The sequence below is a fragment of the Salarias fasciatus genome, chromosome 1 (genome assembly GCF_902148845.1).
Source record: "Salarias fasciatus chromosome 1, fSalaFa1.1, whole genome shotgun sequence".
Lineage (NCBI taxonomy): Eukaryota > Metazoa > Chordata > Actinopteri > Blenniiformes > Blenniidae > Salarias > Salarias fasciatus.
The window spans coordinates 10,421,354-10,493,442 of NC_043745.1; the positions used below are offsets into that span (position 1 = coordinate 10,421,354).

General features: G+C 44.1%; 1 protein-coding gene across 1 annotated transcript; it reads left to right on the forward strand.

Annotated features, from left to right (window-relative positions):
• Positions 1-1,081: 1,081 nt before the first annotated feature.
• cskl (c-src tyrosine kinase-like) lies at positions 1,082-53,618 on the forward strand. Its single transcript, XM_030090510.1, has 13 exons — positions 1,082-1,303; positions 31,806-31,889; positions 37,002-37,115; positions 39,005-39,117; positions 43,407-43,626; positions 47,984-48,077; positions 48,589-48,654; positions 48,775-48,874; positions 49,065-49,155; positions 50,117-50,190; positions 50,826-51,021; positions 52,142-52,228; positions 52,553-53,618. Exons 2-13 carry the CDS (start codon positions 31,875-31,877, stop codon positions 52,733-52,735), a joined length of 1,353 nt encoding a protein of 450 aa, XP_029946370.1. The 5' UTR covers positions 1,082-1,303; positions 31,806-31,874; the 3' UTR covers positions 52,736-53,618.
• Positions 53,619-72,089: the final 18,471 nt, after the last annotated feature.

Below are 72,089 nucleotides of genomic sequence, written 5' to 3' on the forward strand. Positions count from 1 at the left end.
GGCACTGAATTCATAGACAAACGTGCAAACACACATCTTGCTTGACATCATCAATTAACTTGAATCACTGCTTTATCGGAAAATAATGGGGAAATAACGTGTTGATTTGATATAAAACAAAACGAATTCTATTTAAAAGCTTTTAGGACTCAGCGAGGCAGAGAAAGTATAGATAAATAGGTGCAGCAGGGCACTGTAGTGGTTAACACTCTCACCTCACAGTAAGAAGGTTTTCAGGCCAATTCTGTGTGGAGATAGCATGTTCTCTCTGTGGACGTGTGGGTTTTTCTCTGAGTACAGTTATTCCTTTTTTCTCATGGTACTAAAGAATTAACTCCATGAAAACTGCAGTCTTTTAAAATGGGGCAAGCATTATTATGGCAGGATACACTGTATCTTTAACTCTTTTTTAGCAGGTATTTCCCTTTGTTTATCTGTTTTAATTGCTTTTCGACTTTTATATTTGCCTGTTTTCTATTTGTTTCCCTCACAGTTTGTTGTTTATTTCCTTGTAGTTATATTTACTATCATAGAGCACTTTAATTCGCAACGATTTCCTGCTTTGCCTTGCATCTTTGTCTGTCCTTAAATGGGCATGGTCACCCGTCCTGACTGCTGGGATGAGCAATCTATCAGGATATCAACAGGTCACAAAGAAAAGACAAAGTACCTCACAGAGACATGAATAACCACCAACACAGGTCATTATCATGCATGATTTGAAGCACACCTGATTGCATAGAAGGGAACGTACAAGCTTGATTATATGATCATGGAGATTTTCAAACACACGCAGTGTTGGACACATATGAGCGTTTGAATTTCCTCAGTCTTTTGCCCCCGCATCTCTCCATGAGGAGCCCCGGGCTCTTCTGGCGGTCTGAGACGCTGCAGCTCGGGTGAGGAGACCTGTAACAAGTCGCCCATCGGTTGCCTCTCACCTGTTGGCCACACGGCTGTGCTCACAGACCGCGAGCCCCGTGGCTGCGCCGCGCTGCTGCGCATGCGCACTGGCGCGGAGACATTTCCTCCCAGCAGCAGCAGCAGCAGGCCTCGCTGCACAGCTCCGCCACACATACACACATATACACACACACACACACACACACACATGCGAGCGTACGCGCACACACACTCACGTATATGCGGGGAGAGCGCACACAGTCAAAGCAGAGCCACGTTTGGGATTGTCTAACGTTAACACCGCGACACCTGGATGCCCCCGGACCGCAGGACGCATCCTGATGGGCCTTCGCCGCTGATCTGCAGCCACATCTGGTCGACACCTCGGAGGATCTTTGGGGTGAGCTGCCCACCGCCGCTGGCTCGGTTTTGTCTCGGGTTTATCCTCCGCTCGCAGCGCCTTCAGCCCCGGGTGGGGGGGGAGGTTCAGGGCAGCGGCCGGAGAGGAGTGTCACACCCGGGTTTTGTGTCCAGTCAGGGTCCCGGGTTTTGTTTTCTATCCGCTGCTCGTGCGGGGCGCGCTTTGTTTTTAGCGCGAGCCGCCGTGCAGTGCTAACGACACACCGGAGAGTTAGCCCTAGCGGCTAGTTAACGTGCAGGGTAACGTCACTAGATCCATCATCGGACACAATATACTCCCCGAACACAACATACTGCACTGTTTTCCTTCCATCCCTCTGAACAATCGCAGCTGTTAACATATTTGTAAGTTTTAAAACTCAAAGCCGGATCTTAAATGGTATTATTGGCTTAGGTTAGACGTGGTGTTTGTCTTGTGGATGATTTTGCGGCTGTACCCAAAATCTCCCGAGTCGCCCCCTTTTCTTACCTCTGATTCCATTGTCGGACACCCGGATTACTTCTTGTCATTTTTTTTTTTTTTTTTTAATCGTCGACTGTATTTTCTCTATTCATACAGCAATCTTGATGGCGAAAAGCTCAAGTACAAGTCAATAGATGGCAACAAGACCCTGAGCAGCATTGTGTTACGGTCGGCAGATGCCCCGTTTGAGTTTTTCTGCTTGTTGGAATCGGATGTGAAACTTCAGCTCAGCTCGTGTGCTATTAACTCAATCACCATGTGCACATCAGACGTGTCAAAACATTGTCGCGTGGCTCGTTTTGGTGCTTTTTAACGTGTTGGTTGAAGGGGAAAACCAGCTATACAATTGAATTATTCTGTCCGATAATGGACTCAGGGCTTAGCCTCTCCGCGCTGCACTTGAGCACAGGAACTGGGATAGGGGTTCAGCCCCTTTTTTCTTAAGGCAACAATGATCCATATCTCCTCATTCAATTCGTCATAATCATCTTTTACATTGGTTTTATTGAGGGAAAAAACAGTCGGTGTGAAAAACTGTAGGGGGGAAAGTGCTGTGGCAGGGTTGTGTTGTTGATGACAACAGATGACTGTAAGGAGTCCTGTGTGATGTTTTGTTCATCCCACAGGAAAACTGTTTTTCTTCTGTCATGGCTCCGCAGGGGAGTCAGAGGTCAGGTCATGCTTCTCAACATCATCTTTGAATAGACACAGCTATGGTGGATGCTTTAAAATATGAGAATTTTTCCAGGTTGTGCAGCACCTGCAACAGAAAACATTGTCAGCTGATTAAATACTCCAAGGTGACGGCTGCTCGCCCATTGTTTGTCAGCTCCCCGCTTAAAGCTTCAAGGTACCCGTCTGTCTCAAATGTTGAAATCTACGACATACCTTTGCAAGCCACGGCATGACCGACAAAGCGGTGTAGTGTCTGCATTGTAGCACATTGTTACTCGACCCAGAGGTGCGTGTGCAGTTTGAATGAGATCTGCTCTGCTTTGTTACCCATGCATTCAGTCAACATTACCCTCCAAAGTTGGCTTCATGGAGTATATCTTACAACTAGTGTTTTATTTCATCACTTGTTATAGGCTCTGTGGCTCTAAATAGATGATATCATCTGTCTGGGGTGTGTGTGTGTGTGTTGCCGATTTTGAAAAGTGATTGCCTCAGCAGGCTTGACCAGTGGTGAGCTTTTGTGTCATAATCCGGATAAAAACACCGGGATGGCAACTGGTTGAACAGATGGTTGCGCTACACATTTTACTACTTCATGGAGTATTCCCACTTTCTTACTCAACTGCACAGACACATTTCTTGAAATAAAATTCAGTTTTAGTCCGTTGTCACTTCCAAGAATACCTTCATGAATGTGTAAATCTGCATTATTTCACCATCTTTTCTCAGTGGTGCACCTGCTTGGCTTTAGAGCCTCCGACAAATCACTGTGAAGCCCCCTTCAAAAAAAAAAAAAAAAAATCTCATGAATATTCAAAACAATTCAACAAGTGAATCTAAACTCTGGTAGACACGCCCACTACTCTCAGTAAGTAGCAGACAGTGTACCGATCTTTAGATTCTAGAAAATGTGTTATGGCTTTCACCTTGTGCCCAAATCCACAGAAAACCAAAAAGTGAGGTGCTTTTCTATTGTGCAAAGTCCACTTTAAAGACCAGTTGGACGGTCAGACAGTGATGTTCTAACATTCCTGTGTTCCTCATAGTTTTTCACTCCAGCTTTACATGCAGTTGGAACTGAGGCCTCTCCACCTTAACAATGTGTGTCAACACATCCACCAGCTCATTAGACCTAAGATAACACATGGAAAATAATGACTTTTGGATGCACCCTTCCAGGGTTACCACATCTACCTAATTTGGCTCAAGTTTTGTCTGGAGACCTTGTTTACTCAAATTAGGGTTAAAGGCCATGCTCAAGGAATTGGAGCAGTGACGACTCAGCGGTGGGATTTGAACCAGTGAATATCTAATGCTCTGCCCCATAGAATGAAACCAACAATTAATGAATGGAGGAAAGCCCTCTGCAATCAGGTGCAAGCAATAATTTGTTGAAATTTGAATTGTTAAAATTTAGAAGTCAGTTACTTGATGTCCTTTTCCATCGTTACCTCAGCCCCAGACAGTCATACTATTCTGACGTCGTCTTGTCTGAGTTTACAGTACAGCCTAAAGTGAGTGCTGAGAGCTCATGAGGCAACATGGCAGCTCTGGGCTTTTCTATTGGCGAAATCTGTCACCGAGATTGGTTGTAGTAAGGTGGGGGTGTGAGGGCTTGGCGTTCATTATCCCCAAAGGAATCTGGCAAACCAGACTGCACAGCAACATGTTAGGGACCCATATGTTACGTCTGACGGTGGAGTAGTGGTTAGCACTGTTGATTAACTGTTAGAAAATTCCTGGTTTGAGCCCAGGTTTGAGGGTCTCTCCCCAGATTTCCCCCCTTCTTTTCAAATCGTGAATTTAACTGGCTGTTGGATTGACCTGTACATACATTTTTGCTCTGTGTGCAAACTGTGGAGGGATCATCTGTACGATCCCTGCGACTCCAAGTTGGATAAAGCAATATATAAGCTCAGTGGAGGGATGAAATTCTCTGAGCACTGTAAATGTACCAGCCATCTGATCAGACTGCAGCCTGAGAGGGGAGTCTGTGCAGTTATCCTTCTGTAAACTCTTCGAGCAAGTTCGTGGATGTCCCATCAGTGCAGCCATCGACCACACTGAGTTCCATGCTTCTCCATCTTCCCCCTTCTCAATAGCACTCTCTCCATCTCAGTGAGTGATGGCTGGATGGGAGTAGTCTAATCGAGGTGCTGCTTGACGAGGACTAAAGGTGACAGGACAAGTCTCCGGGCCTGGCCGCACGTCGGCTCTCCTCTATTTAGTGATGAGTTATGGTTGGCGTGGGAGGAGGGGGTGGGGGTGTACACCATGCTGTCTAGTCGATCCTTAAAGCTGCGTGGAGCAGTGCAGCGTTACTGTCTCATGTTGAGCTTTGAGCCGGGCTTATGTGCTCAGCGGGGAAGTAATGGCTCCTCTGTCTTCGACACTGACCATCTCATTGCACTTTTGAAGTCTGTCCAAGGGCCTGCTGACCTCAACACAGTGACCATGTTGAGGTAGTTTTTTTTTTTCTTTTTCTCCCATTTTTTCCTCCCTGCCTCCCCCTTCAGACTCTTCCACTCGAAGCCCGCTGTCTCTTTAATCAGCAAGTGCAATAACAGAGGAGGGATTTATTGTGGCGACTCTGGTGCAGAGCTTAACCGTATACCGGCACTCGTGAGCAACAGGACATCACAGATGGTGCAAGACACACTTTGCACAGTAGGCTGTATCGCACCGCTCTGTGTAGATGCAGCCAGCATTGCGTATTTCACGGCTGTTTGCATTCCAGCAGCATGGTCTCACATGGAGGATGAGGAGCACACAGGCCTCTCCCCTGAAACACACAATACACAATGCACAGTGTGATGCAGGTTAATGTGTGCATGTTTTGACTGATGCACATTTCATTATGGACTTTGCATGATGCAAAAGCGGCAAGTCATCCCATGCCCAATAGTGAGGGAGCACCGCTTCCTCTTTTCAAACTCCCTGGAACAACGTTGCAACCATAATATGACCGTGTGCAGCTGTACAACAGGTTGATTGTCGTTCATTCGGTAAGTCATCCAGATATTTGCGTAGGGATCAGACATGATAGTATTACTGGCTCATTGCTCTTAAAGATTGTCCTGCCCTCCCTGCTTGTCTTAGTCCTAATCAGATCATTGCTGGCATTCTAAAGCAAATATAAATACTAGTGGAGTCTCATATTGAAGTTGATCTGCAGGGATTAACCCCGACAGAGCAGCTGGCAGTATCAGTCGTGCCTACTCAGTGTACCGAAGTTTGAATCAGTGAATGATCAGCATTGCAGTGTTTATCAGATATAATTAGTGAAATGCCCATGCCTTTATCAAATAAGTGACCAAATTATGTTGTTGGGTTTTTTTCTAAGCCAAATTTTATTCATCAGTCTGAAAAAATGAAAATAATATAGCACAATGTATATTGTCACATATTCATGTTTTTTTATGTATTTAACTGAAAGCAAAGTTTCGATTATGCTTTATTTTTTCTGTTTGTGTGTGAAACAAAAGGCACTAGAAGCAATCATTTCAAGTACTTTCCTTTTAATTGGAACAAAGGCTAACAATTTTCCTTATTGGGAATAAATGACAGCTGCAAAACCTTAAACTCAAAAAGCTAAATCTGCCCTTTTTCACGAGTGACTTTCGGGTTCTGTCGCACGTGCTCGGGCTCCACCTCCCCGACGGGCCCCGGTGAGTCAAGCCAATAGTGAGCCTGTTGCTGTGGGTTGGTGGTGGTGGCGGTGGGGGTGGTGGGCATCCCCCCTCAGCTGAGGTGCCCCTGCCCTGACTTTCATTGCACTGCGAAGTTTGACATTCACCCTCTTCTCGTGTGTGCGTTACACTCCGTGCTGTAATTACCGCCGTTAACAGAAAAATCAACTTTCCGATTTTCACTTTTTTAAAGTCTGGCTCAGTAAATAACTCATTTATGATTTAAAAGCGATTAATTAATTGCACAGCCCTAATCCCCAATTACATAAACACTGTCATTTATCTTTCTGATCAAGTGACTTAAATCCCCACAAGTCATACCAAATCAATAGACATGGTCAAAGACATGCAGAATACTTGTCCTGTTGACTCGTAAGTTTTGCGTCATTCTGAATACTTAAGCCAGAGCTTGAAGATGTTTTTTGTTTTTTCTTCACAGTTTAAACACACACCCTTCTAGAACATAGCAGACAGCACACTGAACGACTGTCATACTCGATACTTTGCTTGGGAGAAGAAAGGTGTTAAGAGAGTATTTTCTTTTGTCCAGTTGCATTTTGCAGCTGGATTTAGATCACCTTACCAAATCTTTGTGTTCCCATCATCCTCTAGAACTAAATAAATCACAAGTCTCTAACTGTGAATGAATGAACTTGTGTTTATTTTTTTGTGTTCTGCAGTTTTCTACCTTGATTTGTACCCTACTTGAATGGTACAGGAAATGTCAAGGATGGCGAAGAAATTCATAAAAATGAAACTGTTTCAAAGCTTAATTATACTGTGATTGCATTCATTCATTCATTCAGTGTCATTCGAATTCTTAAAGAGTCCAAAAGCCAAACTGAGCTAACTTCTGTCACGAAGGACCGACACAAACATTAGAATTGAAGCAGTGTCTCCTGTAAGATGTTGGGCTGTTTCAGAATAAATTGTTAATCTTTCTGCACAGTTGTTGTGAATGGAGTAGGTGTGTCTGCACAGCATGTGGTCGATATTTCAGCTCAGGCTTTCCTGGTAATATAAAATCAATGTGAGAAGAACAAAAACCCACCAACACTCTTCTTAAAATAAAGGAGGGGAAAAATCAGTCATCCTCAGCTCTAAGCCTTCTTCCCCCCACTGCGTTGTCACTTGGATATCTTCTTCACTGTTCAGCACCTGCTGAGCCGTGATCGAAGCCACTTCCCCGCTCCCCTCACCCCTCCTGGCGATCATGTTGCCCAGCAGAATAGCGGCATTGTGGCTGCCATCTTGCGTGCAAACTCGGCGAGGCCTCTCCATCTGGGCAGCGGCTGGACAACTCCTTGACGGCTGGGAGGCTTCTGCCGCCACGCCTGCTGGCCGGCTGCACAATGTAGGCAATGAGGAGTGCTGCAGGCCTGACACATGCCTCAGTCTTTCACTACGCCCACAGCCTCCAGAGATTTCCCTCTGGGAGCCGCTTGACAAAGGGATAATGCCATTCCAACATTTTAGCTTCTCGGGAGCATTGCAGGCTGCTTCATATATATCTTCTCCACTCAGGTGTTAACAGTGGAACTGCTGGTGTTCTAAGACATTATTACCTGTGTCACTCCCCTCTTATCGTAGCTGCAATATGCGACTGTTGTCAAGAAGCACCATCATTTCTGTTTTCTTTTTGTATAGCAGCATACATTTAGGAGGTAATTGCATCGTAATAGGAAGTCTGATGGCCCCCACCAGTTTCTCTGGCTCGCAGTGGAAATGTTTTATCATCGACATAAACGTTTTCAACCTGTGGCGATCAAAAATAAAATGATTTCTCGACTGTAAAAAAATAAAACGGAGGGAAAGCAGCCAGCATGAGAAGCACTGTGCATTATGTCGTTGTCCGACTCACCTGCATGGAGACCCACTGCATGATATGCAAATACTGGTTTGATGGCACTTCCTCTTTCAGTGAAATGAAGCAGAAGAATCCAGAAGCAGATTATTCACTGCCAGTGACTCCAGGTTTTCTCTGTTTGCTCCTTTTTCAGACATAGTGAAGTGGTTTAGGTTTATTACACACCTGATCAACGCCAGATGTTCCCATCCCAGTTAACACTTGGCAAGAGGCTCGCTGATGGGTGGTCAGTCTTTCAGACACAGTATCACTCGTGTACAGACAGACATTTTGAAGTCAACTAATCTTAACAGGCATATGTGAGGGTCTAAGGCGGTGGTTGCTTCGTTTTGTCTCGTTACTGAATTTGACATATTAATATTATGCTTATTCACTGTTTTTATTTTTACCAATCTATGTAACATCTTGAAGCCCTCTGAGGCAACTGTTGTTGTGATACTGGGCTATACAAAAATAAAATTGATTGATTGATTGATTGATATCTGTTATTCTCGAAGTCACCTGCAGTAACTGAAGAAAACCCACACACGCTCAGGGACGACATGTAGACTCCTCACATGAAGACTTCGATTGACAATGAATCTGAGACTGTGAGGCGAGTGCTAACCATTGTGACATTTATACTACGTGTTGTTTTGTAAGTCAGCTGTTATAGTGGATCCTGTCCATCTTGTACACCCAATATAGCAAACTTGGTTGTGGTAATTGGTGGAAATCCAGCTGTCGCTGGGTCGTCAGTCAGTTAAGACTTGGTCACATTCACACCTATGGGAATGGTTAGTAACTCCGGAGTATCCACGCATGCACAAGAGAAACATGCAAGCGCACCACAGAAAACCCCAAAGTCCAGAATCAAACCAGATATATTTGCACTTTTATTCCTTTATAGATTTTAAAAACATCTGATGCCATCGTGGCGTTGGTATTTGGGAGTTCACCTGGTTACATTCACCATTTGATCGGTCTGTCTTGCTTCCCACAATGCCTCTGTCCCAGTTTAGTGCAATCTTTCATTTCCAAGCCCGTTTAATAAAAATGAAGCTGTGTCGCTTGTTTGAAGTCGTGTTTCAGAGATATTAAACTCTGCCTCCATGTTTGCCGATCGTCCTGAAAATAATACATGATGAATCAGTGATGATGATGATAACAGTGAAGAATCCTGTCTCAGCAGGGAGGCTCCAGAGCTTCCTGTGTTGTTTTTTTCCTTCTTTCTTTTTAACTCCCCCCTTCAAGTGCAGTAGTTTCTCTGCAGCCGAGTCATCTGATGCACTTCAAAGATACAGTAAATGCGTCTGCTTTAATAATGTCACATTGAGTGCTGAGAAGTTAAGTGACCTGAATTACGTCTACTTTCACACAGACTTTTGAAAAAAAAAGATTTATTTACTTTTTTATTTTTTATCTTTCTCCCCTGTGTTGTGCTCCCCTCAGGCTTTTCCTACTTAATAAAAGCAACGTTTCTCTGTTCCGGATGTTTTCAAATGCGAGATTAAGCCAGAAGATTTGTGCCGTGTAGAGATGGTAATTGTTGACGGTGGCCTACATCTGGGCATGTTTCTGATGCACCCGAGGATGATTGACTGAAATGATTTACCCAGACGTAGGTAGCTGGATGGATGGGATACATAACAGATGCATAATGATGAGATTTAGAGGTGAGCAGATAAATAGGCCTCCATGAAAATCCTGAGAGCACAACAATGATTACCATACTGAAAGGCCAACACACCTACTCTGAGTGTTGATAAAATGAAATGGTTGATATCCTTGGGCCGCATCTCATACTGTGAAAACGGCTAAAATGTCCAAGTTTGTCCTTGAGGTTCACAATGTTTCCTCTAAGAGCTTTACTTATGCACAAAGATCACTGGGTATTTCTGCTGATGTAAAAGATCATATTGGTCAGTATCAGTAAAGTTCAGACACCTGCCTCAAGTTTCTGCAAGGCTCCTTCCTATTTCTCCTGGGAACACAAGAATATTGCACCCATTAAAGACCGTTGGGTCACTCCTTGAGTATTAATTTGACTGGGTTCAGCGTTAACCTCATTGTGTCAAGGGAAAGTTTGGATGAACATTGGGCTGTAGATTATTTTCATGGCTCTTGCCAAGTGTGCTTCCTGCATTTAGCCTGGGCTGGCCACCAGAGGACTGTATATTGGTATTGGCTGACGAGGCGCTTCAGGTTGTCACTGTGATGTTATCACAGGAATAAAATGACACTCTGGGTATAATTCAATGTAAAACGGCATTTCCAGACCATTTCTTAACACTGAAATGGCCGGATATCTCAGTGCATGTCTTGCAGGTGCATTTTTAGGAGCTTTGGGCACACTGTGTTCTTATTAAACTATAATCTGGAGTCAGGATGTTTGCTTGGGGTCCTATAGTGTGCCTTGTGCTGTTCCTTCCTGTCTCCTGTTTTTGCGTGTTATTACACATAGGGTGCAATCAGAAAGGTCAGAGAAAGAAGTACCGGTTTTTAAACTTGACTGTGAAGGCAGTAAGCATGTCTGTTTTTCACTTTGAATTGACATATACTTGAGTGCATAGGTTGTGTGTGTGTGGTAACTGCCTATAGACAGAGATAAACTATGATTGTGGAGCTCAACCATCTTGTTTATTTGCAGTACTATATAGTCATATGAATGAGATTCTTCAGTGTTAATGTACGGTTTAAGATGTATAAAAATGTTTCAGCCTCTCAATATATAAGCTAAGTCAACATCCACTGATCTCGCCCATTGATCCCACTTGTTTGCTCACGTACAGACTGTAATTGTGGGCTTCATTCATCTAATGCATCCCGCTAATAGTGTCAGGCCGCTGTTCGTGCTCTTTGTAGCCCATTGCTAAGCAAAGGTGATGTTTTCCAGTGAAGGGATTAAAAGTAGCATGTAGGCTTCTTACGGCAGATGTGCAGCAGCGTGTTGTTTTCACCTCGGAAACACACCCCATCAAGTCACGGGTTGCTGTGTTGATGATGGCTGCATGGAGAATTTTAACACAGGGCTCACCCTCAGAGAGCGGGTAATTTGTCATGATGAAACAGAATAAACATCAGTCCACAGTTGATGTTGTTTGCTCTGAATATAATCCCTCAGACAACCCCTAACATCATGGCAGAATTAGATGTTGACAGCGTGTCTTTTGGGGACACATTACAGGGAAAAATGGCATGCATGCCCTAAGGTATGCGGCTCATCTGCAACATCTTCTTATTGCCTGGAGAGAATGAATCTGGTGCTGCAAAGATCCATGAGATGCAACCACAGATCAAACCATCCAGTGAGCCATAATTACTCATCAAGAAAGTTTGGTCATCGTCATCCCAGACCTGTTTATTTAACTTATTTTTAGCAAAAAGCTAATAGATTTGCAGCACAAGAGGTCATTCCTATCCTCCACACAACAGTCAGGTCAGGAAGTAAGCAGGCATTGCATTATGAGGAATCTATTTCACAGGGTTATATCTACTATATAGTGTCGTACTGCACAGCGCTATCTACACAGCCCTGTGTTTGTGGGCTGCGACTCTAAACAGGGTTATCATTGCGCAAAGCGTGTGTCAGGCTTTCATGAATTTACTGAAGAAATCCCCGAGCTCTGCTCTCTGCGGGCCAGATTTGCAGCTGCTGCCTCTGCAAACTTGGGCTCTGCATTAACAGAAAATCGACTCGGTCTGTGTTATTCTCCCCCCCTCCATTACCATCACCTTCTCACCCCGCGTTCTCTCATACAGTAGAAAAGAGTCTTAATGCCTCTACCCAATATACAATATATATATATATATTTTTTTTTTTCCCCTAAGCATAGATTTACAGAAGGCACCCCCAGTTTTTAACGCAGTAAATTCTTTCAGTCGGCATGAATTAGCTGTCCGCCAGCTTCTTGTCGTGTTTTCCGTTTCGGCTGACGTTGTGTTGTGTTTTCCTTCCTCGCTACGGAGACTGCTTGGCAGGTCGTGCTGGCTGGCGGTGTGGAAGCTGACTTGTTTGGTGCTTTGATCACTCGAGCTGTGGAGCAGAGGAGGAGCAGTCTTCGATGTTGGGGAGCTTCAGCCCAAGTCAATACGAGCCGCCTGCACACATGACTGTGAACTTTGCCTGCATGTGTGCTGCATATAATAAGGCTATAAGTAGGGCATTATTATATGATCAGATGTGACATTATGTGCTCCAGTGGTGCCCCTTCTGTCTCACACACACACACACACGCTCACATACACACACAGCCCCCACTCTGTCACTTGTGTCCAGCCCACACACACTGTGTAACCTATGGTCTAAGTGGCATCACACCGATTTAAATCTGTCAGATCTGTTTTTAGCTAATTGGGCTACGTTTCTTAACCAAGTCTATGAAAAGAAACCATTGACCTAGTTAATGGCATCTCTTGGGGTTGTACTATTGTGACTGAATGGGTATTAAATGGTTACTGTTCTCCACAAATGAAGTATATTCTTGCTCTAAAGATCAGAGCTCATGCTGATTTCGTTATTTGAATTGGCATTTTTTTCTACATTCTTGGCATTGAAAAGACAGATAATTGAGTTCCTCAAGGTTTAATAACCATTGGATCTAAAAGTGTGATGCGACATGATAGTCACAGACAATGCCAGCCATGTTTATTCCACATCAAATGCGTTTGTTGTTGCCCAAAATGTAAATCAGCCACTCTGCATGAGGTGAGGTTTCTAAGGAAAAACCTGCTAGATGCTTTATAATTCTGCTTCCCGTCGCTGAGTGGAAATGTGTGTGTGCTTGTGTCAAACGTCTGCGCGAACACACACACGTCCCGCATGTGTGTGTGAGCGAGAGCACACGCATCACGATTCAATTCAAGCAGGCAAATGTGCCCGCGCCCCACTGTGCGCACTAATGCAAGTCTGTGGTTGTGAATTAATAATTCAGAGTGCTGGCATAGCTGGGTGGAGCCTCCATTATTCATGGTTGGCATTGGAGCCGACAGATGACTGCTGTTAATATTAAGGAACCGGCAGATACAGTCCTCGGCCAAGAATCCGGGCAGTTTTTAACACTTCTCATGTCTCCGTCGCGTTGGAAGCAACACCCACCACACTTCTCTGCTCCTCTGGCTCCTCCTCCTTTTCCACAGTGTCCTTGCTCTCCTGATCTCTGTCCTCTCCATCTGTCAGCTCCCTTCTCGCTCTCATTTAGTATTATAAGCACCTTGCACCTCCAAATGTCTCTGAGCATGCTGTGCTTCTTCTTACTCTGTCTGGCTCTCCAAACTCTTGATTGTACTTCACATTGTCTTTCTTAGATTACAAACCCTTACAACTTAGCAGAATGAGAAATATAACCCACAGAAAACACAGTTGTTCAGCTGGGCCTGAAATATCACCGAAAAGGAAATAATGGTGATCTGTGAGTTATTAAACTCTGTACAGTGCTAGAATTTTTTATTTAACGTGATACTCTAGCTTAAAAAAAAGGTCAATTGATGCCTAATTTAATACCACTACAAAAAGGATAGAGATATTGCAGCCTTGAGGTAGGCCATTTTAATGTTTTTGAACCAAACAAAGGCTTAAGAATTTATAAAGCTGCCTTTATGTCATCTTTGAGAAAAGAATTATGCTGAATACAAACATTGGACACCATTCAACAAGCAGTCCATCTGCTTCCATAATGTCGGTCATTTGGCTAAACCATTTATGACTCTCTCTTTAAAGATTATGAAGCAGCGACTCAACACAGAAGTGTATTTACATTTATTATCTTTTAATGTTCATTCATCAATTAATTTCTTAATGTCCTGACATTCTTAACTCGATGTTTTCCTTCAGATGGCACCGATGTGCCCTAAAGTGAGAAAAACCTCTCAAATATAAGTAGCATGTTGCCAATAATGAAGCAAATTGATGATATCCTCAACAGATGCGTCACAACAGGTATTTAAAGAGTTATTGCAGCTAATCATGAAACTTGGTCGCCTCTTGATTTGTGATTTGCGAAGGCGACCAGGTGTAAAGTGATCACTGCAGAGGCAGGTGTTAGTGCTAATCCTCAGTTCTGTAGCATTATAAGTTAATCCACTTCATCTCGACTATTTTGAGTTTGTTGGATGTTATTGCCATCGCCCCATTTAAACCATGGGCCATTAGACCCACTCCTAAACATTTTACTGCCATATACCTGTGGATCACAGTTATTGTATGGCTTTAGCAATCATTTACTGGCATTTCTTTACACAGACTTTAAATTGAAATCATCAGCTGATGAATGAAGTGCACTCCTTTCATCAGTCTTTCTCCGAAGAATAATTGTTTTTCCATTCTTAAGTACTTAGAAAAGTACTGTCAGCGTGGCAGTTTTGCAGTTTTTATTTGTTCTCTCATCCATATGCAGCGCCGGCCTCTGGGGAGTTCTTCATATCCACTGACTTGAGAGCTCACATTTACCACTGCCTTTTCAAACCTGCATCTCATTCCACCCTTTGTGTTTGGGTACTTACTCTATCCTGCTGCTGTATTGTCAGTTTTCAAGTTGGCTGTTCACAGCAGGTCCAGGCAACCCTCGAGCAATGAGCAAATGTGCTGGGCAGGCTGTGGTCAGTCGTTTTTTTACCCCCTACTGTTTGCATCTGTGTTGGCTTGGCTAAAATATGTGATTTCAGATCTGACTCAAGGTCATTTCTTTCCGTGATAGAGTTGATACTTTACAATCTGTCCATCCATCTCCCATTTGGCTTCTTGCAATTTAGGGTTCTGGAGCCCTGGAGCTGGTGTTAGCTAAATATGAGCTGGCTATAGCTCTGGTATGCATGGGAAAAGCATGAAAATGTCAGTGTAAAAGGCTGAATGTTCCTCCAGAAAGTGAAGACAAGGTTGCATTTAGTGAACGTTAAGGGGAAGAAATAAAAAGGCATACAACCACTCCCCTAGAACAATGCACAACCGCATCAACCCAAACATTGTTTAAGCTCTTATCCTGCTTCGTCTGGGAAGATAACGCCCCTCATCATAACAATGACCTGGCAAGATATGATTCCACTTAACTTTAGGCTTCAGGAAGCAAATGGAATAATTTTAGCCTAACTGCTGAGACTCGGAATGCTAACTGCACATTTCGAAGTGACTCGCGTTTAGCAGCATTTTAAATCTGATTCGGTTGTTGAAGATTGTGATTGATGTCTTCGAATCCATGAAGCGCCTGACTGTAAATGGTGCTAAATTTTGACAGGACACTGAGCGGTTTTGCAGGTTTGATGTTGATTAGTCTTGATTGAAATGTTCATTTAGTCGATAAAAACACAAGCTGTCAGTAACGTCACTGCATTTCAACTCATGTCATGTCATCGAACACAGCTCATCGGTTTTCTAGGACCTCTCATTGATCTGCTCCATGTCGACTGAAACATCTGATGATTGCATGTCTTGTTTACAGCTCTGTCTCTAATTTTCTCCAAGGCAGCATCTGCCCGTCTTTACCTTCTGTTTAGAAACACCAAATGTTAAAGCCATTTCTCCCTCATTTCGTGAATACTGTGCGAGTGCATAATCTTTTCTTTGTGCCGCACTATTCCAGCGTTATTAGCAATTTGAATTTTGCCTTCAGCGTCTCCCTCTGTGGCTCCCCCATCTCCCTCACGCGCTTCCTTCTTAGTCCACTGATCCTGATTTAGTTTTTTTTTTTCTCTCTCTCTCTCCTCCATGGTGTCAGTGCCACTGCCACTGAATGCCTCTTTTATTCAAGAGATTGGGAGCTGCAGTTGCCACTTATGACGCTGTCATATTGCAGCAGCACCCCGCTGTTGCTGTTTCTAACCACGGTCTTTGTGTCCCCGTCCCCGTGCTTTGCCTCCTCGTCTCCTCCTCTGTTCTGAATGGAGGAGTTGTCAATGCTTTGCCATGAAAGCAGGAAGGGAGGCCGTGGAAGCAGCAGGCGGCACGCCTCAGCCTCCTGGGATCTTTCAAGGCACCTCTGTAAACCCTGCATGTGTCTTTAAGGGACAGCATGCATAAGCTCATGGCTGAGGAATGTGTGCGCATATCTATGTAAATGACAGCACATATCAGCAATGTAAGTGGATTCGTCTTTCTGTGTAAGCCTTCAGTGAGAACCAGAACATCTCCATGTCGGCCACACCTGGGAGTCTGATCTTCCATCATGACTTGGAGCTTCCCGTTTGTAGCTACCTTCACATATTGCTCTCTTGCACTTGCACTCTGAAAAAATCTTTGATAATCTTTAGCTTTGTGTTGCACTCGGCACTAAAGCATGACATCCAAGCCATCACTAGAAAGCTATTCTTTTCATCTCACAGCTAATGGCTAATCAATACATGGAGCCAGGTCTGCGGAGCAAACCTTTGTACAGACTCCACCTAAAGCCCCATGGTGCTTGAAAGCCTGACTGAGCAGCAGAAAACATAATTACTGAATCACTAAACTATACATATGCATATTAATGTTTAATGATACATTTATTTCTAAAGTGTAAGACATGTAATAAAACCATTTTAAAATAAGAAAAACTATTTAATAATTGAATGAATTGGTGAACAAGTGGTTCTTTCAGCTTGGCTTTAAAAACCTTCACGGAACAGGTCTCTGATATTTACAGGTAGAGCGTGGCTCAAAATGAAAATGCCCACTGACCTCTTTTTTTCAGACCTCTGGGACATCTGGAAGGTCAGTATCCTGAGAGCGTGAAGCATGAGTAGGCGGCACATAATGCTTTAAAAAAAAAAATCAGTCAGATGAGATCCATAGAAATGAACCACATTGCTGTGTGTATCAGACTAAACCAATCAAACATTTTAGCCATTCAAACATTACATAGATGGATTTTTTGGGGACTGTGCGGTTTTAGTCAGTTTGAACAACGCTGCCGCGGAGCCTCTGTCCACTGAGACATTTACCATTCCACAGTTTGCTTGTCCATGCTGGGCTCCCAGGTGGGTGTAATGCGTCTCCTGATGGTCTCTGGATTACTTATTCAGATTTCATCAGTGGTGAAGTTATACTTAAATGTTTTTCTTAGTGCAATCTCCACTGCTCTCTCCACGCATATTGGCGGCCACTAATTTCTCTGTTGAAATGAAAATGTCAATTCAGATGAATCAACCAGTCTAACAAAGGACAGTTTTGTGATTTTTCAGCATATTGCGTTACGTTCTGAAGAGTTTACTTTGCAAGGTTTTTGTTGGCGTGAGTTGGATGAAAAGTTGCAGTCTTTGTTCTTTCTTTCTTTCTTTCTTTCTTTCTTACTTTTTCATCGAGACTGTGTGGGGTCAGTCTTAATTTACAACATTGTGTACAGATGGATGGGATTTTTGTCATTTAATTTATCTAAGATCAGGAAGCGTCTCTGGGTAAATCATATCGAGTTGGCCTGAGTGTAGCTAACACCACCGGCAGCAGCGGCAGTTGGGGTATAACGAAATGCTGAACTCTAAAAAACAATATGATGTACTATAATTGATGTACTATAAGATTTCGCTACACCCCTAGCATTTAGACTACAAGCTTGTCTTCACTTCTGTCATGGAAGTACTGGTAACATTAAACAACGTCTCTCCAACTGCTCCAAATGCTTTAAAGCAGCACCGTCGCTGTGATGCTGATCGCCGTCTGATGGCTCTGTAGCCACGACTAGCCACTGGTGGGGGGACTGCATGACTTGAGGCAGTCTTGTACATGGATAAAACACTAATCGGTTTAATCAACTAATTTATCTGGTGCTGACTGGTAAAGCAGAGGATCCTTTAATTGTTTACCCACCGATTCATGCCTATTTCTAATCCCGACCTGCCCAGCTCCTTGACATGGGCCAGAGTAATTCCACCTGGACCTCCCCACCTAAAATGCTTTACAATCCCAGTTATAATTTGTTAGTTAAATGGTTCAATAAGTACTAGGGTTTCTAGTTAAATATGTGCGCGTACGTGTGCAGAAGTCCTCCGAACATTTTGCAGATACAAAATGGGAAACCCTGCAATAAAAGCAGCCCTCTCCCAGCAGGCAGACTCCTCGATGCCGCGTCTTCATAATGTATGCGATGATGAAAACGGCTGCAGCCTGCCTTCGCCTGCATGGATATTGAGAGGATATAAATAGCTGGGGCCTGGGTGAGTGTGCGCCGAGACTGGAACCGCAGCACACAGAGCTCAAACAATAAACCGTCACCGCTACCCTTCCTCCCCTCTCTGCTGCCGCCGCCACTCTCTCCCGTCCAGCAGCCTCCCACAGCTCGGAGGGGGTGGGGGAGCTCCTTGCCGCCTCTTCCTTTCTTTCTTCCACTTCCTGCCTCTCTGCTTTTGTAATCTGTCATCAGAGGCGAGCCCGAGCTTGTCACTTGTTACGTCAGAGAGGCAGGCAGGAGGGCCGTCTCCTGCCCCCCCCCCCCCCAACCTGTCTGTCTAACTGACTGACGAACTGTGGTGGGAGAGGTTTCTCTGTCTTGCTGCTCTATTTTTCGTTCAGTCGGATAAAAATAGGGGTTGACGGCTGTGGATTAGACACAACTCCTTTAATCTACTCCAAAGAAAAGATGCACTCCCTTTTTTTTCTCTCTCTCTATCTCTCCCTTCTTGCTGCTTTCAGAATTTCCTCTCATTTGTAATTTAACCATTTCTCCTTCTCTGTGAAAGTATTTACTGGATTTGAGGTGACAGTACAGCCTACATTAATTTGTTCTTGCTTAAGTCTGATCTAATTTGCAACTGATTTGTTCCCCCTGGTGTTCTTTGTCGTGTACCCCTCAGCCAGGCACTTACATCTAATCTCTCTGGAGCAGCTGCTGGTTGCCGCTGTAAATCTGTGGTTGTGTTAGCAGCGCGCTCAAGTAAAATAAATGTTTAAAAGGCCACAAAACAACCTCGGCCTCTGAATCTGTGGCGGTCTTACTTGGTGTTGCCATTGAAGAGAGTTTCTCTGGGACAGTGAAAATAGCAGCTCATCTTATAAAAAAAAGAAAGAAAAAGGTGTAGATGGTTCGAAATGTTTCATGCGGCAGATGGCAGAGGGAGCCGCATAGTCATAATGACTAAGTCTCTTTTAACTTCCTTCAGTCCCTCCCGCTTCGCCGTTCTACTTCAGATTTCGGCTTCCAGCTCCGAGGAGCCGTGGCAGTGTGAGTTATGCCAGGGAGAACCCTGCTTCCTCCCCTCCCACGTTACATTCTGAGGAATCGCCTTCGAGAGCGAGAACCGGGCCGTACTCACGGCTGTGCTCGTGTTTGTAAATATCAGCGTGTTTCTCGTCTCCGTCGGTTCTAAAGGTTTTTATAGTGGTGAGATTCATGTTGAAATGTTCCTCCTGATGACCCACCCAGCTTCAGTGCCTTCATGGAGACATATTTAGTTACGTAACTGCTGTTCACCTCCTCAGCACTAAGACATCACAGCCACACGACAAAACCGACCTGACGAGGGTTACAGTGAAAAGAGAACGCAGTAGTCATGTGTTAATAAATATCTACTTATTCAGTGGCTCATTTGTGTGTAGCATTGTAGCTGAAGTTTTATTTGGAATTTCCTTTTTTTATATATATATATATATATATATATAAAACTGTTGGTTTTAAGCACACATTCACATGTCCTTTCTCATCAACCATGAGTTAACTATCTCGGTATTCTTACTGTCAGGCATGAGAACTCACCACCACAACACTGTGGCTCGACAAGGACTCTGGAAATAATTAAACACCTTACTTTGTTGCATAATACAGTGAGAGTTTTCCTCAGCTTTCAACCAATACTAACTCAACTGCTGTGCAGTGCTCAGGCAGCACTCGGGGTTTCAGGGCTTTGCTCATAGTTCCTTGGTAGTGGCCCATTTGTGTTGGTCTTTGCCATTACAGGCCCTCTCAGGTGCAATACGTCCATCTTCGATAGAATCGCTCCGTAGTTTTGCCGCTGCACATTGGAGAAGCTGTGCTGGATGGTGATTTTCTTTCCTCTCTCGCTGGGATGTCTGTCAGAGTCATGTGGCTGGTGAAGCATGTGGAGACCCAGTGGTGACTGCTGTGGAGGGAGACAGCTCATCCAAATGAGAAGGACATGGGGACACGGAGGATTAATGAATTCCTGGGGAAGCTGAGTGCATCTCTGGGGCGCATCATCTTCCTGCATTTATGCTAATTGGCCCCTACCTCCCCTCCCTTGTGTGTGTGGGGTCTTTCCATATAGGCACATATTGACGTGGTTGGATTTATAGAGCAGAAGCTGCCTGCTGCCAAATACAGAAACTCCATGCTGAATTATGCAACTTCTTTGATGTTGCACTTTTTAAGTTCAGTACAGTCCGGAGGGTTGGGGAATCTCTGTCCCAGTGTTGGGCAGGATTTGACAGTCAAGACGCTATTTTAGAAAAATATCTTCTTTTTTTTTAACAGCAAACATTGCCCAATTAAATCAGCTTCTTCCTCTTCAAATAGGTCTGTTGCTCTAGCCTACACTTTAATGAAGTGCGAGCGGCCTTTTCAGACACACGCCTTCTCAAGCTGTCTGTGTCAAAACTGCACATATTTGTGGTTTGCATCAAAAGTGAAACATTGAACTTTTTGTACCACTGTATTTCTTGCAGCTGCAAACAGCCGTGCTGTGAAGTGCTTTACATACGGGGAAATGCGATGCGGCCACGACTCATTTGTTGTTGACAGTTCCATGCTGTCCATTCTGCACAGCCTCCAGCCCCGTGAGCTTTTTTGGTAAGCTCATACTGTATATTTGCATCCCCAGTAGGTCACATTTCCATAACCCCCACCCCCACCCCTCTGCCCGCCATCTACCAGCTGCCAGAACACTCTACAATACAAACTTCATAGTGAGCCTGTGTCATGGATCGATAGTCATGGCTGAGCCGTACTTTGGATGCGTGTGTTAATTCCCCGTTGGACACGTGAGGCATTGTTTTGCAAGATGTCAAAGTTAAAAATAACCAGTTTATTCAAATTTCGATATATCTCCCAGCTCTATATCAGAAATACATGCAGCATCATAGCATGAAAGATAAATTGTGATTATTTGTGGAGGGAAGTGCAGCAAGGCGTCCAGGCTTGTTGTATCCGACCAGCTGTGGCCAGTCAGATCATGAAGGAAGACGGCCACAAATAGGACGGTACACAAGCTTATTTGTGTTTTTGTCTCTTACTGTGGCTTTCAAATTCTAAATAAGAGAGTATAAAAAAACAAAACCCCAAAAGACACCTGTTGTGTCAGATCTGAAAGGAAGTGGAAGATCGCTTTAACCAAACTAACATGTTGTGCGCTCTGACTATTCCCACACTCCACAGTAACTAACAACAGGAAGACACCCTGAAGCGCACACTGCAGAGCCCTATACTACACTTATTTCATGGAGATGTTTAATAGTTAAAGAGACGTGGGAAGATTGTGCCAGTATTTCAATGCTTATGTAACATTCCAGAATGATTGGCTTGTTCTAGGAATGTAATGATTCACTAAGCTCACCATTCGATGCCATTCATGATACTACAGTTTATCACCGATGCAAGTTTTATTTAAACAAAATAATTTTCCAGACAGACTGACAGAAATCTGTATACTACCAATAAATCAAATGCTGTATTTTCCTCATCTTTTCAATACTGCATCAAATTAAAGTTTTTTTTTTTTTTGGAGTTGGGTACAGACGGTAGATACAGTAACTTGACTGTAAGGCTTGAAATAAGACATGCTTAAATCTAAATGTAATTTGTCTGACCAAAAATCAGATAAATTAACTATCTAAAAAAAATACATCTCACAAAAAAATAAACTCTGGAGGAAATCTCTTCCATAAACAAAAGCCAAATGCAGTAGTTGCAGATTGTTTTGGTTTTGTCTGTTATTTTCTCACCTTTATCATTTTCCAACCTTGGAAAGCCAAAATGCTGCCACACTGCTGATTTGAAATTGCCTGAGGCCATGCCACAGCTTTGCCGTCATCTGCTCTTCACCCATCGTTTTCCCCCAGAAATATTGTATTCCATCAGTGTTTTATTCCACTGATTTAATTTGTCCCACAATTGTATCAATTTTTAACTGTCTTGTGATGCATCCTTACATTCCTAGCTTGTTCTCCTCAAGATAAGGACAAAATAATAGGGTAGACTGAGCAATATCAAAAATAATTGTCCACATATCAAAAATGCCAGCGAAACATGTTGTTATAAATAATAAGGTATTGCAGAGGCTTGGTCGATGAGACAGCCGAAGTATGACATGTATTGAGAGTACAGTTGTCAATTATGTATGATATCCGTTAGTAGTTTTATTTGAATAATTGTTTAGCCCTGTGTAAAGCTTCCAGACGTAAAAGATCGTCAAACAGCAGTACGAGATTGGAGTGAAGTGGTTTGCAGTGCTGAATCTGGCAGCAAGATGGTCTGTTTTGCAGGTCTTTCCTGTGTCTTTCCTCTTCATGTAGGTGTAACGGCTTGTGTACAGTTGTTGTGTATCTCTGTGAAAAGCACTGTTAACTGAATGAATCTCTTGCTCCCATGACCATGTATCTGTGGATGGACTTCCAACAAAACAATAAGAGGGAAACAATTTAGCTCAATGCTTACGTTCTCATGAACACATCACTTAGCAGCGATATAACAAACATGGGACACTATCGCCATTGACTGTGCTGTGTATCGAGTTCTCTGTGCAGCAGGTTGCTGTCCATGAGCAAGAAGTCTTGGAATTCGGAGGGTGTGTTTTTCCATGTTTAATATATAATGCCGTCCTTTGTTGAGTGTGATAGGAGCTGTTGTTTATTGCTGTCTCTGTAAATTGAATTTCCCTCGGGAGAATAAATGACATCCTGATTTAAGCAGTCATACTTTGGGTCTGAGCTAAAGTGTCACACCATGTTAAAGTGTACTTTTATAACCTCTAGCATCAGACTGTAATCTGCTGCCCGGGGCCTTCCTTAGTCCAGAGACTTCTGTTTACATAACCCAAGGCTTTGTCACGTTAGTTTTAGAAACTGAGTGCAGCAGTCTGAGTTAAACCCGGGTCTTCTCTGGAGATTTCTCTTTCAGCTTTTATTTTACCGATTGTTGCCCCGTCAGCTTTTCCTGGATAAACATTCGCACAGTCGCTTGCGCTCAGTAGGTGTGCCGTACCAGCAGCGCTGTGGCTTTTGGATTGGGTGTCAGCTAATCAGAGTTGGATTAAATGGTAAGATAAATGTCCCAAATTGTAACTTGCTGCTAAAGCAGAAAAAAAGCGGGTCTTAGCTCTATCAAGAGATAATTCTTAGAGTTGACAGGAAAGTGGGAAATAATTTGTGCTTCTGCTGGATGATGATTTAAGTTTTCACATCTTTCTTAATTTCATGGCATCGCAGAGAACTGTGAACTAGAAAATGTGCTTTTAGTCTTTTTTTTTTTCTGTTTTCAGTCAGCGGATTTAGTCACTGTTCAGCTGTGGGGAATTGCAGAACTGCTAATGTGTCAAATTAAAGCGACGTGAAATGAGAAGAAGCAAACAGTGGTCAAGTGTGATCAAATGATACAGCAAGCAGAAGGGTGAATTTATCAGATGACCTCTTGGCGACCTTGACTTTTCTCTCTTTGAGGTATTATTCTATCATTTATTTTCAAACCGTTTTTTGATCTGCCCCCTGCTTCTTTGCGCACACCAAAAATAGCTTCACCTCTGGTATAGAGGTGCCGGATGAATCTTTCATGAAGGCCTTGAACAAAGCCAGCATGCCTTGGACGCTTGTGACTGCTGGATTCAACAGATCAACACGGCCTCAGTTTACTGGATGTTGGTTGCTGTACGAGAACAAGTCAACATCACTTCATTCTCCAACTTCAGAGCAAAACATTTGTCTGGAGGCACAGCGCGGTGAAATATTAATGCGCTGGAGCTCATACAGACGTACAGTAGATGTCGATGAGTATCTCCGCAATTCACAAAATCCCTTTAATCTCCATTCATCAAAGTGCAAGAGGAGGCGGCAGCTGATACCAATCACAAAGCCCTGCGTGGACGGCTTGAGACCAACGCGATTACGAGCACAATGCCGGTTATTGCAGAAATGGCACACGAGACAAAACGGCAGTAATATTACTGTCATCTGGCGCCGAAAATGAATAAACCTGAAAGGAGGCTGTTACATCACTTAGCGTGTTGCCATGACAGTGTCACCATCAGCCCGTGGCATGCGCACGCGCACGCACACACACACACACACACACACACACACACACACACACACACACACACACACACACAATTGAGAAGGGACTGATTTGAATTTGTGAGTTTTGGGCGTTCAGCTCACGCTTAAATTTGACATGAAAATAATCTAATGACAAGATTGTGTTGAGTGCATGTTTTGCTGTCATCTGGGTCAAAGCTGAGTTGATGTCCGATGCCTGATATTTCCAGTGTATTAAAACAATGTGGCCCTTTGTGTTTGTAGGGTTAACTATTTTGACTGATGTCAGTGATTTTGATTACTTTAAACTCAAAACTGTTTCTAAAGACTAAATGGTTCCTATGTTATGGCGAGTCCACGTTTATGCTTTGTATCTTGTCTGTTCTGTACTTTTCATTGCTTGCACTGTGGCAACTAGATTCTTTTGGCCATCTCAGAGTAGCATTTTCTACTGCAAGTTAAAATCCCTGGTCTCGGTTCATACATCGTGCAGCCACAGACTGTCAGGAATAAATTCCTGAACGTGTTGGAAGTTGGATGCCTGCACGGTGACTGATGCTACAAGCTTCAGCGGCTAACAGAGAGAAATGCAGCAGAAAAAAGTGACACTAATGCTGCACCAAAACAGTTGAAAACAGTAGATTCTTTGAGAGTAAAATTGCTAGACTACAACTAAGGGCGTCAGCGTTTACAATTTGTTCTGCACGTGTAACCGGGACTTGTAACCGACGTGTAACCGGTTACACGTTACGTCAGAGATTTCTGATCTTTTTCCATTGCAGTTGTTCTATATAACCACAAGGGGGCTATGTCTCCATTCTCCATTGAAATACAGTACCTCATAATCCTATTAAATCAAAGACATTCCAGTAGATATCAGACAAAAGGGCCACCATTTCAGCTATTAACTTGCTGATATGTTCATTCAGTGTTTTGTCGCATTTCTTCGACTTTATGTAAAGTCCCTCATGCTAGCTTGTGAACCACTAGTGGTAGCAATAAAGAGCTAGCTAGCTAGGGTTTGCACCAATGCTAGCAGCAGCGTCTCTTCCTCCAGCTTGATGGGGTGTTTCTATGGCAGCTGGTCTCTCGTGGATCCCGTGCTGCTGTTGTAAACCAGCTTTGCCTGACACAGCCTCCACCCAACAGTATTTCTATTTTTTAAGAAAAGCTGCCACACAGCTTTCCGCTCGTTGGTAGCTGCCATCCCATCCCCGAGTCAACTTGAATGCAACTCTGGCTGTGGCTGTGTTGTGTTGTTTTTTTTTTTTTAATCGACATAACTTTGCGCCCCATGTATCTGTTATGTATGTGGATAACTCCACTGAAGGGAACATTTAGTTAGCTAATGTTATAATCTGAAGCTTTCAGGTAACATCAGCACCCGAAAACATTATATATATTGGTGAAAAAAGAACAAAGAGGAGGAAAAGGAAAATGACATGTTCACTGTTATTGATTTTTCTGAACGGTTATGATTTGTTATCTGTGTACACGTTTATACTTGTAGACATTGACACCCTTAACTACAACCACGCTTGCCATTCCTCCATACCATGCACTTCACTCTGAAATGGAATAATTCTTGGTTCAGTTAATTTCCTGAAGACATCTTTGGCTTACAGCAATGTGTTTGGAATAATGTTGTTCTTGTTAACAAGTACATTTTGGTTGCTGTGACCTTTGATTCAGTAGTTACAAATTGCTCTGATTGCAGCTAAAATCACATAAGCTTTGCTATTTTTGTTTAGTTTTTTTTGTTTGTTTGTTGTATCTCAAGGTCAAGCTTAACGCTTTAAGTGTGTCATTGATTTGCATCTTTTTATTTCTTAAAGAGCACTGAGGAAACCTTGTTTCTCTTTTGAGCGATTGAAATGCTTAGTGTATGCTCTAAAGCTATATTTTATTTAAAAAAAAAAAAAAAACAGTTAAATGGAAGCAAACACTAATGCCATACATCAATAGTGGCTTCGTGAACAGTCATGTTTTGTTTATTTGATTTGTTTCCTAACCACAGTTAAAGGTGTAATATAGGATGTTCTATTTGCTTTGAGTTCCGGATGGATCATCAGAATAACTGGTGGGTCTGTTTGTCAATCATTGTGACGAGCTGCTTTCGTCAAGCTGTTGTACGTGCTCGCTCCCAATCAGATTTTACTTGTTGCGCATGCGCATTCAGAGTGTTTATGTAGCTGGTGAGCCTCCGTTTCAGCCAGTACTTACCGGTGGCGAGTCTGACATGATGAAACTTTCGGAAAATAAGCTTTATGCGCAAGACCGATCGCAGAAACTGTAAACAGAGCAGTGCACGCCCAGAGAACAAGAGCTCGCGTTCGCACACTTCCTCCATTGATAGGCGTTTCCTCTGGAGCAGCCGTCGAGCAGGTAGGATGGTCTGGTGTATGCGCGTTTTTCAAAAAGCAAGTAACAGACGTTTGGCTTCGTCTTTTCGAGAAAATCCTATATTACACCTTTAAGACTGTTCAACTGAATAAAGAGAATGATGTATAGGTTTATATGCACTAGGAAATTAGTCTGATTCAGTCTGAGGTTCAATCCCATAATGCTTTGCTGTGTAATGCTTATTTGGGACACAGTCCTGCATCCAGTTGTCCTTGGAAGCCTGCCAGTATTGACGATGGATTTGGTGATCAGCTTAGTTCAGATTGTTGTTTAATTCTGTATTTCTTTTAAATCCGCAACACTAAAGAAATGTCCACCTTGTTCAGAGTCTGCCCAGGAATAGACAAACACAGAGTGTCTCATTTGCTTTACGTGACAGTTTTCTACTGCATCAACCTGTTGTATTCCCGTTTCTCTGAACTCTGTGCTTGAAGCATCAGGTGGTGACGTTACACAGTAAACATGCAGATGAAGCCCTGAGTTCTGATTGAAGTATCAACAGGGTAGCGCCACCTTCTCAAATTTTATTTTTTCAAAGAAAACGTGCCAATCAGTCGCACATTTAATCTAATTTCTCATGGCCCATTAACTACTATCAATGTCGGAGACATTAATTATAGTAAATGCCGTTAGTGGTTTGGTTGGGGAGTCAGGGGTCATGATAAAAGTTGATGAAATTCCTTGAGTTGTCCCTTTTTGATTGTTTAAGTCAAGGTTTAATGTTTGAGTGAAGTCACGCTGCACAAAAGCAAGACACCCTGTGGACTCTCCAAGTGTCCAACACCTGTGGTATTCCAGTGCATTCCCTGTCAGTGTGGGGACTGCATGCCGCTCGGGGAATCGTTAGTGTCAGATTGCGTGTGCTGTCAGTACTCTGCAGTCCACTACAGAAAACTCAATTGCAGAAGTCGGAGCCCCTCACCAAGAGCCACTTGACTAACTTAAGGAGAGTGATGTGAGCAGTGTGATGCTGTAGCTCTTGAATAGCTCGCAGGCATTCCTCAGCGCTGGAGCGAGATAAGAATAGCACTCACTTGTCTGTCCTCTATTGGATTGCAAGTGTGGCTGTGGGTTGGTGAGCAGTGCTGCTCTGTTCCAGCAGTGTTGCTTTTGATGTAAAGAATGGCTGAAAGGAAGAGGGAGAAGACGAAGAAGAAGGGGGGGAAAAAAAGCCAGGGCGCCCTCTGGGTTCACCAGAGCAGCCCGGCCTCGGATATATTTGGCTTTGTCAGTGTGCACGCAAATCTGCACTGGCCTGCAATTAGGCTGCTTCCTGTTTCTGCACAGGATACGGCGGCACTGTGTAGCTCAGCCATAGATGCTCTCACAGTACCTGGGCTCTCTCAACAAGGTGCATTGTTTTTGTGGATATAAAGTTATACTGTTATACTGAAGGGTGTTGAATTTACACTTAGAGAGTAAAACAAGTTTCTCACCTTCAGTACAAAAAACTTCTGTTTTAATCAAAGAGAAGTAAATTGAGTGTTATTCAGTGAAGCTAAAAGAGAGACAGGATCATTTTCAATCAATCCTTAATCCTACAATTCCTGCTCAAGTTGTTTCGTTCTGTTTATGTCAACAGTTTCTGACCAAACCTCATAAAAAGTGGTTGTAAGCCGTCTGAAGGCCCGCCTCAGTTACCAGACTAACCACGCTCACAGTGAGCTCCGAGCCTGACCCCTCCCTCCTCCGTACGAAGCACTGGAAAATATGCGTCACCTACTTCCTCCTGCCCACTCTCCTCCCGCCCCATTTCAACTTCCTGTTCTCTGAACTGGACGGAAGTAAGGCCCTTTGAATGGAGGCTACTGTGGGAGTCCTGCTTCAGTCAGAACTGCTGTACCATCCATAACTTATGCCCTTAAGAGATTTTGACTTTTGATATGTTACTCATCTAAGTCCTGGATTTATTGAAAAATCGTTAAAGTCCATCCTGTACATGTTGAAAGAGAAGAATTTATTTTTCTCTTAAAAAAAAAAAAAAGATTTCAGTTACATTTGTGCAACCCAGTATAGCGCTGTTCCTCATCCCACAAATGCATGAAAGAAATCTTGTCGACTACAAATGTTCCTGTTTTCTGTGCTATTGCTCATTGCTCAATTGCTCATTTTGAATTCCAGCCAGTCATGTCAAAGCTGGAAAAGCTGTGACATTACTCACTAACATGGGAAATTTACAACAGGATACGAAGAATTTAAATGAAGCAGTTCAGTTGTACAAGAATGTTTCTTTGTAAAATTGCTAAATACTGTTAATGACATAATTTACTTCTCATGATGAAATCCCAGAGAATCCGGACAGTTCTCTGCACTCATGGGAAATGACAGGAAACCCCGAAGAAATGACTGTGATCTCCGGGTTATGCAGCCACTCAGTGGAAAAAGCTGCATTTTCTACAGGTGTGTTGAACTGAACTGTACAAAGAAGAAACCAGATGAAAGCGAAATGCTGAGCTGAGGCCATCTACTTCTGGGCCGTATGACAGATTGGCTGTGATAAATTAGAAAACCTGTTAAGTGTCATGAAGGGGAGAAAATAAATGTCATCACATATGTGATGGTAAGTGTTATGAGGCTGGATTTAATGCACCATACATTTGTAACATCTGTTAGTTCATTAATATATTCTTCTAGCAAGACATTTCAAAAAGACGAAACCACATTCTGCAAAAGCTGTCAGCAGTGGTAAAAAAAATAAAATAAAAAGAATGCTGAGCTCACCTGGTTAAGGCTACACCTGTCAATTGGGATTCTCACTCCTTGAACGTCAGAAGATGAGTTGTCTTGCTGATTTTAATTTGATATATTTTCCTTAAAACTTGTGTTTAATTTTATTTACAATCCAAGTCCAGCTTTACTGGATTTGCTGTTTTAGTGTCCAGCGTCTCATTTATCAGAAAACATCTCACATTGTATTTCAAGAGCAGCTTCTTCTGATGGAATACATAGATGTTTTTCAGAGACACTAGACCACGAACACATGAGTTATTTAGGCATGCACTTCAACACACATCCTGTCAGAGCAACACTAGCACAATATACATCGCTTTACCCAAATATGTCAACTCTCATAATCCTCCATGCGAGCCATACATCAGCTCCGTTTAGGAGGAAACCTGAGAAAGAGATGTACACTCCTTCCTTCCTGTTCTTCCCCCAATCTCTCTGCACTCATCCGTCTGTCTCTCTCGCTCACGCCTCTCTGTCACAGCATCAAGGTCACCTTTAAAAGACTAGTAAATGGCTGCAGAAGCAAGATGCAGACACAGTTGGCTTTGCATGAAAGAGCAGCCTTCTCCTCGTCTGCAGCATCGCACCGTCCGACCTGTTTAACAGCCTGAGATAAAAGAGGCTTTTATCAGCGGCTAACTCCATTTGTCAAAGGAAATAACGCAAGAAAAGAAATTGGGAGGATGGATTAAGGGAGATGATATTCACTGTGTTGGGGGAATCAGCTATGTTAAGTGTTGGAAACTGGAAACTGAATGAGCTTTGCTTTGGATGGCTTCTATTCAGAGAAATATACAGGGTATGTTAATGAGGACACCACGTTATGTTTTTCATATTCTGGAGATCAGTGTTCTGTTTGCTGTGATTGATGTTTCGCTTGTGAAATTCTCTGACATTTGCTCCTCTCCTCTGCAGCAGAATGTTGGGATTACGCTTTGGGAGAAATTTGCAAGGCACAAAAACTATTCCTTGTGATTTTACCTTCACCTCCTCCAGCAGCCTGCCTGGACAGCGTGCACGTGTGCCTGCATTTATTATCCTGCTTGCAGAGACACGGTGACACTTCAGGGTTGGATCAGATTTCTTTTTTTTTTTCAGCTGTTCTGCCTGTTAAAACACAAGCTCCCTCATATTTCTGATTTGTAGTGTGGTCTTCAATGAGTATTTCCTATTTTTCATCTGCGTATCCATTCAAGAACTAGCCACGGTTAATGCAATAATGCACACGTGCGTGTGTGTTTGTGTGTGCGTATGCGCAGCTGTGTGCAGTGTGAACATGACTGAGATGAGACAGAAACTACACTGCACCACTGCCTGTAGGTTCGCCTTCTTCAGGTGAACAAAAGGAATTACCTTGAGATCTTAGCAATAAGCTGTAAAGAGGCTGAACAGCTGTCTGATGCTCTTAAAGCGAGAGTTTAACTGTGTGCTAAAGGAAAGCACCATTTACAGCCCTCAGGTGAACAAAGGGATGAGATCAATAGGCAGTAAGGTACAGCAACGTGGCTCCACCAGCTCAAGCAGTTATTTGTTGTCAGATGGTCTAAACCAGTAGTTTTCAGAGACGACCTAGTTGTTGGGAAGATGCCCTTTTCTCTGTATGAAGTAAGTTGAACACATCGCCTTAAAACCACGTTGAATATGAATATAACAGAGTCATTGGAAAATAAGCTTCAGCATAAAACCTCGAGTCTGCTGGAAACAGTCATGTCCTGTAATGTGAAGATCTATCGTCAGCCTGATGCAAAAGGTGTGTGGAAGGGTGCCAGGTGCCAGGTGGTTCAGTCCAACACTGGGAGCCCATTTTCATGAATGAGAATCCCTTCCCTAAACGATGCAGTCATACAGCAAAGTGCTGCCTCATCCTTGGAGCTGTACAGGTTGGGTATGAACAGTATTCTTTATAAAAAAAAAAAAACAAAAAAACAAAACATCAGATTTGAAAAATGACTCAAAGCACTGGGGGTCCAGATGGACAGTGTAATTGCACCTATGCCACAGGGGGTTCCTTGTATTAGTAACATCAACTGTTCAACAGAAAAACTACTTTGTAGTACGAAATAGTGGTAAAAGTTCAAATACCGCAACACTGAAGTCTGACATATGGTCACTGGTGTCCGTGACAGGAGAAGTATCGCTTAAAAGTAGTGCTTTATGTATAGACAGCATGTTTATTACACCATATAGCACAGATGCCTCATGTCATCTGCAGGCTATATCCTTGTGAAAACTTAACAGCAGATTGCAGTTTCATTGCACACACGGCCAAAATGTTGCTGTACGTTAACACACCACTGCAGATGGCAACTCTTTATTCCCTTCTGTGTCGTGCGGCTGAAACGCTTATCCTTTGGTGCTGGATATCAGTGTGTCACAGACAGTTTGAAAGATGAACTACTCACAGAAGAAGATGGGTCTTTAACAGCCTGAGCGACAGAACGCGGTGCTGACCGGCAGGAACTCGCTTCGTCCAGGTTTTGGTCGTGTCTCTGACTCCTCCTCGTGTGTGTGTTTCAGCTCTGATGGTACTAGCTGATAAGTGACCGTTACCTGCCTGAGGACACCTGCTGCCCAACTCCCCTCATCATGTCTGGGATTCATGTAAGTTGGAATTTTTTTCCTTTTCTTTTTTCCCCTCGCTCAAAACTAACAAGACCAGTTAAATTTCTGCAGCTGCCGCTTCTTACTCGAATGAAACATCTTCTAACAGAAAAGCAGATAAGCAGTGTACAAATGACATGGCCATCTCAGAACATTACAATAGCCACTGTTTTACCAGTTACTTCTGTACTGTTAAACTAAAATGATTCTAGCGTTATTGAAATTTTGCCTGTGTCAGTTATAGCCTCCAGTCAAAACAAAAGGGAAAAAAAAAACATGATAGTTTTTAAAGAATAAAACAGAGCCTTGATGCACTTCACTTTGCATAATGAACCTGAAATACATGACAGTTTTACTAATTGAATAAAATCATTGGAAAAAGGAAATTCTGCCTTGTATTCAGAGTTTTCAGATGTAATCTAACATCAAGAGCTTCTTTTGAACGGACGGCTTTGAACTTCAATTTGTTTGTGAAGGAATTAATTAATGAAGTCAGCAAGTCTCAGGTGGTTGATGAAATAACGTCAAAATGTGCTCAAACTACAGACAGCATTTTAAATGTGCTGTTCTTTTTGACATCGTGTGTGTGCGTGTGCGCGTGTGTGCGTGTGCGTGCGTGCGTGTGTGCGTGTGTGTGTGTGTGTGTGTGTGGTTTTTTTTTTTTTTTTTTTTTTAAAGTCATATTCATTGAGGAAAGCCTCCAGTTTGAGCTCTGCTTCTGGCCCTGCTGGAGGTTAATGTTTCCCATCAGCAGCTGTCTGCTGGACTTACTGTTGTGTGTAGCTGAGCTCTAAAGACAGCACCGTGCAACACCCTCCTTTTATCCATCAAGGCTTTTTTTTTTTCCACAACGTGATCATATTTTATTTAAATTATTAAAATTTAGTGTGCTGCGCTTAATCTTGCATCCTGGATCATCTTCTGCTTGTTGATAACTCAAAAGGAGTTTACAGGATGTAAAAAAGAAACGGGCTCCTCCCCACACACAGTAGTAGGGTCAAATCTTTGTATTTGCTTCTCGCTTGTCCCCGTAGGAGGCATCTGAATGCAAATTGAATCAGATTAACTGGACTCGGTCATCTGTCTTGGAAGACTGTTCTCCATCTGATGAACTGACGAAGCCCCTTGGAAAAGAGGTAAAATGTCCTCTGGGAGAGATTAGTTGACCTGGTTCAATTTGCATTGAGGATAGTGGAGACTTTCTATAGGCGAACTGCAGGTGAGATAAATGTGATGTCCTTTATTTGATCCACGCAGATGTCTGATCGGAGCTGTTTGGAGATATCCTGATGTTTTCAGATTCATCTTTATCATCATTCTTACCATGTAGACTTGGGGAAAAAAAAGGATTACAGTTATATGGCATTGGTGTAGATAATGAGTTACAAAGCATCAATAGAATGTTATGTCTATGAAGTTAGATATCCACCAGAGAACGATCATATTGCACTTTCTTTAAATCGAACCACACCTGCCCCTTTCATGAGTCAGAGTGCTCAACACCAGCAAACCTCCTCCTTCCTCACTGCCCTGGTCCACGACCTCCGTGAGCTCAAGTTAAGTGAAAATGAAACATCAGTAAAACCCGAGCAGGCTGCAGCAGCACTGACTGGCTCAGCACACTTATTTCAGTCATTTCTACATTATTGTATTCATTTGAAAAGGAGTAAATTATTCTCTATGGATAAAAAAAGTATTTATGTAGATGAGCCTGTGAGTTTAAATTTTGGTTTCTGCAAAAATCTAATCGTCCTATGTCCAGAGGCCGTCTTCATCCAGTCTGTTCACATGAGCCAAGCTTTGACCTGCTGCTCATGTTCAGCTCTCAAGAACAGAAGGCCATCGATGCAGCACTGTGCATTTGTAGACATTCTTAAAGACAGTAAGCAAAGGCAAATAATAAAAATAAAAATCTGAATGCAGTTCAGGAGACGAACTTGAAAAGGAGTATAGTGTACATCCTGCTTCAAACAAATAGGAAGAGGCTATTGTTGTTAAATGTGCACGAAACCCACATCATGGTGAAAACCCCGCAGTCATGCACCCTGATGAGGTCTCTGTCATCCGGTCTGCGTCTGACGCAATGTCTGCTGTCGTTCACTCTGCTCTCACCCACATCCAGACCAGAGATTTATGTCTGGCTGCTTCTCTGTAACTTCACCTCTTCACTCAATACGATCATCCTGTGGGCTTCAGTCCACAAACTACTGCAGCTGGAAGACAAAAATATTCTCTCAGCATTTCGACAAGCAGCTCACAATCCATCAAGGTCCACAGCGTCTCAACCCTGGCTCCACCCAGAACTGTGTCCTGAACCCCGTCCTGTTCGCTCATCACTCATGATTGCTCTGTGGTATCCCCAAGAAGTTACTTGTAAAGGTTTAGAGTAGATATGAAGATGCTGTCCACTTTTAAATACCTGGGCCTGCATGTCTTCATGTCCTCCTCCTACCAGAATATGACGGAGAGTACCGTAATATCCTCCATCACCACCTGGTATGAGAACAACTCTTCAGCTGACACGAAGGTGCTGCGGCACATGAATAGTTCCCACCAAAACATAACCTGCTGCTTGCCTTGGAAAATAATGGCAGCAGCTGGAGAAGCAAGGCATCAAACATCAAGAATAGACCCAGCGCACCAAAAAGCAGGAGACTCCGCAACTGAAATCCTGAACCAAATGGATAAACTGTCACTTCTGCCCAGAGGCAGTGTGACTCACAGATCTTTCTTAAGTTTTCCTGACTGTTTCATATCTGAATGTTTCCCGTGATGCACTTTGAGATTCTGCTGGTTTTATGACGGACTCCTTTCTTCTGTTATCGGTTGTTTCGAGTTGTTTTCTCCCCCAGTTGTCTTGTGTGTTACACTGTGTGACTTTGAAAATTACTTAGGATCCTCCCAAAAAAATAAAAAAATCCTTGATTCAAACATGATCTCTTCTCTTGTGTCCTCTTTTTATTAAAAAAAAAATCCTTTTCTTTATGTGAGCACATGGACATTGATAACACTGGCGAATGAAGGTTTTTCAGTGTTTTCCAAACCTGCTGCTGCAGCCATCAGCCGTGCTTCAGACTCACTATTGACTGAGTGCGATCACACACATTCAGGCTACACTGTGCACCACACAGCTCGCTCAAGGACCGCGGCCCGTCACTCGCTCACACCTGCTGCTTTGTAGCGCCGCTTTGTCATTTCGTCCCACTGATGTGACTGATTTGATCACAGTGCTGCGCTGATCCAACAATACAGAGGGAATACTCTCCACCTCTTTCACTGTTCCGTCATTTACATCTGCCCCCCCCCCCCCCCCCCCCCCCCCCGCCCCTGACACACATCTAGCCACAGCACCTAGCTCGAAAGATTGTATTAAGATACTGTGTTGCAGTTCGACGAGAAATCTCTTTATTGGTGGCTGGAGATGGTGTAACTGATCATCTGATCAATATGTCAGGGGTTGAAGTCACAGGAAACCAATTCTTCTCTGGGAATAATAAAAATGAAAACAAAGCTTTGCTAAAATGCATTTAACAGTTGTTTTGCATGCTTTATTAATCTTCCTATATGCAAAACTGAATGTTTTTTCATTGTTATGGTTGAAAATCACCAAGGTGGTCAGTCAGCGGAAGGGGGGGAAAAAAACCCAAACCACAGATTCTCCTGCATTGTTCTAATTTAGTTTAGTTTAGTTTAGTTTAGTCATTTATTTGATCAGGGGCAATGCACAGTAAAACGTTAATCCACAAAAGGAAAATATACATGTGCCAGGTTATAGCAAAAATGCTAATTTCCACCTGTAGTCCCTGGACAGGTTGATGTTGTCAATAAAATACAAACTATTAAAATTTACAGAAGTAAAACAACAATCAATCATTTTTAAAACCAATTTCACTTCTACACGATGGTCACAGTCACACATACAATTACTGTTTGCCTCAGTCACTCAATGTGTAAAAGCCTGCTGAGACAATAACCATGTTCTAGTAAAACGTCTAAACAAGCTATAGTGTGTACACGCCATGATCTCGCTAGGAAGAGAGTTCCAAAGGCTCACCGCTTTGTAAGAAAACGACTGCTGACCAAAAGTAGTTCTGCACCTTGCAATGATGCACTCTCCTCTGACTGTTGACCGTGTGGACCGAGAGATTTGTTCTGAACTCAAGGTAATAAACTTTCTCAGTGGGGGAGCAGCCAAGTTATGAATTATTTTAGATAATGAGGAGATTTGGTTAAATTTGATCAGATTGTCAAAGCTAAAAAAATTGTGTTAAGAATGTTACAGTGATGGTATAGGCGAGGCTTTTTATCATGAATTGTTAGAGCTGTTTCTAGTGATTTCAATGATGTTTTGCAAGCTTGAGACCAGCTGGACATGCAATAAAAAGATGTGGGATAATCATCATGTTGAGATAAGTGTTGAAATACGCACTGTAAATGATCTGCCTTCAATTGGAAAAAAATTGGTTGCTTTACTGAAAGGTTTATTATTGCCTGCTCATGGCAACGTTTGTTTGCACCGTGTTCACATTTGAATCACATGAACGGCTCTAAAGGACGTGACTTAACAGAAGAAACAACTCAGTTTTTCACACAAGCGTCCCGAAATAGAAAACGATAAAAACAATACCATTGTACTTCAGTCTGACATTATAATGTTGTGTAATAAAAGCTTTCCTGCCGCTGCGCCACATCCTGACTGAGCAGTGACTCGTCATATCAGCTACATGGTGACCTTTCTGTACGTTAAGCAATCTGCCATCTTGGCCTGAAATCTTGCTACGCTTCAGTATTTGCTGCTCTCTCTTTATAGGGAGGTGCAGGCTTGTCAACCACCTTGGGGGCATGTTAATCTCTGCCTTTGATGTTGGCAATGTTAGCATGCACTGCTCAAGTGAAATAAATTGTTGCCTGGAATCTGTGCCACACCCGCTGTGCATTCACTCCTTTTTTTTTTCTTTTTTTTTTTTTTGAGGAACTTGGACCGTTTCTGTTGTAGCAGATTTTTAGTGGGCTACCAGGGTGAACATTTAATTGATCACGCGCTTGTGATTATGATGCCGACAACATATCAGCTGTCGTTCATTATCGGGTCTTCTGTGTCTTGTGAAACAGGCGCCATGGTCAACTGGAACAGAGTGTGTCGCCAAGTATAACTTCCAGACTGCCAACGAACAGGACCTGCCCTTCTGTAAAGGAGATGTACTGACCATCATCGGAGTCACCAGGGTGAGCAAAACAATTTCTATGAAATACTGTTGTAAGTGGGTTGAAACTCACATTGCACATGTCCCCTGAAAACAACTCTGGTACTGCTTAATTTACTACTCCAGAAATTCATTTCACACATAGTTTTAAAAGCTTTTATTTTAGGGGAGATGCCATTTCATTTAGGATCAAATTTACTTGACTGACAGAATTGTTTCGGTGAAATTTACAAACGGTGTGAATTTATTAGTGAAGAAATGCCACCTTGTGATCATACCACAGGACTGAAGCAGTGGCCTCTACTCAGATGTTATAAATTTGAAACATTTGTCTGATTACACCCAATTTCTTCCTAATACGAGTTTCACAGTTGTGACAAAGTACAATCTCGACTATGTTTCAAATATGTATTTCTCATCCCTGATAAAGAGAGTCTCAAAAAACTTAAACAATATAAGCATCAAACACCGGTTATAGGTTTTGGCTAGGGCTGGGCGATATAGCCACAAAATTAAATCTCAATGTTTTTTGCTTGAAATCCGATTAATGATTTTAATCGATTTTTTTTCTGTGTAAAGAAACACAATTACACATTTTTCAAAAAATAGGATATTTTATTGAATACCAAAACATCAGCATTTAACTGTGTAGGCAATAGAGTTGTTACTGAGGTAATTTTAACAACAACACTTGCATGGGCACCGAATTGAAATAAATAAATAAAAGGAAAACTGGAGGAAAAAAACAATTTATAAAAAAATCCTACATTGATCAAATTTAAGCGGGTTTAAATCCTACACAGATCAAAGTTAAGCGTCGACAAAACACGCAATTTAAGTTTCATTTTAATTTTTATCATATTTGCGCTTTTTATTTCATTTTGTGCCTTATATCAGCCTTTTCCTTTTTATTTTTCTGATAATTCGGCCGACTGCATTATGTCAGAAGATGAGGAAAGACCGTGTTTCACCGTTAAATGCGCTGCGGTGTGGGATTCTCGTGGCGCCGGGAGAGATCCGATCGGCGGGGGAGAGCGAGCATTCTCTGTCCCCGGCTGGGGGCTCTTCTCTAACTCTTCTCATTTGTAAGAGAACGTTGACTGTGGTCTGTGCTACAGCGCCAGTCCTCCTGGTGTGGCGACTGTGTGTATTACACACGTCTGGTAAAAATGGCGGAGGGACAGAAAAAATTAAACACGATGTTGCGATTTAATAGTTTTCACATCGATTGAAAATTTTAAATCGAATTAATCGAATTACTTAGATATATCGCCCAGCCCTAGTTTTGGCTGAACTAAAAACAGCTAATTTATTTTGATTTCAAATGAAGGAATCTGTAGTCTGTCCTCTCACCCACTCCACCAGTCCAATCATTAATTATGTGAACAATACCACCCTGTTGGATCTCAGTACGTTTAAAGGGGAGTCGGGCTGCACAGCGGTTTTGTGGTTAGCGATCTCGCCTCACATGAGGAATATCTCTGCTTCAAATCTGAGCTTGGGGGCCTTTGAGTGCAGAGTTGGCATTTCTTCTGTGTGCATGCAGATTTATTAACCGTGAGGTTAACTGGTGACCCTCTGCGTTCGCCCCATGATGGTCTGGTGATCTGTGCAGGGTCTGCTCTGCCCTCACCCACAGTCACCGCAGTCAAAGCAGGACATGGAAAACATTCACAGAAAGAACATGCAAACTTCACACAGAAAGTTGAGATTCCATTGAGCAATCCCGTCCATGGCTCTTCACCAGTTTTCACCACTACAGTACACTGTTGATTTGTAGCGTTGCTTCTCAAGCGTCATTTCAAACACTGCTTTATTCCCCCTGGATGCACAATATGGAGTCATGCCTCTGTACTTAATAATTGATAATGTATCTGAAGATAAAGCTGTTTTGCCATGTTACTCTTCCAGGATCCAAACTGGTACAGAGCAAGGAACACTGTGGGACGGGAGGGCACCATCCCAGCCAACTATGTGCAAAAAAGGGAAGGAGTCAAGTCAGGCGGGAAACTTAGTCTCATGCCGTAAGTACCACAGTGCCTTTGAGTGTTAAAAGCAGCTCAGCTTTGTGTGTGCACGTGCGTGTGGAACTTTAGCATCACAAAATGCAAGGTTGAGAACTGTTCTAACATTCTTTACTTGAATTGAAGTGTAAAATGACTAGCAAATGTTTAAGTATTAAGATTTCTCATTTAAGAATGTCATGGCACGCAGCAGTGAGGAGACGAATGATTGTGGTGATTGTGCATCTCGGCCACGTTTGCGTTGCATTAAGAGCAAACAAGTAGTTGTACCTCGTTGGCTTCTGTCCCCTGCAGTGAGGGGAAGTGCAGCTTTGACTTCAAAAGATGGAGGCTCCTTCTCTCAGTCTTTGGCTTTTTACTGCATCTTCTGTTGTCTGCGTCTGACTGCCACAGAGGCCAGGACCAGCTGTGTGCTGCGTTTGAGTGACATCTCGGTGTCTTTGAAACTGCAGCCATTCAGAAGAGAGAGGGAAAAAAAAAAGAAGAGGAAATCTTAACGAGAAGCATATGCAAATTAAAGGAGACAGGAAAGCCGAGCCGCTGCTCCTGCTACAGTATCAGGACATAGCTATGCAGTGTTGAAAGCTTTGGGACCTGCCAAAGTATTTGTGAGGATAAACAAGAGTTCAGACTTTGCAGATCAACAGGAAGTAAGAAGGAGTTATTAGACTTACACTGATGTAGAACATTTGTTTGCTGACTTTTCTGAAATTGTTTCACAGCACAGAAAGCACTTTTTTATGAATTATTAGCTTTCTTTATTTTCCTCATTTTCCTGTTCTCACTTTAAAGAGGCTCTGAGGTCTCTAAACATCCTGCAGTCGGGCTGTGGATCGATCGTCAGATACTCAGAGGCGTTGTCTGTGCTGCATTCAGTGGCTTGACTGTAATGTCTGTCTGTTGAGGAAACATTTGAATAGACTTTTGACCCTCTTTGTCTTGGCCCATCAGCTGTTGCTGAAAGCTTTCACCTCTCCTGATGCCACCTCTCGTCCTGTCTGTCCACACCGTGTTGAACTTGGTCAGTGTGTCACCCAGCGCTGGCATGTTGCTGCTATGTGGCCAGATGGCAGCTTTAAATTAGCCCCTGCAGCTTTAAAGAAGTGTTTGTAAAACTGCCCCTTCACTATTGTACTGATTATATTGGTTAAAGTTATTTTGCCTTTTATTTATACAATTTGTGAACCTTTTTAAGATATGTTGCTGCTGTCGAGGAATGAAGTCTGTTTTATTGAGAAAAATATGGATTACTGTTTAATTATTTTTATTTACATTTAAACAGTGTCCCAATTGTTAAGTCTATTCAGTTACTGTGTATGTTTTACCAGAAATCAACCAAAAATAATAATCAGAATATAGCAGAATAATTTACAAAAGTAAGGCAAGTTAACAAATGACTGCAATTCCACTTTCTACCACCAGATGGTACATCGAGTTAGTCCAGTTTGTAGTACAACAGAACGTTGTCTCTGTAGTGTACGACATCCCTCCACCTACTTTGCACCAACTTTACAGCATTGGTCGATGGTTTTACGTGACCATACACTCCATATACGTAATTATTCTGTAGTCACTCTGTGTTCTCTTCTTCAGAGTGAAAGGGACATTACTGCTGAAACTCTGAACAGTGACTCACTACTGCCTCCCACTGCACTAAAATATTATTACCTCGTCCTTCTAGCCACAGTACTAAGGCTTTCGTGAAATATAAACGTGGAACTGGCCACAAATTGTGAAAAGAAATAAAAAATGTCCATCTGACCGGGCACTCAGAAATTGATTCAATGCTTTCTGTGGTATACAGTAACTATTTACAATCTCTAATTAAGAAATCACAGTAAACTCAACCTTTCAGCTCACTCATTACCACTGTTCTGACATTGTTCCAATTATTAATTAGACTGTTGAATATGTTGAAGTGTTTCACTTTTTGGCCTCGTGTTCCCACCGCTGCCTGAAATCACGGCGCAGTTGGAGCAATCAGAAGCCGTTCCTCCAGAGTCATTAGCTGCAGCCCTCAGGGACTTGTTGATTCTGTCATGAATCACTAACAGATGTCTGGGAGAAGACCTCTCCCTCTCCGCGGCGTTACATAAGGCTTCAGCTGTGGTCTTTTTGTCCCTGCTCTCACCCTGACCAGTTGATGCTCTGCAGTCGATGCCTTTCTCGGTGGCAGCCGCTCTGTCTGCTGCCCCCGTGTGGCAGATATCTGCCGCAGCATGACGGTGCCGCCCTAGAGACGAGCCAGCCTTGCTTGTCCCAGCTTCCTCCTCCCATGATGTCCCCGTTGAGTTGTTTACCACATTTTTGTGACTGTTCTTTCATGTCAAAATGATGTAATTTCTGAAAATTGCTGCCGATTTCCTCGGGACACAGCAGGAAGTGCGCTCACCAAGGAGGCCAGTGTGCTTCTCTGGGAGCCGTCCACGCTTGGCGCCTGTTCTTGGATTACTGGGAGTTAAAGGGCTGCTGTCCATCCGAGAAGCTGCCTGCACTGATCTAATCAACTCAACCCGTGTTAGGCCGGCTTTGCCACAGCCTGAGGAGGCCGAGCATGGAGAACGAGGAGCGGGAGGAGACGGTGATGGAGTCAACCTCGGGAAAACTTGCTAAATCAATTTTAGTTAGCAATTACCACACATTGACCAGCCAGCATGGGAGGAGGCACCCTGTGTTTCCGCAAATGAATGTTAATTTGACCTTTAGCAGGATATAAATTCCTGACCTGCTGTGGCACCTAAGCTTTCTTCAACACAAAATCAGCTGAATAGAGAGAACTGCAGTTCATAACACTGTGGGATTCTGGGGCAGTTATCAGGACTCATTTATTTCAAACTGCAATAAATTTAGTCAAATCTACAGAGAAGCCTGCAAAGTCCATGAATGCTCAGGGGAGAGCATATGTGTGTGTGTGTGTGTGTGTGTGTGTGTGTGTGTGTGTGTGTGTGTGTTTGTGTTTTGATGTCCCATCCTGCACTGCAGGGTGTCTCCTCATTCTTCGTCCAATAGAAATACATTTGTTGCTCCTTTTGCTGTCCTCTCTTCACCAACAGCTGCACTCGCTTCAGTAATCATCTCCTACTGGTTGTGGGTTGAAATACACACACAGACACACACACACACACACACACACACACACACACACACACACACACACACACACACACGGCCACAGCGACAATTTATTACTGTGTCAGATTCAGATCGGACCCGTATTGAATCACTGGTGTCCACAAAGCTCGCATAATTGTTGGCGATCTTTTTAACTGGTACCTGAAAGCGACATGTTTTGGTCTACTTTGGTTTTGTGCGTGTTCCAGGACAACCTCTGTTCTAGACTGATTCAGTAATATTATCCTGGTGAAATGTGGCTTTACTCGACTGCAGAGGCTGGGATTAGTCAGTCATATTAGCTCTCCCTGCAGTGCAGTAGGAAGTATGGCTCGTTTCTTCACATCATTTTTTTTTTTTAAATTTAATTTTTCAGAATATTACATAATTTTCCTTCCAACGATTATGAAGTAGTAGATGTCAGTGTGATACGGCTGTCTAATCCGTCCATTAGCTGCCTATAGATGTGTCCATCAGGACATATGGTGAGTGTGAAGCAGGCTCACATGGCCAGCGTCTAAATCGGGAAGCAGGAGCTTTAGTGGGTGTCAGAGCACGTTAAAACCAGCACAACTCCGACCAGCTTTTAAGCTTACCAGGAGCCAGGGTGTTATTTTTCTCCCCCTTCTTCTTCTTCTTTAACCACGGCGTGCTGGAGGGTCTCTCCATCTCTTAGTCTCCCTGACCTCAGTAAGGGTGGCTCGGTTCTATCCTGCCCTCCTCCTCGCTTGAGCAGCTTTTTTAGTATTTTCCTGTTATTGCAGTGCTTGTGTGTCAGTTTCCGACTCTTCCCCCAGACTCTGTGAGTGTGTATGTGTGTGTGTGAGCACCGTGTTTCCTGTTGTTTGGGTTCAGGTACTTTTCTCCCCGACTTCCTCCAAGATGAGACGGCCCCGCCTCTCCACAGGCGGACTGGAAGTGCCGCTTCCGGCTTCCCCTCGACGCCCTAGTTTTGCTGCTCGCTCCTCGTTTGAGAGCGAGGCCGCGGGCTGCGGTACATGGAAGTGCTTCCTTTGGTCCAAGTTGCAAATGAATGTGGTGGAAAATGAAAATCAATGACTCTGACCGTGCCTGCTGAAGGCTGTCGACCTGTCTGGCGCTGTTGGTGTTGATGCGGTGGCGTTTTCTCTCCTTTCCTCCATTCTGATCGTTTGTTTCCCTCATTGTCTTCCTTCCAGCTGGTTTCACGGGAAGATAACCCGGGAGCAGGCCGAGCGGCTCCTCTATCCCCCGGAAACGGGTTTGTTTCTGGTGAGGGAGAGCACCAACTATCCCGGCGACTACACCTTATGTGTCAGCTGCGATGGCAAGGTGGAGCACTACCGCATCATCTACCACAACGGCAAGCTCACCATCGACGAGGAGGAGTACTTCGAGAACCTCATGCAGCTGGTGGAGGTGAGTTCTTCTCTTCTTCTTCTTCTCTCTACATAATGGCCCTAATGCTCGCGTTGCCCTTGGTGTTCAGCACGGCGGCTGAAAAGGATAATTGGCCTCATCGTCGTAGCCAGTTGGCTCGTGTGCTGTGAAGCATTGTCGTAGGAAGATTCAGGGATTTCGTTTTCTCACAAACTTATTTCTTTACATGCTTCCTCTGATTCTCTGTTTATAAATGTTACCCTTTATTTCATGTTCCTGTAAATACTTCCTCTCACATAAAAAAAAAAATAAAATAAATCAGTGATTACTTCTGCTGTAGGCGGCTTGAATTGTTCTCTCAAAAACTCACTGACACAGAAAATGAGGACACTGGTTTTTACAATAAGTTCTCAATAAATGAGATAATCAGCTTTAAAACAATATATTTTTTTTTCGATCATTAGAAAAAACATTTGGCAAAAGTTCTCATGCAGTCTAAGAAAAATATAAGGTTTTTTTTTTTTTTTTTTTTTTTTTTTTTTAACAAATACATGATCACCAGATTTTATGTCACCATATTATTGCTTCAAAATGAAACACTGATTAATGCTTCCCAGTTCGTAAATTGAGTTTGAACTTGTTTTGACATTCGTCCAACTTTCATATTTCATTTTACATCCATCTGTTCACAGAAGTTTAGCTTATGGCTGCAAAGTAGACAAACAGACTACAGTTTCTTTTTTAAGCCAATAATGTATTTTCTTTGGCTAATTTAATGCAAAGTGTTATCAGAACTCACCAGATTGTTCAAGCTGTCCTGTTATTTACACTTCCTATGATCTTTCTGCTATTATCCGTGTATGAACCTTGGGCAGATCGTCTTATAATCAGATCAACAGTCCCCCAGAAGTTCGTTTTGTGAGGATAATTGGGGTGTGTCGGTGCGGTCTTTCTTAGCTTTCGGTGAGCTGTTGCAGTGCTTTCTCTCCATCGACTGTGTGTAACTGCATTTCCCCTGCAGCTGATCTGGAGCCAGAGGCGGGAATCACTCGATTACAGGGCTAACAGCTCCTTCATGCACTGGCTCATTGAGCTAGCCCATCAGGCAGCACTGCGCTGCCACCAGAAGACCGTCTTACACTGCTTATTTTTTTTCCACTTAAATTATCATTTCAAATAGTTTTGCCGTTTTTCTTATCCATTACCCATTTGTGCAGATAGAAATTTGTGTCTGAGGCCAAACTGTTATCGTCATTCAGCTCCTTTGAGAAATATTACATAAACCAGCTAGATATGTGTCTCTTTTATTGGTATAAATGTACATATCACTGTGACCTGTCTTACAGACTGCAGATTTGATTTGTAGACGGTGAAATGTAGACAAAATCTAATGCCTTCAGCACTTTGGTATCAGTAATTCAGCAGTATTGTATGAAGGACTAATGGTGCTTTCAGAAATGTTTACACCATTAGTTCATAAATAACTGGAATTACTGCGCGCGCAGACTTTAAAGCCTGGAAGAGAAGCAGTTCCACCATAACTCCATGATCTATTATCCATAATTCAAAATGATTTGAAATCTCGTGAGACGGCGTGGTAGAGTATCAATAAATCATCAAGGCCTGGCTCCAATCTATCCAGAGATTCATCCTCTTTACATTCAAAATATTAAAATATCTCCTCCAAATGTTAAAGACAAACTAGTGATCCAGTGATTAATCATGCAGCGCTGTGATTACGTAACTCTGCAAACATGGAGCCACACATACACACACACACGGCGTATTCCCATGGACTTTTCCCTCAAAATCAGACTCAAGTACGTAGTTGACATCCTTGCCAATGCCGTCTGATCCTCTGACTCCCTGACCGTTATCTGAAAAGCGGTTCAGAGGAAGGACGGAGCGCAGGAAGCGGGGAGAGGACAGGAGACAGTGAGAGGGCCTTTCATCCTGTCAGATAACAAGATGAGCCGGATTGGCGGCTGCCACGCTTTTAATTGGACCTCATCTCTCTGCCTTGCGGGACGCTGGAAGTGGACCCCGGGAAAGCGCCAGCTGGCCCAGAGACCGTCCACATCCCCGGTGCCTTCTCTTTATCAGCCGCCCACAGTCCCGGTCTGTCCCGGGCAGCCTCTCCTCTCGCGTTCACACCCTCCAGGCTCGGCCCTGCCTCCACTTCCTCTCTCCACCTCCCCGCCTCGCTCTCCTTCCCTGGCTTTGTTCCCTGGTGGTTACCTGGCATATTGCTTTCTGTCCTCCCTTTGTTATCCATCTCAATCTCTTCCTCTCCCGCCGCTCTCTCCCTCCATTTCTGCGTCTTCATCCTGCAGCCTGTCTGCAGTCCCCCGTGTCCTCCCTTTCTCTCTAATAGCCTATGATAGGATTCCTCACATTCTTGAGCGTTTTTCCGGCTGTCTGCTCGCCTCTCATTGGTCGCAGCAGGCTTTACATACACATCATATGCGTAATCAGACGCTGACAGAAGCAGGCGTGCACGCCGTCAGTCATCACATCCACAGCGATGCTATGCAGTGTGATTAAATCAACAAAGAAGGCGTTGTTTGTTATTTACAAGTCTGCGACAGTGCTTGTGTGTTCCTGTCGTTGGTAATTAGGCACAGGAATCTCTTCGCTCAGCCGAGATCGCTGTCTGCTCTGCTTTGTATTTTACCATATATAAATATATTTTAAAGAAAAAGCATTTTGTTGTATAAACAGTGGTAATTAAATTCCATTTAAAGAAGGATTTACTGCATCAGGCACGGACGTTGGCTATAATCTGAATGGGTGTGCTGCTGTTGTCTGTGGCTATTTTACCTGTGTGGCCACTCCAGTCAGAAACAGGCACACACCCCTTCTTCACCACGCTGCCCCCTGGTGGCCACGTCCGGCACCTGCAGCCTCTCAGCTGTCAGTTTGCAGTTGTGTAACGATGGCTTTGTTTTGTGCCGGAGCGTCTTCTTCTCTGGTTTGATCCCGTGTTGCCTCAGCAGGCTGCGAGGAAACCGTTGTTTTATTTCATCTTTCACATTTGAAGCATCAAAGCAGGAAATCCACATTCAGATGGGATTTCGCCATAAGCAGCCCTCGACGGCAGCGTGCTGCGTTTCTGGGGGTAGATGGGGGGGTGTGTCGGGTGGCCGGTCAGATTCGCTGGCCTCTCTCACACCCACACACACACTCTCCTCCTCTTGCTTGTGCTTCCCACGGTAAACACTCCTCAGACTGTACATCTCCCAGCAGCCCCTGCACAGCCCCACATCCGATCCTTCAGTTTGGGATGACGTCAGTCCTCTCGGTCTCCAGCGGAGGTGCTTTCATTTCATGCATGTGCTCCTTTCACTGCCGCAGCTGCCTCTCACATCATTACGCTCATCAGCTCCATAAATAAATTGAAAGGACTAAATCAGCGTGCAGGAAACCTGTGACTCCACTGTATGTTTAGTTAGGTGTAGAAAATCAACCACGGGGACGCGTCCTTTTATCCATCATCGTACGGCACGAAACACGTCACCCACACAGCGTTAAGGAGAGATTTTCAGCTGCAGACACAGAAGCCAGACGTGGTTTTTCTCGGATCAGAGTAGGAGCACCGTTCTCAAATAACTCCATAAGCAGCCACTAAACTTTAATCAAACCAGTAGCCTTACAGTCAGATCCTCGTTTTTTTGTGTCTTTTATATGGAAATGAAGCAGGAATCCTGTCAGCCCTCATGACGGTCTCCCACTCCTCCGCTGCAGATACGTGTTGATAAAAAGCAAACCTGTCAGTCGTGTGTTTGGTGGACGGCGGCCCCTCACGTCAGATCTCACATCGATTCTTCAAAGCTTTTTCATGTTTTCCTGTTGATGCATCAAACATAAAACTTAAAACTTGTATCCAGATTTTAAAATCTGAAGGGTGTTGTGGATCTCCACGTGGAGATGTGCAGCGGTATGATAGGAGGGCTAACATCACCGTGCACACACACTTCTTATATTCAACTGCCTATAACATATCGACTGACTGTCTTCGGCCCTTTCGTTGGAAAACCCTTCGTTTCAAACTAAAAGCCGTCTTGCGTGCCGTGCATGTTTTAGCCTCTGGCTCCGTTTTGGCCTGGACTTCTCAATTTTTAATGAACTTTTAAGTAATGTGGGTATTTTTATTTCTAATCTGCCCACATGCTAAACCATTCGGCCCTTTCTAAAATTATGAATTCTTAATATAACTTTACTGTCAGTTTTTTGAATACGGGGATGCTCCAGTGAGCATGAGCCCACTGTGAAAGGAGAAGCAAAATAGAAGATTTTAAAAGTCTAGATATAATGTCAATAAAAAATCATTGCCTGGATTTCCATTGTGATTTATTTGACTGTGGCTAAATCTCCTAACCCCTCTCCCTGTCTCCAGCATTACACCAAAGATGCCGACGGCCTCTGTACCCGCCTTATTAAGCCCAAGCTGATGGAGGGAACGGTGGCGGCGCAGGACGAGTTCTCCAGGAGTAAGCACTCTGCACTCATCTCTCTGCTCTGCAGGGACTCTGGCACCAGTGCACACTGGGACATTTCATCATGTTTATAACACCGCCATCACGTTGACCTCTCATGGATGAGGCCTGACACACACTCGCGCGCACACACACACATAGACACAGTCTGAATCTCCTACAAGGTCTCGCTGTCACTACAGTCTCTAATAGCATTAATCTACCGAGGCTGATTAATCTCTGTACTTCTGGGAAATGACTGCGGGGCTTTCACGAGCTCTCAAGGTCAACTTGGGTCTTCTCCCACCTCTGTCTGTCTTCATTCCTCTTCTTCATGTGACCCGACTAATTCTTACTCATGAAAAATGGGAAAAGATGGAAGTTGATTTTCCTTCGATCGTCACAGATTTATCAAGCTGGGAAGAATTTTTGATAAATAATTGGGAACCAGTAATTTTGGTTTTGTTTCCTTCTTTTGCTACATGTTTTTAAGACTCACAAGTGTCGCTCTCTCCTTCCCGTGCAGGCGGCTGGGCCCTGAACAGAAAGGAGCTGAAGCTCCTCCAGACCATCGGCAAAGGGGAGTTCGGAGGTGCGCTTCTTTCATCTCCTCCACATCAGAGCTTTAATCACAACACTCAAGGTCACTTTGGAGCGCCCACTAAAACTTGAAGGGAATAAAACCTCGTCTGCTTGTGTGTGTCCTTGTCAGACGTGATGGTAGGAGACTACAGAGGGACCAAGGTGGCGGTCAAGTGCATCAAAAACGACGCCACGGCGCAGGCTTTTATCGCCGAAGCCTCTGTCATGACGTAAGATCCCACTGCAGCCTTCGTCCTTCACACCACCTGTAAAATATACCGTCGCCTTCCCGGCGCAACATGTGAAGTCTCAGCCTGTCGGGGGGGGGGGGGCTGAGTTTTAATATTTATTGTGTGTCCGAGCAGGTAAGGAGGCTGTGTTTTAACGTCTCTGCATTCTAACTGTGTTCCGTTTTCACAGGCAACTGAGACACAACAACCTGGTGCAGCTGCTGGGGGTGATTGTGGAGGAGAGGGGGAGTCTCTACATCGTTACAGAATACATGGCCAAGGTTAGTCACGCTGATTTTTCCCCTTTTTTTCCCCTTAACTGTATTTTCTTAGTTTCGTGTCTTTGAAAAAACACCTGCATACAGCTGGTCCGTCGTTCCAGAAAGACAGTGAACATGACGTGGAATTTGTTTGTAAAAGGAAGATGCTGTTACTTCAGGAAGTTAAGATCGCAGTTCTGTATCTCACGATTTAAAAACTGTATAATGTACAAAAACACATTCAAATCTTGTAGGTTTTAGGTGGCCCTGCAGGTTCTGGCCGTCCCAGAAAAACCGGCATGTTGCTACAGCTACTAAAAACCCAACGGCAAAATCATGCAGTGATCAAAGCGACACCAGATTCCCAACCAGATAAAATGTTTCACCACAAATATCTTCTGTTAATTTCCATACTGAGCGTTTTCCCTGCTCATAAATAAGTCACCATTCTCTGTGAGTGCTGCTTATTTTCCCAAAGGCACTGCTGGTGCGCGGAGATGACATGGAGGATAACATTGTTTTGGTTTATTGAAAAGCGTCACAGTAACTCTTCCTTCAGTGCACTCAGATTTACTGCTCTAGCAAAGTTGATGAACTCCATGCTGTGCAGTTTAGCAGGTGATCAATAATGGGACTGGTCGGTGGTGATCGGTGCTGGTCTTGGTGGACCAAGGTCCCACGTGTTCCCTAACAGCTCTCTATTCTATCACAGCTGAAAACTTAACCTATTTGTCGATAAAGCATTATCGCATGAATGTTTTACATCAAACTGTTTCGTATCTTATGTGATTGTGTTTGAAAATGTGACTTTCCAGTGTTTAATATTTCCTTTTTCATAGGTACGTTTTGGTTTTAGACACATTTATCTCAGTTGAGGACTACTTTTTCTCATGGGAGAGCGGTTCTTTCTCGGCTGAGCTATTCAGGCTAAAACTGTATCTGAACGGAGTGATGTAAAGTTTCTCAATCAACGTCTCCACAGGGCAGCCTAGTGGATTACCTGCGCTCCAGAGGAAGGACCGTTCTCGGTGGCGACTGCTTACTCAAGTTCTCCCTGTGAGTCCTCTTCCGTCTTTGTTTCGCAGGTTTATTAGATTTGCACAAAAGCGAGGTGTTTGATCGGCGCAGCTTGGGCTTGAGAGCTGAAACGAGGCCGCTTTAGCTGTCAGGATTTCAAGTGAACTTCAAAAGAAGTGTGTCACAGACGTGACTGCGAACATAAAGGAACCGTTTGTTTACTCCAGCAGCCACTGCGCAGGATGTTTGCCTTGATAAATGATGGCTTTATCTACGAGGCAGCGCTTTCAGTCTTTATTTCTCTCAAATCTAATAGTTAATTGGTTCATTTTGGAATCCAGCACAAGTTGCTGTGAATAGAGCCATAAAATATGTATAAAACATCAGATCTTAAAGCGGTTATACATTAGAGAAACAAGGAGGCACATTAAAGCTCCATCCTTCAGCAAGTAAAGAAGATGTAGTTGAGCAGTCATCAGGTTTAGAACAGTTCTTTACAGATAATTATAGGCTGTAGAGTTTGCTTTTTAACTCTTTTGATTTAACCTTACAGGAGCAGATTGTTGTAGTGATAATCTCACACACACACACACGCGCCTCTGTGGAAGTTATGGAGTTAATTCTGACTTGTGGGCCGCCGTGCCTCACTTCTCACCCACCTGTCTCCGCCTCAGTGACGTGTGTGAAGCCATGGAGTACCTGGAGGCCAACAACTTCGTCCACAGAGACCTGGCCGCTCGCAACGTGCTGGTCTCCGACGACAACATTGCCAAGGTCAGCGACTTCGGCCTCACCAAGGAGGCCTCCTCCATACAGGACACTGCCAAGCTGCCCGTCAAGTGGACCTCCCCCGAAGCACTAAGAGAGAAGGTGAGGGGCCGAGGGGATAGAAAGCTCCGTGTGTTTTTATAGGATCTCTTTGTTGGACTTTTCAACTTGGTTTGAATGAAAAAATGTGAACGATAATGCAGCTGTTCAGTGGATCAGCAGACATGAGCTCCTTGTTCAGTTCAGTGGCGATTTCCATCACACACGCTTCCATTATAGCACCAAACGTTATTCTGCTCTGTTCCAAAAGCCAGAAGAATGAACACCTTCTTTCTACATATGGAGGAAAAAACTTGTACATGTCCTCGTTTTGACATTTAATCTAAAACATAAAACCTAATTTAAAAAACTGAAGAAAAAAAAGTAGCAGAGTCATTTGAATATGTCGAAGTTTTAGTGTTCTATAATTTCTACAGTATGAAGTTTAAAAGCCAGGCTCAGTGTGAGGAAGACTGCTGACGCCGATAAGTGATGAAGGACGAAGTGGCAGGAAAAGACTCACGAGGCAGAATGAAGAGGACTGAAGCAAGAAGGAGACAGAGCAGACAGAGCAGTCAGAGCATCAGGAGCCAGCACACACACACACACACACACACACACACACAAATTCACTCTAAAAAATAAATTCACTCTAAGTAAATTGTAAGTGAGCGCTTCCACTCAAACACTGTGTGAGAATTAGAGCCTCAGAGTTGCTTATCTGCTGTTTAACCACATATTTATTAACCCTTTAGAAACAAGACATCTTCAATTGAGGAGAGAGCAAATCAAAACCTGGCAGAAGCCAGTTTCACGTCTTCTGTTTTGTGTTGGTGGAAACCCTTTTTCTAATCTGTACAGAAACACGTACAGATTTATTACCAGTAACATATCGAACACATGTTCCTTTGTTTTGTCAGTAATTCAAATAAACCTTGTGGCTGCCTGCAGAAATGCACTAATTTCATCTTGGGTTTATAACTTTTATGCATGCATAATTTTATGCATAATTTTAAGAATACATCTGAGAAGTGGCACTGATCAGCTTGTGTCTGTAAATGAATGTCTGATTCCTTGTAAATGAGATGTCTTGTCGAATGGATCTGGTTTTGTGTAAAGACTCACTGTCATTGAACTGAACGCACATAACGGCCATCTGCTCTCGTCTCTTCCTGTCTGACAGCGGTTTTCCACCAAGTCGGACGTGTGGAGTTATGGCATCTTACTGTGGGAGATTTACTCCTTTGGGCGTGTGCCTTACCCTAGAATTGTGAGTATCCTCAGCAGACCAGCAGATGGCAGGATTTACTGCAGGGACTGCCGCTTGTTATGTTCATGTATTTATTTATTTCCCTCGTTTTCTGTGTGCTTCTCTCAATGCTGACCTCAAAATAATTAGATTTATGCCGTTAAACCAGTGAAGCAGGCGATGAAATATGACTGGAAACGTGGGTTTCATTATGTCTGCACGCTTTATTGCTCGCCGTATGTACAGACGTGTTTGTTAGTGGCGTGGAGTAACCTTTCCCTGACATGGTGAGACGTCGAAGCGGAGGATCTGACGTCAGCCTCGGTGTGTGTGTGTGTGTTTCAGCCGTTGAAAGAGGTGGTGCCCCGGGTGGAGAAGGGGTACAAGATGGACGCCCCGGACGGCTGCCCGCCGGTGGTCTACGACCTGATGAAGCAGTGCTGGACCCTGGACCCCGTGGTGCGGCCCTCCTTCCGCATGCTGAGGGAGAAGCTGCAGCATATCAGAGCCAAAGAGCTCTACCTGTGAAGAGGAGGCGGGGGTGGAGGGGGGGTCCAGCAGGAGGATGACTGAAGAAGAGGAGGAAGAGGAGGAAGAGGGCGCCGCGCCGCCTCCCCTCCTGCCTTCTTGTGGGACTGCCACGCCCCCAACCTGACCTCCGCCGGCCGGCCTCCTGCCGCCACACTTAGGACTGTTCTCCCTGTTTGTGTTGTATAGCTTTCGCCTGGACAGTTTCCTCTTCTCTCCACGGGCCACCGCTCTCCCCTCCTCTTCCTCCTCCTCCTCCTCCTCCTCTCCCCTCCTCTCTCCTTCCTCCTCCTCCTCCTCCTCCTCTCCTGAACACGGCATTACCTGGAGGGGAGGCTGGCCTTTTCCCTCCTCGTTTGTCAGGTGCTCTCTCTTCCCCCTTCACCTCCCCTCCTCTGGTTTTTGTTTGTTTTTTTTAAACCATTCCTGGCCGTCTGTGTCACCGCGTGGCCCTGCATGCCTCTCCACCCGGCTCCTCATCATTCCATCCTCCTCCTCCTCCTCCTCTTCCTCGCCGCGGTGTCAGGCGTGGGGCTTCTCGCTCTGTGCCAAAGTGCCTCCAGTCCACAGAGCTCCAGACTTCCCTCCAACTTTTTTTTTTTTAATTGGACTTTTGTGGTTTGATTTTTTTGTTATTACTTTTTTTTTTTTAAACAATATTTTTTTATTGCTTTCTTTTCTTTTTCAGGGAGGTTATTGAACCATTTTTTTCTGTCTCCCCCTCCATTGCCCCCACATCAGACTGGGTGTTTAGTTCTTTTGTTTTTTTTCTCCCCCTTGGTTTCCATGAAGAGCCCGATAACGGGATGAGGAAGGATTCAGTTTGACGGAGGGGGAGTTTCTCCTTCATCCCCCGAACGAGACATCCCAGAGGAGCGGCGGGTGAAGGAGGGGAGGGGACGGGTGGGACGATTTCAGGAGGAGGGGGGGAAAGAGGCAGTTCACAAACATGGTTGGTTCATCATACGTGAGCTTGTTTTTATATCAAAATATATTTAAAGGATTAAAAAAAAAAAAAAAAAGAAAAAGAAAGAAGAGGAACAAGGAGAAAACTGACTGGAGACGGGAAGTGAAGAACTTGCCAGGACCGCCTGTGCATCATTCGGGGGTGTTCAGTGTCTCCGTGAACGCTGGGGGGGTCGGGGTGGTGCATGCTGTGTGTGAGAGGCCTTGGGTTCAACTGTCAGTGCTTTCAATGTTCATTGTTTTATTATGCTACCATGATTATGAATAAATCATTCCATCTGAACACACCTGCATCTTTCTGTCGGCCGGTGTGAATGAGAGGAGGTGAGTGTACACACACACACACACACTCTCCTGCCCCCATCATGAGTGTGACGAGGTGATTAAAATGCACACTTTAATGCAGGTTTCGGGCATTTTGGCTTTCATGGAATTACACGGCTTTAGTTATTTTTGTAATAAACGTCCTCCAGCAGGAAGCTCGTTTACAGGTCAACAGCCCCGAGTCAGGCAGCAGATCCACAGAACACACACACACACACACGAAAGGTCCTGCTCAAGCCCGTCTTGATGAAGATGATGATAAAAGATAAGCGAGGTGTTTGCTTTACACAGTGAGATTGCTGTGAAGAAGAAAGGTTTCAAACAAGGAACCATGAAGTCATAAACCTGCTTTGTGGTGAAATGTGTGACGTTCATTAATGTCCCTCCACATGTTTCCCACCAGGTTTTTCACTGAAAATTCTTACATGTTCACTCCCTCCCAAAGGTCATCGCCTGATGTTTTGAGGAGCAAAGATTAAGGTTTAGAGAGTTTGCCCATGTCTGATCAATGGACCTGATCAAGTTTTGAAGATGAGCTGACTTTCCCTTTAAGAAGAGTCATTAAAGGTGTCATTCACACTGTCTCTTCTGAACAGTTGGTGTAGAGATGTTCCCACTACCAGAACTCTGGTTACCTGGGCTCTAATCTGACCTGTTGACTCGTGATTCCTGAGCCTGGTGACTTGGCTGCATTTGGGGAAGTCTTGTCAGCTGTGTACCAGCCTGACTTCTACACAACGCAGCTGATGATCCTGACGCTGTTAAGAAGGCAGGAAAATCTACAAATCAGCACTGAGAAGACCCAGCTGTGGAGTGAAAACCATTTCAGGTGACTCCGTCATGAAGCTCATTGAGAGATGGTCAAATGTTTGCAGCACCGTTAAAGCAAAAGGTGGTTACTTTGAGGAACCTGAAATAAAAGAAAAAAAAATGTGTTATTTAGTTTATGAGAATCTGTAATGTTAATAGTCATGGAACTAAAGAATTTACTGAGGTGTATCCGCACCTTTGACCTGCAGTGAACTCCATTGTGCAGATGTATAAAATCAGGATGTTGTGTTTATAAAGACTTTTCAAAGAAACCGAACACATTCAAACCAAGACCCTGTTCAGTGAAAACTGGTCAACCGGGGTTGATTGATTAAGAACAGTTATTGTGCCAAACTGGAATAGTTCACTGACATGAAGGTACACATGGAAATATAAAAAAAAAACTGTCCTTAATACAGATTCTGCGAAACGGTTGTAACGTCGAGATTAGCTTCTAAAAGATACATTTTCGTCTTATGTGGCTTTTGAAAATTTAGATGTGTGTACATCTAGTTGATATTGTCAAGCTGCGTTTTGACTGCTAACATTACTGATTTAAACAAACAGTTAATCAGTTGTTTTTGGCATCAAGAGAAACTGTCGTTCCAGGGAAACTTTTCCAGTTCAGGCGACGGGTGAAGACTCCTGATGATCATCAGCATCCTGCTTCCACACGTGTTGCTCATCTTTAATGTCCTCTAGGTGTGTGTGTGTGTGTGTGTGTGTGTGTGTGTGTGTGTGTGTGTGTGAGAGAGAAGGAGAGTCTACAGCAGTCTCACAAAGTTGTCACTGCCTTGGTGGCCCGTGGCGGTCGGGGGTTGAACTCCAGTAGGTTGCTCATTACTTTTTCCAATTACATCTGTAATTTTGTTAACTGCATATTGTTCCTGTAGCTTTCAGCAATGACTGCATCTAATTTGTTTGATAACCTGCCATCTCGTTCGCAGCAGATCCACACATTTGATATTGCACATCACATTTTGTCATCATACTGTCTCTCCAGGCTTTGCTGCCTCACTTGTAATGAAGTATTTTATTTCCGTTCGAGTGTGACGAGAATCACAAGACTGAGCGTGAACTTGTGACCCACAAACTTGTCGTACGGCAGCAACTATATGAACTCCTGTTTTCATGGCAGAGGTGTTATAAACAGGTGGGGGACTGTCAGTGCAGCCGTAAAGGTGTAAAGGTGTGGAAAGCTTAATGCCACAGAGCCGGCTGCACTGCGCTCCCTCTGCTCTGTGGAAAGGGTTTTCACGCCCCAGTGCAATAACTTACACACTGAGATTAGTGACGCATAAGACTTCAGATACTGTTTCAGTTGGTTTTTAGTTCAATTCTCCTGCTAAAGTGTTAAAGGGGGGTTAAAGATGTTTTGATGTTGAAGACTTATTTATGGCTACCTCTTCCTAATACATGCTGGAACTGATATGTTCAAATTCTACCAGACCACGAACATTTCAAGTCACTTGATTGATCCCTTTTCTCTTAACCCATCATTTTCAGAGCTAATTTCCAACTACACACCTTTGGGATCGGTTATTATCTCTTCAGGATTCAAAACTTCTGATCACAAACTGGCTTCTCGTTGTTTGAAGCTGAGATGAAGAAGAGAGAACATGGTTGATCTGAAATAAAATACCTTGACTCCATCGCTGTCACACGAGGTTTTCTACAGAGCGGTGTCACATTAGTGGGAGAGCTGCAACTTTTGGAGATCAGTGGTTTTAGCTCACACGTCTCTTCTAGTTTCCTTCTTATTTTCTCTGCCTGTAGGACTTTAAGCTCATTCGAGTGTCACCTCTTCGACTTTGACCAAACTCTGCCTTTCTGCCGTCTCGTGCAGCTGCAGCAGCAGCAGCGGCAGCGGCGAGCGATGTTCATGCGAGTCCTATGAATTTTAATGGCAGCGACAGGGCGGTAACAATGGGCTTGGTTACGTAAGCAAGGCAGTTTGTGCTCATGGCCAAGGCTGTGCTGCTGTCAGGACCGATCACGCCAGCTCTAATTTACCCATCCTGCCTGCCTGGGCTGCACGAGACGGGCCTGTTGCTGAGCTTTCCTTCCCCACCCCCCGATTCAAGTTTACCCTCCTGGTTCAGTGAGGAAAATGAGTTTATTTAATGAATGCTTCAACCGTCTGCGACCCTGAAGAGAGATAAAGAGACGCGACGCCGAGCTGCGAGGAGACGCTCGGGGTTTTAGTCATTTGACATTTTCAACATGGAGGTCAGAGTTCAGAGGCCACTTGCTCCATTTCTATGACTCCTTCTAATTCCGCGATGGCTTCATTTCCTTCCATTCAGAGAACAGTGAGCCTCTAAATGTATGAAACGGAGGAAACTACCGTGATGTCTGTTTTTACGTGAAGCGCCGGCCTGACAGGAGCTCCTGGTGACAGTGCTGAGAGTTAATGCACGGCTCGCCCGTCAGGGAGCTTCAGTCTTTGCTTCACACTTAAGTAATCCTGACAAGCGTGCGGCTCGGCGCTCTTAGCCGGGGCGAGCAGGGGGATTGATGTGTTAATCAGCTTTCGATAAGTTATGGATCTGTGCTGCTGCAGGCGGCCGGCCCGAAGCCCACTGTAACACATCAGCTCCTGGATTAATCTGATTACACCAACGGCACTTCTTTCTTTTTTTTTTTTCTTTTTTTTTTTTATGTTGGTTGAGTTTGAGGAAGATGAGGGGGCTGTACGTGTGTGTGTGTGTGTGTGTGGTCTCCTCACCTCCGGCATGTCAACCAGCACCTGATGGATTTGCATGTGTGACAGAATGAGGGTGAGGTTCGGGGAAGGTTGATTTTTTTTTTCTTTCTTGTAAGTGAAAGAAACGGTGGATTTCTTGAAGTCACTAAATCTGATTGGCCTCTCTGGCCCGGATTACGCAGCTCTCCAGCCGCTCTGGGCTGCAGAAATGAATCAAGGAAGTTTAAATACATGGTGACAGAAGTGAGTCATATGTTGACTCGCTCGGGAATTTTTTTTCCTTCCTTACAGACGTGGATGAAAGCAGGCGGGACGTCTCTTCTGTGACGTCTGCGTGCGACACAGTGGGCAGATCGACCTGAGTTAAACAACAAACTAATCAGTGACTTCAGCTCGAAGGTTTTGATTTAAAGGAGAAAAAAAGAGCCCAAACCCCTGAACACCATCATCAGTGTTAAATATCAGCTCTTGCTCCATCTGTTACATCAGCATTAACATCACTTTATTCACCAGTCAAAATGAACTGTTGAAAGTTCAGAAAATCTAATTTGTCTGACCAGCAGTTAATAAGTAGAAATCAGCTTCAGTATTTACTTTTAATTTATTCCTCACTCTGAAAACTGAGCTGAGCTTCAGTTGAGAGAAATATCAGTGACTTTCAAAGGCATCTAGTTGTGTTTCATGCTGAAAGGTTTAGTGTATTGGGAGAAGGTACAGCTCCCTGGTTAGCTTGCGACCATCCATCCATTTCCTACACCTTGTGGAAGGTCGAGAGAGACTGGAGATGATCCCACCATGAAACAAGGCTCACACACCTTCAGCCAAACGGCGGTCCATCCATCTGATGTACTGCTGATACCCTGTTCAGGGTCGAGGAGCGCTGCAGCCAATCCTAGCTTTCTATGGGCGAGGCCAGGATTCACACCGAGACAGACCGTCACTCACACTAGGGGCAATTTACGGTCATCTATCAAACGGTGAGAGGAAGCCCGTCCAGACTCCACCAAACATGAAGCCAGACTCACGTTTCTCATCTTCTCCTTATCAAGAAAACTAAGTTAAACTCCTCTGGTTCCACCAAAGGACAATTGTTGGTGACAGAGTAGATTGCAGGTTAGAGGCTGTGGGTACCCCTGAATTACTGACGCCGAGGGGTTTATTTAGACGACTGCGGCGCCGTGCCACGGTGTGGGGGCTCTTCATCTTCAGTGACGCTGAGCGGGCGTCCAGCTGACAGCAGATGAAGGAAGTGATATTGACGTTATCAGGCCAGCGCGGCCGGCTGTGTCAAACGTGTGGCAGAACGCTTTTCACATGGATAAATGGCCCTCGTGCATCACATGCCTCTCTCCTGTCTGGGCTCGCTCCTCGCCACTTTGCTGAAGAGCCTGGAAATGTGTTGTTTCCTGCTGCAATTAGCTTCTATTTGGGGACGCTGGCACAGACGGAGATGTTAACCTTTCACACACTGATGCCACTCGTTTTGTTTCCCCCTCCTCGCTCGTGCGTCTCGGCTTCGGATGTTGCCCGAATCAACCTCCTGACAGTCGCATGCACCATATGCTCCTCATTTCATCATCGGCCGTGATTCTGTATGAATGTTGACTTTCTGCTCGGCGCTGATCTGACGGTTCAGTGTGTTTTTAACGTCTGACTGCAGGAGGCACGGCGCCGTAAACAGAGCCAACCAGTCAGAGATGCTCGTAAACATCCATGCAGAAGAGCTCCAGAAACGCCGATGAACACACATTAATTTAGATCTTTCTGCGAGATAGAGTCGCTCTTACTCCAGCTCGTCTTCAAACGATGTCCACAGGCCTCCGTGTCCGATGGAGCCCATCCTGGCAGGAGAACGCTTTCCTTCGTAACAGATGGAGCCAAAGTCATTCAGCTCTAAACACAAAAGAAGTGTGGAGCTCCAGGAGTCTGTGCGGAAAGAGGAGCTTTCAGAATGACTGTATTTTCAGCACAAAGTTCCCCCCTTTGTACTTTGATGGACTTTGTTATCCTGCCGAGTCGCGGAGGAACAGACGGAGTGATTCACTAAAACAAAAACAGTTTGATGTAGGTTAGCATGGAGTTTGGCTCAGAGCAAAGACAACTCCACCGATGAAAGTTGTTCGTAGCTCTGCTGCTTTGCCTCCCTGAGAGAGAACACATAGTTGAAATACGGGGAAAAGTGTGACGTCCTCTCGCCAGATTCATGGTGCTTTGGTCAAAGGTCACGTCAGAGACTGAGAGGTCTGTTAGAGGACTGCTGCCCACTCGGTGCTCCGTTTATTCTTTTACACACGATACTTTTCAGATTTTGTACCTGGACAGAATTCCTTACACACTTGATGCACATATTAGTTGGAAAAAAATGGTTGATTTAATTCAGAGGAACAGCACATGTGCTTTAGATCCTTTCAGTCTTTGCCCGTGTTGAATTTTTCATTACAATTTTACTGTGGTTGTTCTGAAAGTTTGTTACGTTAAAAGAGAAAAAGAAAAGAAAGCATGGATGTCATTTTTTCCATGCAAAGGAGTTGAAAAGTGATATTAAACAATTTGCAGATATTGTGTAACATGTGACTTTTCTGAAATGACTGTCCAAACCCTGAACACAATCATTTTATTGAACACAGACGTATCAGATGATATGAAGACAAAGACATCTGAAGAGAGAGTTCTGGGGCCAGGAATGTGGTTTGAGGCCGGAGGGAAATGGTATAATGTCACTGTTTCAAACCTAGGAAACCTGAGAAAGTCTCTGGGGGTTTGGAGGAGAGAGAGAAACTGCTGCAGAGTCTGGTATATCTCACCAAGCGCTCCTCGTCCTAAATAATCTACTTAGTCGTCCTGTCCGGTTCCCTCCATCAGCAGACTGGATGATCCAGTTCGTCTGTGAAAGGCTGGATTTAGATTTGCCCTCCAACATGGAGAACGGTTCAACACTTCCACTGTGGATGAGCAGGCTTGCTAATGGGGAAAAATAAAAACAGGAATTCACTAAAGAGAATTTTTTCTCTTAATTGGGGACTTAAATATTCTTGGGTCAGTGCTGTGTATTCAACCATCATGGAAAGAAAACAAAATAAAATTACAAAATAAATTAAATGGCTGGTTTTTTTTCCAGTGATTTTGTTAACTAATTGTCAATTTAACTTTGCCGCTTTTATGTTATCGTTTAATTTTTACATTTACCATTAAAATACTGAGAAGAGACGAGGCAACAGACAGCGCGACCCAGCGCTGCCTCGCCTACATCCGGAGGCCAGGTCTGACTGGGCCTCAGATGAGGACGGGGCTCTCTCTTTATGTCGAAAATACGAATACTATATGAACTTAATTTTCATAGTTTAGCTGACTTGTGTTTTTGTCAGCAACTTTATTTCTGTAATGTGTTTCTTGTGCCATACAATCGGTGGCGTAAAGGGAGGCTGACAATTCTCCAGCCTCCTGTTAGGAGGCGCTAATGATGCCAGGCGGTGGCAGTGGAATAAGCCATTAAAGGTGCTGTAGGCAGGATTTTGCTAGTCAATGCTAATTTTTCTGTTTTTTCTTTGGATTAAATGTTAGAGTATCCATTGATAATCCTTTAGGAGTGTAGCATAATTGCACTACCGCGAGGGCGCAGCGTTTCCATCTGTCTCTGTTCTGAGATGAAAAGGAATCTCAACAGCTCCAGGTATCTTTGACCAATCAGAAGAGCCCATGAGGCTCTAACCGTGATTGGTCGAGGGGCGTTCGTTGCACGTTCTTGTGGGAGGGGCTTAACTTGCGTAAGGGCGTGATGTCAGAGAAAACAGGACAGGATTGGCTGTGCTGGGTTTCAAATGGCCGTCTTAGATGGGTCAAATCGTCATCTTGCTTAGGTAAACCTAAGCAAGATAGCGGAGATGCCGAATCCTGCCTACAGCACCTTTAAGAGGTAGCATGTCACGTGCTGAGTCATCAATTTTTTTTCTTCTCACCTTGTCATACATTCGAATGGAGGATTGTATTCAGAAACTAAAACAAGTCCCAACTTTTTATTTCCACTGGAAGGAGGAAATATTAGCTAAAGGAATACCGACGCCAGAGCTGAGAGATTTGCTTCAGAGCACGGATCGGAAAACCCGCTCCTTTAAAACGGACTGGTAATCAAGAAAAGACCTTTGTTTCCTGCCCTCCATTACAGTTAAATCTATTCCACTGAATACCTACAGCATTCCTTGATCACATGTACAGAGCACACAGCTCACCACATGGCTTTTGAAACAACCACACCCCCCACATGCACTGTTTATCCCTCCATCACATGCACATGTGATGTCCATGTGGTAACATATTTAACAAATGTGATGTACTGATGTTGTTTCACTCACAAGTATAATGTTAGGGGTGATGAATTTAATGGTTTCTTCTCCTGAACCACTCCGGAGTCATTCATGTCCTCACTGATGAGATATTTTACAACGTGCATGTCACAAACACACAGCCTGAGAACTGAACCGACTCCAGACACCGACTGCAGAGCCAGCCTGTCAATCCCTGCTTTAAGGAGAAGGATGGATGAAAAATCAGAAATCTGACTGGAGCGAGAAAAAAACCCTGGGGAAGGTGAAAGACAATAATAGACGGACTTTTTGCATTTTTCTGAGAAGAGAAAAAAATACTCTTCTATGTTTAATAGGGAAATATCAGAAGAAAGTTGTAAAGTACACATAGGAACTTCATCTTATGCTTTTGACTGGACTGTACCTGGACGAGTGGTTCAGTTTCTGTGTGAAAAGCAAGTGCTTCATTCCCTGAACAAGAGGGCGAGCCGATGGGAAGCACATGCATTGATACCACAAGAGGAGTTATGCTTTTTATTGCCTGTGAATCCAAAAAGCTGTTACTTTTAATATCTCATAATCTATCAGTGTGAGAGGAGGAGGAGCGAAATCGTTCAACAGAATTCATCCATTCTGCAGAAAGTGTGAATGTTTTTCCAGGAGCTACAGTTGATTGCACGCTCCATTTTCACAGCACAGGGTGTTATGATATTTATAAAGTGATAACCAGTCAGAAAAAAATGGTGGTTGACATGGCAACCAGCAAAGCCATTCATGTTGTGTACCGTTGGAATCGCCACGTTGTGATCTCCGTCTTGTAGCCGGAGAGCAGCCCTCATTCAGCCTGCTGCCTCCGCTTCTCGGCGTTTTGACGGCGTCCTGCTGCCGATCAAAGCTGAAGCTGCGGGCCGCTCGGATAACACACAGGAGCGGGGTCCCACGGCGGGCCCGGCGGGTGAGAAAATGTGAATCAGTGTGTGTTTCCCTCTGCCGGTCCACCCTCATTGTGTCTCGCCGCGAGGGTCGGTGATGGCTCGCAGACGGAGGGGAGGCTGGAGAAGCAGGATAACGACCACAACAGAGGCCAGCATTGTCTGCCGAGCTGCATGTAAACATGTGATGCAACGGCGGGCCGCTCTCTCAAACCTCCTCTTTAAATAACCCAATGGTCGCCCCGCAGGGTCGCCTCACATGTTCGTTTGACTTTGTGAAATACCAAGGTTCCCCGAGTCGCAGAGAACATGTTTTCTGCAACGCTTGTCAGCATGAATTTGCGCTTTGCTCTTGACATTTCACCTCCCCCTCAACCCCCCCCACCCCCTCTTTGCCCCCCGGCCTGCCGGTTGCCGGCCGCGGGGTGAGCCGTGCCAACAAACATTCCAACAAGAAGAGGGTGAAAGGCCCGGTGGCCTCTGGGGTCAGCCGCCACCAGGAGCCCCCTCCTTCTTCCTGTCTGGAAGTCTCAGTCAGAATGTGTCCAGATACTGTGAAACTGCTGATGAAGAGATCATTGAACTCTTAGATCATTTAACTCTTACAGATGCTGATCACTGTGCAAATGTTTCCCTTTTTCTGCTGCTCTCCTCCGAAGCTCCTCCCATGAGCATGCGCTTCGCGCCACACAGCGCTCGCCTTGCTGCCGCTGGGTGAGCAGCTGTGCCCTCCTTTTCCCACAGATCACTCAGGGTCTCTCACCCAATATGCCTTCTGTGACCGAGGTGTCAGTCGATCCTCGGCCCTCCCCGTCTATCACTTCCTTTCTTTCTCCCTGCCTTTATCTGTGAGTCTGTGGCGTCCACGGCCGCCACGCCTGCTCGTCGCTCGGGTCCGCACAGATAAACCTGCTGCGCTGGACGCCACAGCGAGCCGGCCCTCTGAATCTGGATCTCACTGCAGCCTGGATGAATCTGTTTATCACATCCTCTCTGTGTGAGAGTTCACACACGGCCATGTCAGTCGATAGGAGGAGGTCTGAGCTCTTAGACCCGTCTCCCAGACACTTTCTGGTGGATTTGTTCCTTGTTGAAGCTCTTCATTCTGTGTGACTCTCCAGAAGGCCAAAACATGGCGGCGCCAAAGAAAACGACCAGTCGTTAATGATGGTGTCGGAGGAGGAGATACGGAGGAGCCCATAACATCTAACCTAAAGCATTTTGTTTCTTCTTTTTTCTACAGTCCTGAGTATCCATCTCAGGACGTGTCTCTGATTCAAATGATTCAACTGTAAATTATAATCTATATGAAAGATCAGGAACTTATGAAGTATGCTGTGGCTGTGCAGATCTTTATATGAAACTCTTCATCGTTTTAAGCAGTCATTCCCTTTATATCCCCCACATTTACCAACAACGCCTGTTTGGGAATTTCTCCATTATAGCTACCTGGATGAACATACTATATAAATGTTTTCCCTGTGTACCCACACACACACACACACACACACACACACACACACACACACACATACACACACACCAATGGTGCTGGGCGTCCACTGGGAGCAGGTACGTGAAAATTATAATTTATTAAGAAACACTCTGCCGGCCTCCGTAACCTCCACTGGGACGTCCATGTCGACATGGATGGGTGATTTTACTCTGGACGTAGGAGCAGAGCCTTAAACAGATGAACGACGGTGAACGCAGCACCGCCATGCCTCACGCCACTCAGCCACAGGTGGATTTCGCTCTCTGTCAATGCCGATGGAAGCTCTGCAAGAAAGATCTGCCTTTTAACTAATGGAACACAGCATAGCACAACAAGGTACAGTTTCGTGATGGAAATTAAATTTCTTTGTCTTGAAGCTCAGTTTCTTAGGATCTGCATAAAGATATTCAGTTAAGTGTAGGCTTATTCATAATACACCAATCCCCTTTACACTCAGAGAGAAACGTGAGGAGGAGCTGTTGTTGTTATGTAATCATTGTTCTAGTCGGATTTTACGTGGCCAAAAACGAGTCTGACATTCCATCCTTAAACAAATGTGATGAGCTCACAGGAGCGTGCGAGTGTTTTAATGAACCAACAGCTGAAAAAAGACCCTTCACCCACAACAAGCCGAGCAGGAGAGCTTCTAAAATTAGGCCTCGGCTTTGCAGACGTCATCTCTGCAGGATTTGTGGGTTTTGAAGTTCACTCCGATTTCTCGCTGCCATTTGGAGACGCCAGTGTGCAAAAAAGTTTAGTTGGTTGAGCTGGAAAGGCTGTTTCTCCGCCGACAGCCTGGTGCCTGGCAGATGATGTGAGGCTGGATGAATCCTCGCTGTGTGAGTCAGAGCTCCAGTCTGACATTTGCTGTCATTCACGAGTGGGAGTTTGTTATTACTTTTTATAGATGAGCAGCAGGCTGGGCGGCAGGCTGCCGGAGCACTTGACGTCTCTGTGTACCATTTACAGTGATGGATCCCTTACTATGCAGGAACCCTTGAGCAAACGCATAAGAGCGAGTAGAATGAGAGTGAAAAAAAAAAAAAAATAGAAGTGGGTTTGCAAACACAAACGTAGACGAAACAACTTAAGAAAATGTGGATGCGCAGAGCCGATAAAGGATCGCGACGCTACCACACCGCCGAGCGCGGTGTGGCGGTCGTCGAGATGTAAGAAGAGAGGACGTCCGAACACTTACAGCCTCTCAAATGGAAATGGACATCTTTCTGGGTTTTCAGCCCCTCACAAACGAGCCGGGCTTTGTTTAGGCGACTCGGCGAGCGTCCGCCGAGGACAGACTATAAACTGTTGTGACACATGAGGAGCTGCAGCCAACCGCGAGTAATGCTAAGGTTCACGAAATGCCTCGGAGACTGCAAATAAAACCGTACAGTGGAGGGCTTGTCACAACTGTATGTTCTCAGCTTTATTCTGGGGTTTTTTTCTTTCTTTCTTCCGTTCTTCCCTCAGCAGAGAGACGTTTGTAATTTGAGGCCTCCACAGAGGTCAGAGAGGACGCTCGCTCACCGCTCCCGCAGCAACGTGAATAAAAATGTTCCCGATCTGGATTATTTCAAAGTCTCAAGCTCGTAATAAAAATATTAGCTTTCAGGGGGGAAAAAAAAGAGAGAGAGAGAGAAAGAGAGAGAGAGAACATGTTTCCTTTGTGTGCTACACAACGTTTTGAGCATCTGTGAGCGCCCAGAAGCCCCTCCATGGGGGGGGTGTGACCACACACGCCGGTCTGAGCCTCACTCCTGCTGCCTGGAAGAGGAAGCACAGCGCAGGGGAGGGGAGGGGAGACGGGGGGAGACGCAGATGAAGCCTGAAAGCCTGTGTGGGGTTGTTGGCCCGATGCTTCCAGAAACACAGGAGCTAATGAATGCAGCCAGAAGTCAGCAGCTGCAGCTCCACAAGCACGGACCACCTCACAGAAACCGCTCTGAGCGGGAAAATGAGAGGAAACACGACGGTCGGAGCAGCTCGCTGTATCAGCTCGTAAATAAATCGTATCGGTATTAACTCAGTTTAATAGCAGCAACAACACTGCCATGACTGAGAAGCGAGAGGATCCTAACTGCTCTACAATCCTGCATCTTCTCTGCTTTGGGTTTATTTTCATATTGTTGACTTATTGATGGAAGGGTGCAGGCAGGCCGTGGATTGATACAGAATGTGGTTTGTAGCATTTTCTTATTGAAACATGCAGCAGCTTCCCTGAAAGAGACATGAGTGTAAAAGCAGATTTCACAGAAGCTGCCCACGCTGGAGCCAACGTAAACCCATCAGCTATGCAGGCATTTGTCCACCCAGCATCCAAACTTTCCACAAAGAATCTCTTTCACATTTTTGTTGTTATTAATCCGAAACAGCGATAGAGATATTTTTCCATCTTTCGGCTTCCTCTTGATGAACATTTCTGTAAATGCTTCCTCAAGTTTCCATCTTATTTCCTAAATACTGCCTCTACAAATGGTTCTTTTTAATCAGTCGTGTGATAAACTAGTTGACTGCACAAATACAGCACTAGTTAGTGACACTGTGAATGGTGCAGTGGTTAGTACACGCAAGAATCTCAAGGGTTCAAGCAAAGGCCAGGTCTCTGTGTGGAGTTTGCATGTTCTTCCTGCGCATGCATGATTTTCTTCTGGGTGCTTTGGTTTTCTTCCTACAGTCCAAAAACAAATAGCAGTTGATCCTGTCCAAACTGTTTCGAAATAGCCTTTAAATTGAAAATTAGCTCATTACTTTATGAAATTAATGAAATTCTTTCTCCTGTATTGTTAAGGAACTTTTAAAACTGACGTATGAAAGGAATACAACAATTTCCACACTTTTTTGAAACAAGGCTGTTTGAAAATAGAGGAAAACATGCAGGAGAGTGCCTCCAAATAACCGTGTGTGTGTGTGTGTGTGTGTGTGTGTGTGTGTGTGTGTGTGTGTGTGTGTGTGTGTGTGTGTGTGTGTCAGTGATGTAACAGCCTCTCTACCGTGGGCAGGAATGACTCCGGGCTGCTCCGAGCACATTCACATTAATTAAGTTGATGCATCGTGGCAACTCGCATGTGAACAGACATGTATAATCATGTAGCCGCGGCGAAGCAAGCTGTTAGCCAGAGCACACGTGTTCTCCATGAATGGCGAGCGCAATGCATTGAGTTTCGTAAAAAACACATGTGGACGACTCCGCTGCTCTGCTCGTCCCACTCGGGTCTCCCGTGGTTTTGCTGCTCGACCCTTTCGGCTTTGCGTCTTTGTTGGTTTGCGTTCACGGATCGGCGCCTCCATAATAAACACACCTCCACCGCTCTCATCCAGCGTGTATTTGTGTGGAAAATATGATGATGTGATAATTTGAAAACGTCTATTTATAATCGTGATGTTGATCATCACAGCAGATTTCCACCTCGGATTTTTTTTCCATTGTGTGCATGAGAGAGAGTGAGGCTGGTAGCGATGGTATGATTATGGATGATTACGGCCATCATCATTACTCTGACTTCAATTATTTGTAAGCCCTTTTTCACAATCACCTGATCGCTCCCTGAAGGAAAATGGCCTGAGATAAAACAGATTCACTATTATGTTGTTGATACGTAGAGCTATTTATGCAATGAATGAATTGATTCATTACATTGAGCAAAATGTGCAGCTAACTTACCGAAACCATCCCCCGCAGTATCCCTACCTCTCACACACATCCTGTTTCTGGTGTTGGTATTGCTTTTAGGTTTAGATGCTGCATTTTCTCATGTTTTTGACATAATTTTACCATTTTGTAGATTTCTCGGGATTAATGCTGATAATAATAAAAAAAGAAATTCTATTGAATTACTGGAGTAGGATGAATGTCTTGGAGTGGAACAGTTGTTGGTTAGAAATGCCTATTTCTGATTACCATAGAACAGGGGTGTTCAACCTGCGGCTTTGGAGCCACACGTGGCTCTTCAGTCCCTCTGTAGCGACTCCATGCAGCTTTCACAACATGAAATGTGACAAAAACATTGAAGTTATTTTTGTTATCGTGGCATGCCACAGCACCTTCCAAAATGACTCGTCACTCTTGGTTTGAAAGGGATTCAAAAAAAGCTACAGGTAAAATTGGGAAAAATTGCTAAAAACCACAATAAATGGAGGGAGAAAATGATAGAACGGCTTAAAAAACCTGAAATGTCCAGAATTTCTTAAAAAAGAAAATTGAATATGGTTGGGAAAAAAACATGCCAAACTGCTTAAAAAGAGGTGAAATGGCTAAACTGTTAAACTGCAAAATTGTTAAAATCAGGTCTAAATATAGATTAGATTTAATAAAATATTCCCTATTGTGAACTGTAGTTGAAACCAAATGCATCCTAATATGACATTTTTTGTATGCGCATCAAAACTATATATGAAACTTCTTATATTAGCCTCACGTATTCGCCTCATTTTAAAGGTTAAATGTGTTTTGCGGCTCCAGACCAGCTTGGCTTGGTGGAAACTCAAAAAAATGACTTTTTTGTTCAGAAAGGTTGCAGATCCCTGCCATGGAAGGATCTCCTCTAAAGAAGATTTTAATCCATCAAACATCAAGTAGCTTGGAAACGACTGCTGTAACTTGGTGCGATAAAAGTTCCGTCCAGATTTCGATCAGTTACCTGTTTTCCTTTGCTGTCACGGAAGGCAGCGATGGTTTCTGCACGTCTGCTCGTCGTGTTTCGATGCTGGAGTTTGAGTTGCTCATCTCTGTGGAGTGCGAGGAGCAGTTGTCGTCGCTGCTCTCTGTAGATATCGGCCTCCTCCTTGGTCTGACTGGTTGAGTGGTTTGAACCTTTTTGAACCTTTGCCTTTGCGACGCCCCCCCCCCCCCCCCCCCCCCCCCCCAACTCCCCCCCCCCCCCGGCTCTCCTGATACCAGCGATGACGTTCTTCCACTGATACGTTTACGTAATGTTGCTCTACAGTCTATGTATCGCACGCAACCTTTGCTCTTCTGGCAGCCCCAGGCCGTTCTTTACATCACAGCTTTTGTGCTCTTTGCAGCCGCTCGGCATTTTTCCCGCCACATGGGGGAGGCGTTCAGAGGAAGTACCTGGGCTGCAGCTTCTTCTGGTCTTCTGTCAGGAGAGGGGGGCTTCGGCTTGGCTCATGCAAGATTTTTATTGTAACTGAGCTCAGATATTACAGCAATGCATTTAACACCGGCTGGCCCGGGCTCCAGATGTGATTTGAGTATTTTTTTTAAATAGAAATGGGTTCATGTTTTTCACTTATTCCAGCAGAGAGAAAGTTCCTGACTTGATTCTGTTAAATGCAAAGTGAAATGAGCGACAAAGACTGAGAGACATCACTGAGTGTTGAATTAAATAGGTTTCGATGCTGCAATCATAGATTCTGTTTTAGTGATTTCTAGAAGTATTTTCTCACATTCTCTCTCTCATCCAGTCTGCACGGGCTGAGTGCCAATACAACCTCTTCTGGTCCAGCTGTACTCTTTCCCCCACCTGAGGAATGTGTGGCGTCGTTTTCTAGAGGAACTGCTTCACTCTCAGATGTTTTGTGAAAAACATACAAGAATTTTATAATTTTCCCGATGTTCCTAATGTTTTAGTTAATAAAATGGTTTTCAGTTCATGCCTGAATTAGCTGTATGAAAATACCTCTCTCATTACCGTTATGTCTGTCAACTGTATGAGTTCAAACACACTTTTTACATAACAAAAAGGAACCGTCATTGAAGTGTATTTTTGTTTTAATTCAAGCAATATCAGTAATTTTTCCGTGAAACAGAAGTCTGAAACAGAAATGTTTTACCTGCCCGGGGCTCTCGCCGATATTAAAGTGCCTCTGGTTCAGTTTCAGTCCGATGAGTCGAGAGCTTCTTCGTGTTGGGTCGTCTTTAATAATGAACTCCTGTCCTCGGTATTGCATTATTGTACGGAGACAGTGAGATGCGATATCCTCTAACTCTGACCGACTTGACTCATCCGCGCCCTCGGTGGCATTAGATTTGCATTAGCTGTGTGTTTAGCCTGGTCTGCGCGTTATTATCCCAGCCCCCCCAACTCCGCTGAGATTTGGCTTCAAAGGCTCGCCTGCTGCCTCAGTCCAAGCTGGATTACTCATCAGCCCCCTCGCACTCGCAGACGTGGGCAGCGACGTCGAGCGTGACTCACGTGGCTCCCCAAGAACGCTCCCTTTACCTCTTTCTGCAGGAGGTGGGAGCGTCAGTGGAGGCTTCTGTGAGGAGATGAATGTAGATTACTAAAGGCTCCTGAGGGATCCTCGGAGAAATGTCAGAGTGATGCACGTCACACGTAGCATGACTTTGAATGATCGTATTGGTACGTACAAGCTACAAACTGATTCGCATTCATCCAGAGTCATGCAGAAGTAAGTAAATCCGAAAGAAACTGAAAGAGTGATCTTGACTGAAGTAGCACTGCTGGGTGAATGACGCATAATGTGTAGAGTTTATATTGAGAATTAAGTTGAGTCAGGTGAGTCATAGAGAAACTAAAAGCACTCCTTCTGTTGTCACACTTTGAAATTCATAAATCAGAGATCCCCAGACAGTTTTTCAGTAATGATCCCGGACAGGGAGTGAAAGTTTGACCCCACCTCGTGTGAACCTCAGGCTCACAAAAAGTGACATTTAAGGGGTTTAGTTTGACTGCAAAAAAATACCCAAAGTGTTACTGCAGCATCTGGAAAAAAAAAAGCATATAAAGCAAGCAGATCGATTCGGTTAAATTCATTTTCATATCGTAACAGTCATGGATGGGTCCTGGTCTGTTTTTTAACGCACTCACCACCTGCTGCAGGCCCCTCCTGCTCAGCAGCCTCTGTTTGGCTAAAGGTAGAACTGAATCAGGGATGTGAGCCTGTTTTATCTTTGTCAGTAGAACAGTCCCTGCTTGGTCTTATTCACCTGCTGGCAGTTGTCTGTTGTCCAGGTGAGGTCGGCTGACTTTGAAGAACTTTGAAGTAATTCATTCATCTCTGTGGGATTTATGTCCACATTATTAATCGTCTGAACACCATCTTGTAAAAAGCTACATTTTCAATCAATTTGTAACCACCAGGACTCCCGTGAAAAAGAGGGTTTTAATCTCAATGGGACCTTCCTGGTTAAATAAAGGTTAAATAAAGAAAGAAAGAAAGAAATTCATCTCTGAGGTTTGTTTCCTTGTTTAATATCAACTTTAAAGTTAAAGATGGCTCCTATTGATCCAGATACTCAAATATTCAAGCCAATTATGAGGCAATTAACTGAAAGTCTGTTCTGTCTTCAAGCACAGAGCAAGATCGTTGCTTTCAAACCAGCAGCCCTCATTTAAAACCTGTTTTTCTCAAGATTCAACAAAGGAAGCAGTAATGAGACAAAAAAATAAATAAATCCATGAGTCCATCATTAACCCTTCAACCATTACCTCAGCTGCACTTTTTCCCTATTCAGTCCACACAAAGAGTTCATTTTCTACCACAGAGTGATTTTGAAGTCTTACTCCGAGCTTATCTTCTTAGCTTGACAGGTTGAATCACAACCATTACAAAACACATCTTCATTCCCATGAAGATTTTACCTTTGACTGCCCAGCCGTGCTGCTCTTTGTGCCTTTTCAAATGAGAGCAATTTCAGTTCTGTGGCATAATAGCGGTAGATGGGCTGAACGATTATCCGTGAGGAGAGGGAGGGAGAGAAGACGAGCTCTGCCATCATGTCAAATAACGTGTGATAAGACAGGCTGTGAGAGCCGTGCACTCAGTCATGTTAATGCTACATACAGTCTGTGTGTGCTCGCAGGCCCCAACGCCCGCTCGCCTTCACGAGTAAAAG

Excerpts from the sequence above, each read along its gene's own strand:
- cskl (XM_030090510.1), top strand. Across the intron at positions 37,116-39,004 it reads CCATCATCGGAGTCACCAGG|GATCCAAACTGGTACAGAGC; the intron begins GTGAGCAAAACA and ends TTACTCTTCCAG. Across the intron at positions 39,118-43,406 it reads GGGAAACTTAGTCTCATGCC|CTGGTTTCACGGGAAGATAA; the intron begins GTAAGTACCACA and ends TCTTCCTTCCAG.